Source organism: Mustela nigripes, chromosome 1 (assembly GCF_022355385.1).
Source record: "Mustela nigripes isolate SB6536 chromosome 1, MUSNIG.SB6536, whole genome shotgun sequence".
Classification (NCBI taxonomy): domain Eukaryota; kingdom Metazoa; phylum Chordata; class Mammalia; order Carnivora; family Mustelidae; genus Mustela; species Mustela nigripes.
Window position 1 is genome coordinate 234,282,097 of NC_081557.1, and position 72,089 is coordinate 234,354,185.

General features: G+C 43.4%; 2 long non-coding RNA genes and 1 other non-coding gene across 4 annotated transcripts; all 3 read right to left on the minus strand.

The window, feature by feature from the left end:
* Positions 1-24,849: 24,849 nt before the first annotated feature.
* LOC132015481 (uncharacterized) lies at positions 24,850-38,076 on the minus strand. 2 transcript variants are annotated; one of them, XR_009403704.1, is made up of 4 exons: positions 37,932-38,076; positions 37,354-37,591; positions 25,396-25,696; positions 24,850-25,020 (listed from the first exon to the last, which is right to left on the minus strand). It is a non-coding gene; the product is annotated as an uncharacterized LOC132015481 (long non-coding RNA). The 2 variants fall into 2 exon arrangements; XR_009403703.1 differs by lacking the exon at positions 37,932-38,076 and having other exon boundaries at positions 37,354-37,649.
* LOC132009512 (small nucleolar RNA SNORA70) lies at positions 29,860-29,993 on the minus strand. The gene has a single exon (XR_009401980.1). It is a non-coding gene; the product is annotated as a small nucleolar RNA SNORA70 (small nucleolar RNA).
* Positions 38,077-42,975: 4,899 nt separating the features above from the next.
* LOC132015489 (uncharacterized) lies at positions 42,976-50,025 on the minus strand. The gene is made up of 3 exons (XR_009403705.1): positions 49,939-50,025; positions 49,749-49,854; positions 42,976-43,508 (listed from the first exon to the last, which is right to left on the minus strand). It is a non-coding gene; the product is annotated as an uncharacterized LOC132015489 (long non-coding RNA).
* Between the last annotated feature and the right edge of the window lie 22,064 nt (positions 50,026-72,089).

Below are 72,089 nucleotides of genomic sequence, written 5' to 3' on the forward strand. Positions count from 1 at the left end.
CCAAATACAGTCACATTTTGAGATCCTGGGGGTTAGGACATTGACATAAGAGTCTTATGGGAAGACAGTTTGGCTCATGGCAATGTTGAACATATCTAAAGTTTAGGGGTAAAGAAAAAAAGTCCAAGAAAGAACTTTCCTGAATCCAAATGTCACTCATCTCCAGAGGTCCAATCTGTTCTCCTCTCCCTCACTATTCTGAACGCTTCCATGACAAGGGTTCCATCAACTACTATCTCCTCATTCTACAGCAATGCTGTCTCCTCAGCCAGACTGGACCTCTAAAGTGCCTTCAGCCAGCTTAGTATAAGGCTGAAAACCTCTAGAAGATACTTTCTGTATATATCTGTTTGACTGACTAGAGGAAGAGAAACACCCTTCCCAACTACTCGCTAAGCAGGAGAGCGGGCATTAGCAGCCGGTTGTGTTGCTGTCAGGACCAAAGGGCAGTGCATGAAACCCTCTCATCACGAAAATTCTGTGCTTCTCAGAATGTGGGTGGGTCCAAAGCACATTTTTTTTCCACTTGTTTGTGTGTGTGGGTGTGCACAGGAGCACACGGGCCGAAGAGTGTTATAATTTTTTTTAAAGCTTATCTCCAAGGCTGCAATCTGTGTTTGGAGACTTTCAAAAATGAAAACAACCCCAGTGTGCAGACATTGCCTGACAGGCAGGGGACTGAAAGAAAAATTAAATCATGAACGAGCCGAGGGCACGGGGGCAGGCATCTGAAGTGTAAGCCTTCGGGAGCAAGCACTTTGACAGAGAAAGACCGCAGGGGAAAGCAATTCATAGGGAAGAGGCTGAGACAAAACGGGGCCAGGGAAAGCTGCCAGGGGACCGGAGGAAAAGGGAGCAGAGGGGATGGGGGTGACCAGCGTGCTCGCGGGGCTGTCATCAGCCCAGAATCATCAGGCACCTGAAACAACAAGGTCAAGAATGTGACCTGCACGATACATGGAATATTTGTTTAGGAAACCACACACTGGAAGAAAGACTCAAAGAGTTAAATGGGGACGCTTACCTTTTCAGAGGGCAGACTCCCACAAGGAAAGTTCGAGCAAAGCCCGTGGGCTGAGGAAATTGCTTTTATGGCCGTGCTGAAGAAAATGGACAGAGACGGAGGGTGGGGAGTGGACGAGGTGGGGATCTAGCCGGTGTCTTGGTGTGGGGACCCTGGGGGGGGACAGGGGGAGGGATCCAGGGGACAGGCCTCCGTTCAGCCTTCCCTGAAAGGCCAGCAGTCCAGCCCGCCAAGACATCCGGATTCCAGGCCTCCAGGCCTCCAGGACAAAGGGCCCTTCCCCCCTCCTTGTCAGCCTTCCTGTTCTTGGGGATTGTGTGGCCCGGCTCTTTGATCAAACGAAAAGCATTATGTCTGTGGACAACTGCTTTAAACATCAAGGTTTCAGGGCTGGCTCTTTTGGCCCTTTGGTGTTCTCAGTCAAAGGGATTATGCCTGCTCCTCTAAGGATTTCTGCTTTTCCCAGAAAGGACCAGGTCTTGTTAACAGGACTTTTCTGACGCTGTCCCTACCCTTAGGAAGTGTTGTGGAGGACGGAGCACGGCGGGGGCCTCCGCAGTATCAGCCTCCATCTGTAGTGTGCTCGTGGCTTCAATTTTCTTTCACAGATTCCCACAAGGAAATGAGAATCCACCCATGGCCAAAATGAATCTCTGACAAAGATGCACTTGAGGTAGTGGCCTGGAAAGGAGGCCTCTGGAGTTCAAGCCTGTGTCTGCTGCTTACTCGCTGACTCATTTTTAGTCAGTCATTCAGCCCTCCCAGGTCTGAGTTTTCTCTCTTTGAACAGTGAGAAGTTGGCAAGGTCTTGGCAAGGCCTGGAGCTCGACTGTAAAATCCTATGATTACTTCACTGCTCTGTATTTCTGAAAAAGGCTGTTCTGTTTGACCCTGCAATGACATAAGTGCGATGTGTTTCGCTGGGCTCAAGGAATAAGTAGAAGGAAAGTGGAGAATAAAACCCCTTCGAGAACTGTTTCAGATGGTAACACCTCTCTCCACAAGTCACCGATTTAATAGGGAGTTGGTGTCTAACGAGGCCAGATGTAATATCTCTGAGTAACACTTTTCTGATGTTATGTAAGGAAAATATAAGACAACTCTACTCTAGAAAGACCCATTTTTGTTGTTCTGGCTGCTCAAAGGGGATTCCCTTCCTCACAGGAGTAGCAAGAAAAGTTGTCAGGTGAGAGGAAGGAACAGATCAACTTGAGATCTGAGTATTTGGCATAAGATTTGGCAGAAAATTGTATTTATTTAGCAGAGCAACAAATTAGGATCTGTATCTGAAAGTAGTTTTGCTAAGTCATGATTGAATACACACATTCGAAAAGATGCTAGGAATGTCTTAGGGTATTTGGGTTTTTTAAAGATTTTGTTTATTTATTTGAGAGAGAGAGAGCGAGAGCGAGCACAAACAGTGGGGAAGGGCAGCGGGAGAGGGAGAAGCAGACTTCCCACTGAGCAGGGACCCTGACCTGGAACTCAATCTCAGGACCTTGAGATCATGACTTGAGCCAAAGGCACATGCTTAACCAATTGAGCCACCCAGGTGCCCCATCCCAGGGTTGTTTTGCCATTATCATTGCTGACACAATTCCACTTCTTCTACTCCCACGGACTGAATTCAGGGGGATTACTCTGCATTAGGTCTATGTATCAGAATTTACATAGTTCAGGAGTTCACATTCTGTGTCTTTTTCTCAGGACTGTATGGGAGAAGTTTCTTTCTTTTTTTAAAGATTTTATTTATTTATTTATTAGAGAGAGAGAGAGAGAGCATGAGAGGGGAGAAGGTCAGAGGGAGAAGCAGACTCCCCACGGAGCTGGGAGCCTGATGTGGGACTTGATCCCCGGACTCCAGGATCATGGCCTGAGCCAAAGGCCGTCTTTTAACTAACTGAGCCACCCAGGAGCCCTGGGAGAAGTTGCTTGACATCAGAATTGTAGGGTTTATCTAATTCTTTTCCTGATCTTTGTTTTTATATTAAAAAAAGACCAAAAGTGCTGTGAGATCTTACCAGTCTTTCAGAGCTTCCATTGCCATTACATTCAGGATGAAACAGAGAGGTGCTTCTGGATTTCTGAGGAGAGGCTTGGTACCTGACTTTGTCCCGACACTAGGTACTTATTTTGATCTTCAGGTATCATCTAGAATCAATATGTCGTCCATTCTCATGAGTCTGCATCATAAGTTTGAATTTCTACTTCTAGAGTCAATCTCTTTCTTGAGCCCATCTTACTGTACTAAACATTTGCACTGGGATGTTCTTCAGGGACTCTAAATTTGTGATGTTTCCTGCAAAAAGCAGCCTCCCTGACATCCTTTATTCTGTCTCTGGCAACACTGCTCTGTGGGCCACCAGACTTCTACCTCAGTGACAACTCTGACCAGTCCCAGTTTTGCCGACATTCAGTCACCAGCTCATGCCCTCTCCTTCTCAGTGTATTTTGATTTGTTCTTTCTGGTCGGTTCTAACTGCTGTTACCCAGGACGGAGTCCTCACCACCTGGTCATTCGGCAGCCACTCTGTGCCCAACCATCACACAAATCACTTCAAAGGAACTGATTCCTTCAGCAAATATCTGTTGAGAGCTTCCTGTGCTCTCTTCAAACACCCTCAATGGCCCATTGGTAGAGATCCACAAAAAAAGCTATAAACTCCTGAACCTGACATTCAGCCCCCACTTCTCCACCTAAACTTAATGTCCACTCAGCTTCCTCTGAAAACACTTAGGGCATCCCTCCTTCTTTGGATTCCCTACCTGGAAGTTCTTTCTTCTGCTCTTCCCCTCACTCAACCCCTATAACTTCCAATTTGCTCTGTTCCCCTCACAACTGGTATTTGCAAATTTATATTGCTGTCTGTATTTCCCATGTCTAATCACCCTAACTGGACTGTGAGGGTCTCAAAAGAGAGATACAGTGACTGAATGCATCTTTGTGCTGCCTAGTGGAATGAATGGCAAGATGGAAGGGAAAGGAACGATTTTGAGCACCTATGGTATACTAGAAACATTCATATGTTGAGTTTGCTTTTCCCCTTTTCCCCCTTTTCTCCTTTAAATCAGGGGTTGGCAAGCTATGGCATATGCTCCAAATCCAGCCCATCTGTTTTTATAAATAAAGTGTTATTAGAAGGACAGAGGCAGGGCGCCTGGGTGGCTCAGTGGTTAAGCCGCTGCCTTCCGCTCAGGTCATGATCTCAGGGTCCTGGGATCGAGTCCTGAGTCAGGCTCTCTGCTCAGCAGGGAGCCTGCTTCCTCCTCTCTCTCTCTCTGCCTGCCTCTCTGCCTACTTGGGATTTCTCTCTGTCAAATAAATAAATAAAATCTTTAAAAAAAAAAAAAAAAAAGAAGGACAGAGGCACACTTGTTCAATTACATATGATCTCTGGCTGCTTTTGTACCAAAATGACAGAGCTGAGCACTTGTGACAGAGATGGCCTGACCAGCAAAAACCAAAATAGTTACTCTCTGTGTCTTTTTAAGGAAGTTTGCTGATCCCTCGTCTAAACAACCAGAGGAGGTAAGATTTGTTCTCACCTTTTTTTACAGGAGAGGAAATAGAAGTTCAGAGAGTTTGCATAAATTGCTAAGGATACGAAATTAATAAGAAAACAAGCAAAATTTTGAAGCCAGGGCAATGTAATTCTAGAACTCATTGCCTTTGCTTTTGACCACAGGAGATAATCAGCGATGGCTAACATTTGACAAGAGTATCATCTATGTAAGACTCTTTGGCTTTTCTTCATACTTTTGCAGGAAGTAATTCTGGCTGAAATTAACTGGGATTTTTCAGAGATGCATTATATCCTTCTGATTGGCCACAGTGACATTATTTTAAAAGACATTTTCTGTGATTTCCCACCATAACAATTATCTCACGCTGCTGTAATTACCTCCAGAAGGCTATAGCTACTCAAGGACAGAGGCTGTGTCTCACGCCCCGAGCCTCCGATATGCTCCTGAAATATAATAACTCCCCAACGAATGTATGTTGCAGGATAGCAGTCATAGGAATGACTATTATTTTGAGAGAGACAAGCTATTTTCACAATTACAAGATTTTGGTAAAAATTAGTATGGGAAAGCTCATACTAGGGGTCATAGAGCCCCTAGATTTCAATCCCTATGCCAACACTTACTAGCTATACCATCATGGGTGAGATGCCCAACCTATATAAGCTTTCATACATGTTTTTTTTTTAAGATTTTATTTATTTATTTGACAGAAAGAAAGAGCACAAGCAGAGGGAGCGGCAGACGGAGGGAGAAGGAGGCTCCCCGCTGAGAAAGGAGCCTGACTGATGCGGAACTCGATCCCAGAGCTCTGGGATCATGACCCACGCTGAAGGCAGACGCTTAACTGACTGAGGCACACAGGGGCCCCAAGCTTTCATATTTTTGCCTGTATAATGGGAGACACGCAGTCTTTGTGACGAGATGAAACAAGACAAGGGAAGTGCTTGCAGTGACTGCAGGCACCCAGTAAGCAATCAGCAAACGGGAGTTGTTACTCTTGGCTAAGGTCTTCGCATCAGTGCTTGGAAACTTGAATTCATTTGGAAGAACGATAAGTGGGAGAAGAGACCAAACAGGCAATAAATAAGCAAGGAAAGAAGGAGACAAGAGAAGGACAATGAAGAAAACAGAGAAGTCCCGCCTTTGCTTTATCCCTGCAAAAATTTTCCAGAAAATGCTCTTTATTTTTTAATCAGTAAATAAAGATACCGCGCTCTCAAGAATATATCCTGCCCTACAGAGAAAAATGAGGGGAAGAAAACCTTGTCCATACAACAGGTTCTGAAAACAAGCTCCAAATATTAGCAGAGAGGGGGAATAAAAGAGTTTCTAAAGCAACACACTTAATCATATTAAGTATTATACATAATAACCAGCAGTGCCAAAATTGGCCCCTGACTGAGATTCACATCATTACCCTAAAGTAATTAAACTGCTGCCAAGATCCCACATCGTGCGAATCAGTTCTACCTGGAATAGCTATTAAAGCTATAATCATGCCCCATTTGAAGTCTTGACTCCATGAGTATGATTGAGAGCTTGTTGAATGAGGCAAAGTTTGTCTAAGCCTTCCAGGGAGGAGAGCAATGAATGTGCTGCTGATGGCAGGAATCAATCACTGGGTTACCATCTCGGGTCCTTCGTCCAACTTCCAGAATCCCAATCGGAATGAATCTCTTATGGATTCTTGGACTGTTTTAGATGAGCTTTCATTAAGATATGATTCCCATTGATTTCCTGTTCCCTATACTCTTCATTTAAGTTCAACCATAGAAGATCACGCTCTACCTAAAATGTTGTTTAAAAGACAAAAAAGGAAAAAAAGAGGGTGAGGACGACTTCCCAGACTGACTTTCTTTTCCCCATAGCTATTTCTCTTTCTTCTAGAACATAAAACTATAGTCTTTGCACATGCCTTACTCTTTTGTAATTTGGTTTTATGTCTTAATTAAATGATTTCAAATAACATAAAAAGAGGTCTGTGTTTCATCCAGTTCGGTAAAATTTAATTTTGAGACTTGGGAAATCCATTTGTTCACTAAAATGGATTGAATTTTGGAGCAGACTATCAGCAAAAGGAAGTGAACTTTGCCAACATGGTGGCTACTCTGCGGACAGGATGTGAATCCTCACCGTGGGCCCCTGAGAGCCCCAGAGAGACCCACAGAGACCAGCACCTACCTTTTCACACTCTCTTCCTAGGAACTGGTCATTTAGGTTCTTTCTAAGCAAGTCACTCTGTTTATACCATAAGACCCTACTTCCCTATGTTTCCAAGATTTGACCCAGTATTGGTGCCTCAGCCAAAAGCAACCAAAAGTAGGCTTGACATCAGAAAGACTGATCTATGAAGATACTCTGGCCTTATTACCAGTAAGAGTAGACCATACTGGATGGTGACCAGCCCAAGCAGAGACTCTCTCTCTTGGAGTTTTACAATGTTAGGAGGAAAGAAAAACCCTAAGTCATAATAAACAGGGACAGAATTATAAGACCCATGGTGTGAACACATGTAGCCCTGTAGCCCTGTCCCTGTCAGCAGGAGCCAATTTAAAGAATGCCACAGTCACTGGAGTCAAGAGTTCATGTATGTATCATATATCCATATGTACATACATAGACATAGACATATAATTGCTATTTGAATTATACCTCAAAATGCCTTTCTGCTCCTGCTGGGTGTGAAAAGGTGAGCGCAGTGTGTGTGTGTGTGTGTGTGTGTGTGTGAGGTGGTGGTGGTGGAAGGGTTGGGAGGTGTAGTTTACAGATTCAAAGTATGAAGCAGGGATGTCTGGGTGGCTCAGTGGTTAAGCATCTGCCTTTGGCTCAGGTCATGATCCCAGGGTCCTGGGATAGAGTCCCACATTGGGCTCCTTGCTCAGCAGGGAGCCTGCTTCTCCCTCTGTCTGCCACTCCCCCTGCTTGTTCTCTCTCTCCCTCTCTCACAAATAAATAAACAAAATCCTCATAAATAAATAAATAAATAAAAGTATGAAGCAATTTCTGTGTGTGTGATGCTTGTTCTAGTTGCCTTTACGTAATCATTGGACAAAGATAAGTTTATAGAACTTGAGTGAGCTATTGGCGTTTAATTTCTGATCCGCTTAGTTGGTCTCTTAGCATAATCGCGAAGAGAGAGCGCCGAACTAGGAGAAAGTTTGAGGGAACACCCAGGCAGAAAAAAAATCTAGTGCATAATCTTAGCAGTGGCAGGTAAGAAAGATGGTCCTGGGGCCACAGGTCCTTGGCCTCTGGTGGGGAAAACGGTATTACAGGCTGAATTGTGCCCTCCCAACATCCATATTTGAAGCTCTAACCTCCAGTTCTCAGGAGATGACTACTTCTGGAGACAGGGCCTTTGAAAGAGATGACTAAATTAAAACGAGGTCATCAGGGTGGGCCCTAATCCAATCTGACCAGTGTCTTTATAAGGAGACAAAATTTGAAGACACAATGAAGAAACACCATATGAAGACATGGGGAGGAAGTGGCCATCAGAGAGTCAAAGAGAGGTTTTCCCAGAAACCAACCTTGCTATCTTCTTGGTCTCAGCCTTCCAGCCTCCAGAGCCGTGAGAAATACATTTGTGGTCCCGCAGCCTCCCAGCCTGTGGAATTCTGCTGTGGCAACCCTCAAAGTCTAGCGCAAACAGCACAAGGGAGGATTTGCTCTCTAAGGAGCCGGGAGTGCCCAAGACCAGGGTCTAGTGAACCGGTGTCACTTCAGTCCCTGGGAGAGCATGAGTGCCTGCGGGTGCGGGCAGAGGGATGGATGCTTTGACACGCGCATCTCGTCCTCGTGACAAGCTGATGAAGTGATTTACTCTCCTGTAGCTGAGGAAGCCTGAGGATTAGCCAGTGAGGAATCTTGCCTGCGTTTACCAGAGAGGGTCAGATGCGTCAAGACCCAGGAAAGATGCCAGGCAGTCTCCCAGGAGCCCCCTGACAGGAAAAATGCTGTGGGTCAAGGTCAGGTTCTGGAAGCTGAGGCCTGCTCAGTATCCCTGAGGCCAAAGTCTGCTAAGAGCTGGCTGGTGTGGGAAAGCAAACAGGCTCAGGCTGCAAACTTAAGGTTACACCCGTTGCTCTGTCACCTCCAGCTGGGAGACCTTGGGCAAGTCACTTGATCTCACTAGGCCTCATTCCCTTACCTGTGAAAGAGTAACTGCTCTTAAAGTATTGTGTTCAAATTTCATAGGACGGCTTTGAAAATCAGATGAATTAATAGATTTAAAATACTTCCAGCACGGTGTATTAGTCAGGGTCCTCCAGAGAAACAGAAGTGATAGGATGTGTGTTATACAGAGAGAGATTTGTTTTAAGGAATTGGCTCACTTGATTGTGGAGGTTTGGTAAGTTCAAAATCTAACAGGGGAGGCTGACAAGCTAGAACTCAGGAGAATTGCAAATTAAGGGCAAAAGCTGTGTAATATAGAGCTGACAATGTACATGATGTCTGCAGGCTGTCAGCCGGGGGAACCCCCCCGCCCACCTTGCTGGTGGGGATCTGCCTTTTGGTCTACTTAACCCTCCGCTGATTGGACAAGGCCCAACCGTGTCAAAGAGAGCAATCTGCTTTCTTCAAAGTACACCAATTTAAATGTAAACCTCATTCAAAAACGTACTCATGGAAACATCCAGAACAACATTTGACAAAATGTCTGGCTATTTGGGCAAGCTGACACATCAAAATGAACCCTTGTGCACTCAGTAACTGCTCACAACAATTACTTTCATCCTTCTGACTAATACAAAAACAGAGCATCCTTTCTCTCCTTGGCCGAAGGGTGGTCAAATACAGCTGGCATCTTCAGGGTTAAAGGGAGAAAAAAAAATGCATGGTCTGAAAAGAAACAGAACTGACCAAACTGTTATTAAATAACCATTATTTGAAACCCTTTCTTCCTCAGAAAGCAAAGAGCTGGTACATCTGGATAAATAGTAGCTGTATTATAGTCCCTCTGGGAAAAAGACAATCAATGTTATAATTACTGGATTTGTTTGCAAAGAAAAGAACTGCCTCTTCTATTGCAAATAGGGCCCACTTTTTTCTCAGATGAGTAAGACGTGTGGGTCTGACCTTCCCCTCAAACTCCTGCTCTAAATGGGATGGTTTGGGGGAGAAAAAAACAAATGAAAAACAGCAACAACAACAAAAAACCCCAACCTCATCTACTCCCATTGCAACTAAATGTTTCTAGAACTTCAGAGTTGGAACGCAGAGAAGTGACTTACCCAAGGAGACGGGGAAGGGCCACCACCGTAGCTAAGAGATGACACCAAGTTGGCAGGATTCTGTGCCCCTAGCTTTTTTCAAAGAAACGCCTCTTTTGTCTTCTCTAAATATTTGACTTCCACCTAAGATCCCATGCATTTGCAGAAAGAGTTTTATGACTTAAGAAAAAGGGAAGAAAGCTTGAAAGCCACTGATGTGTCCATCTGATGGTCCATCACCTTCCATCTGATGCTACTGTTTCCCTGTTCAGTGTTCATCCTGTCTGTGCTGGAGGACCCCGGAGATGGAGAGCTCCCTGTTTTAGCAAACGACCTATTTGATGGCACCTCTCAAGAGCAGAAATTATCAGAAAGTCCTTTCTTAGTTTGAGGCCAGGGTCTCTTCTATGTGGTGGCCCCAAATTTTCATCACCTATTCTCACGTGGGAAGAATAAGAGAGGGGCAAGTCCGGGAGAGGAAGAGAAGAGGAGTGGGGATGAGAAAAATGGGATAAATTCGAGCTTTATTGCCAAGATTTAGTCATTCAGCCTTTAATTTTTTGTTATAGTAGCTATATTCATATTTTTTAAATTAACATATGATGTATTATTAGTTTCAGGGGTACAGGTCTTTGATCCATCAGTCTTACTATATTCGTATTTTCTTAACAGTTTCATTGAGGTTTAATTGACATACAGTAAAGTGCATATGTTTACAGGGTACGATTTGACAAGTTTTGATGTGACACAACCATCGCCACAACAGAGGTACACAGTTGAATATGTTAATCCCTTCCAGAAAGCTTCTTTGTATGATGTTGTAATCTCTCCTCCCTCTCCTCCCTGACCTCTACCCACAGGCAACCCCTGCTGGGCTTTCAATCACTGTGGCTTAGTTAGCACTTTATAGACTTTATCCAGATGGAATCATTCCATATGTATACACTTCTTGTCTGTCTTCATTTAACTCAAATAAATGTTTCAAAATCCATCCACGTTGTTGGGTGTATCAGTAATGCGCTTCTTTTTGTGACTGAGACATTTGCCATTGTGTGGATATATCAACTTGGTTTGTCTATTCCCCTGTTGATGGACATACGAGTTCTTTTCAGTATTTGGCTGTTACATATAAAGTTACTATGAATGTCTTTGTACAAGTGTTTGTATGGACATATGCTCTCATTTCTTTTTTGTTTATGTAGCAGGGAAATGGTTGAATCACAGGATAGGTATTTATTTAACTTTTTAAGAAACTACCAGATGGTTTTTGGACTTGGTTATGCCATAATTCCTTCTCACCAGTAGAGAGAAAGAGAGAGAAGGCGCATGTATGTGTGGGTGGGATTGGGGAGGGGTAGCAGGTTCCACACCCAGCATGGAGCCCAGCTCCGGGCTGGATCTCACAACCCTGCCATCATGACCTGAGCCAAAACCAAGAGTCCGATGTTTAACTGACTGAGCCACCCGGTTGCCCCTCCATCTTTTTAATTTTAGTCATTTAAATAGTCAAGCAGTAGTATCTCATTATGGCTCCAATTTGCATTTGTTTAATGACTAACAATATTCACATCTTTTCATGAGGTTATCTATCATCTATATATCTTTTTTTGATGAAATGTCTGTTCAAACCTTTTGTCCAATTTTAATTGGCTTGTGGGTTTTCTTATTGAGTTTTTGAGAATACTTTATGCATTCTGAATGCAAATCCCTTACTGGATTGGAGATCTTCAGATATTTTCTCCTACTTCATGACTTGTCTTTTCATTCTCTTAATAGTATTTTTCTAACAGTAGAAGGTCTTCATTTTGATAAAGCTCAATTTATTGTTTTTCTTCTATGGATTATGCTTTTTGTGTTTCATCTTTTTTAAAAAAGATTTTATTTATTTATTTGACAGAGAGAGACACAGGGAGAGAGGGAGCACAAACAGGGGGAGTGGGAGAGGGAGAAGCAGGCTTCCCACCCAGCAGGGAGCCCAATGTGGGACTCTATCCCAGGACTCTGGGATCATGACCTGAGCCGAAGGCAGATGTTCAATGACAGAGCCACTCAGGCACCCCTTTTGTGTTTCATCTAAAGAAGTTTGCTTAGGGGCGGCTGAGTGGCTCAGTGGGTTAAGCCTCTGCCTTCAACTCAGGTCATGATCCCAAGGTCCTGGGATCGAGCCCCACATTGGGCTCCCTGCTCAGCGGGGAGCCTGCTTCCCTTCCTCTCTCTCTGCCTGCCTCTCTGCCTACTTGTGATCTCTGTCTGTCAAATGAAAAAATAAAGTCTTTAAAAAAAAAAAAGAAGAAGAAGAAGTTTGCTTAACCCAACATCATAAGGACTTTCTCTTATTTTTTCCCCCCAGACAATTTGTGGTTCTGTATTTTACATTTAAGTCGATGATCCTTTTTTTTTTTAAAAAAAGATTTTATTTATTTATTTGACATAGAGGGCTCGAGCAGGGAAGAGAGCAGATGCCCTGCTGAGCACGGAGCCCGACGTGGGCCTCGATCCCCGGACCCTGGGATTATGACCTGAGCTGAAGGCAGACACCTAACTGACTCGGATACCCTGGCGCCCCTAGATCTGTGATACATTTTGGGTTAATTTTTGTATCTAATATGCAGTCAGGCTTAGAGAGTCGTTTATTTTTGCTCACAGAGAGCTGGCTCCTCTACACTCTCAGGGTCATCTCTATGAGTCAAGACAACTACTCCCCAGCCTTGATTGGGTCCCCCATTCCTGTGCCATGACCTGGAAACTTTCTCCAGGTAATAAGAGGACAGGCAGTTATAGGGCTCATCTACTTTGTCCAACCACTATCAAAGCCTGATGTCCACTCTCTTGAGTAGTATCACGTCGTGTGCTTGTTTTTGTTTCCAGTTGTTTCAGGTGGGAAAATAAATCTGACCCCTGTTATTCTGTTTTGACTGGAAGCGGCAGTCCCTATATTCTTATTTAAACCTGATATTTCTCTTTAAATAGCCTACATTTTTCTTTATTCACCCTTCGTACTTATATTGATGTAATCACAGATCTGAAACATCGTTGTGTTACTTTTATCCTAATTCATGTTAAAGTCAGTGTCACATTATTAACATTTTTAAAATGTACGTTTATGTACCACTTCAAATAGCTGTGCTTATTTCAGTACTACCCATACAACAGGTTGGGCAAACCCAGCTTCAGGTACTTGCCTTGAATGCCCTGTCTCATCCACCTCCCTCCCCCATGTGTACCATAATCATAGAAAATTCTCTGGGAGGTCAGTGATCCACATTGTACTAACTGTTTTTCAGACTTTTGAAAAAGGAAACCATTGCATATGAAACTTATGCACACATCTAACCTTTGGCATATTCCAGAACTTTGAGAACAAACACTACACCTGTAGGAGTGTTGTTCCCTGACTGAGTCGGAACCCCGGAACAGCTGCGCATATGTTCATCCTCTCACAGACGACCACCTCTGAGTGGAAAGGTGAAGGTCTTCTATTCTGGGTTCTTCTCCAGCTCCTGGCTTCTCTCATCTTGTGGGTGTGTTACCTGAACCTGCCCAACATCCAAGAGGTTAATGGTGACAACTGTAGCTCAATGCTACAGTTTGGGGATTTGGGGGGGGGGCATTAGAAGAAAATTGCTTAACTGTCTAGATGCAGTCAAACCAATCAATACTCACTTTTTGGGCTTTCAGTTAAAAGTGGAACAACAAAATTCTATTCTCTCTCTCAAAGCTTTGCTTTATATCTCACACTTTGTGTTGCTGAAAGCAAGTTGGGGACCAAAAAGAGTAATTTTGATATCCTAGGTCTCTGCTCCCACAAGGAGGCTCTGTACCAATAATAATGGAGAGACTTTTCCTGACCCTTCCTGCCAAGGCACACGAAGGGTTCACTGTCTTCCAAAGGAGTTCTATCTCCTTTAGAAGCAGTTCTCAGAGTGGTAGTTCTTTGTTAATCATTCACTCTACTTCAGTGTTAACACGGAGAGAGAAGTACAAATGGCCTGTAAGGCCAGATATTTAAAGATGTGATTCACAAAGATACATGGCATCTGACATGTCAGTTTTGAGATAAAAGGAGTCTTAGATGTATGGAGAGCTGGAGAAGGTATGACTGGTCTCAAGACGATCCCCTCAATACCAGCTGATTGCAGTGTGAGTGTGGCTAAATATTCCAAATTTTTTCAAATTGAAGAGTCCATTTATTTATTTGACAGAGAGAGACAGAGTCAACACAAGCAGGGGGAGTGGTGGGCAGAGGGAGAAGGTGAAGCAGGCTCCCCACTGAGCAAGGAGCTTGATGCAGGGCTGGATCCCAGGACCCTGGGGCCAAGATCTGAGCCGAAGGCAGACACTTAACTGACTGAGCCACCCAGGTGCCCCTAAATCTTCCAATTTTTAAATAACTGGGAAATGTAGCTTTTCTTCTGTAAGTAAAAGAGAAAAAAAGAAAAGAAAGGGAGAAAAAAAAGATACCGAAAACTCTAACAGCACCAACCAGTGGAGGACTGTACCATTCGTCAACCGTTTGGCAAATTATGGCAGATCTCTATGTATTTGAAAATCTCTGAAGTTGTTTAAAGAGAAGCTGATCCCTCTTTATCAGTTGGGAAGAGTTGTATGGGTGTCAAAGGTGTGAGAGGGGACAGAATCAGTTGTCTTCTATTATTTTAGGTTGAACTGCACTGAAGTTCTGCTTTGTTAACCCAGAAGGGTTGAATACTGCAGGCTTACAAAGTAAGCAGCCCAGTAGAGTTGTCAGTAAACAGTAAACAGGGTGACCCTGTAGTACAGAGTCCTCTGTAGAGTTGTCAGTAAACACGGACCCTGTACAGACTCCTCTGATGGGGTGAGACAATCTTTGCTATTTAGTGGCTAAGGATAAGAAGTGTTAGATGAAGCAGGCTCAATGCTGTTAGCATAAATACTAAAATATCAAGAGGCTCAAACACAGTAAAAGGTTATGCCTCCCTTGCTTACATTGTGCTGAGCAGTTTTGGATTACCAGGCTAGAGTTTGGGGATCAAGGTTGAAAAGTTCTACCATCTTCAATGCTCAACTGTCAAGGCCACTCCATGGGTCAATATTCAGGAGCAACCCAAGAAAGTATATGGGAGGTTTCTACTGGCCAGATCTAGGAATGGTCCACATCATTTTTGCTCACATTTCACTGCAACAGAAGCTGGAAGTTGTATTCTTGTTGCATGCCAAGCAAAAAAGGAAAATGGTTTGGTGATTTGCTGGCAATTTCTGACATAGAAAGGAAGGCTCAAAGTAAGTTTGCCACTGAATTAAAGTTTAGAAGATAAGGCACACCAACATTTTGGAGATGTCTCTGGCTCTGATACTTCGGACTTCCACCAAAGATTCAGGAAAGACAGTGGAATTTCTGATCTGAAAAGAAATATTTAAGCCATTTTGTAAATCAGCTTTAAGGGTGGCTGGTAGAAAAAACAGGCACTCTGCTATTAACTAGCTCTGAGGACTTTGGCAAGGTTTAACTTGGTTGAGACTTGGATTCTCCTTCTGTCAAATGAAGATTAAAAAATATGTACTTTTTATTGTCGTTCTAAGAATTGGAGACAATTTATGTAATATACACATGGCATATAGTCATTATGAGATCCAGCCAAATGGTTATCTAGGCTCTGCTAAGAGGTGTCCACGGGCAAGAAACTCAGCATTCTCGGAGTAGCCCTTTCCATTTCTATGCAGAGCTGACAGCCAGAAATATTCCTTGTCTTTTTTTTTTTTTTAAATATTTTATTTATTTATTTGACAGAGAAAGTCACAAGGAGGCAGAGAGGCAGGCAGAGAGAGAGGAGGAAGCAGGCTCCCTGCTGAGCAGAGAGCCCGATGCAGGGCTCCATCCCAGGACCCTGAGATCATGACCTGAGCTGAAGGCAGAGACTTAATCCACTGAGCTGCCCAGGTGCCCCCAGAAAAATTCCTTGTCTTAAGCAAAATCTGTTTTCACCTTCAGTCCTACTTCCATCCACGAAAACCACACAGAATGAGGTGAATCATTCTTCCACATACCAGATCTTCAGACATTTGGAAACAGCACTCGTACTCTGAGAACACTTTTTCAGTTTCTTCCATTTGGAACCCCTCACCCCTCTTGTTGTTCTCATCTGAAAACCTCTGCTTTGTCTTTATGTCTCTTAACACATGATTTACAGAAAGCAAAACTCCACCATATGTAGGACCTAACTAGAGGGGAGTGCGCTCGTAGCGTCCTCTCTTTTGCTGAAGAAATGTGTTACTCAGGGCCAAGTATCCGTGATGCTGCTGTAACAAAAAAAGACTTCACGATAAGACGGTTCAAATAAGAAAGGAATCTACTTTTCTCTCAGGTAACAGTCTAGAGATGGGCCAGTGGTCCAGGGCAAGAGTGTGGCTTGTCCAGACACTGAGGGATGTTTTTCATTTTAATGCTCCTCCTGTCTCATAAGATGTTTCCCTCCCTTGAATAGCCACCACAGGTTCACCAATGCCCCATACAACTGACAGCCTAGAGAGAAGGAGAGGAAGCAGAGGGTGAGCCAAGTTCTTCTACGAGAACGAACAGGAGTTGTGCTCAGCACTTCTGTTCCATTCTGTCAGTGAGAACTCCGTCACGCGGTCACAACAATCTGCAAGGGAAACTGGGACGTACAAATTCTGCTTTGGGGGTGAGGGGAGCAGGGTAGAACACCGTACTTTGCTAACACATTCTAAGTGGACGAGGGGAGAATGAACACCAAAGGGAAACCAAGAATCTCCTCTATGAGAAACTAGGCAAGACTAAAAGTCCCCGCAGACTAAAAGAGATTGGAAATAAGTAGCAAGAATCAGTACTAGTTGCTAAAATGATATGAGGGAGAATAGAAACAGGGTAATTCTAGCTCAGCTCTTTGGCAAGCTCGGGGGTAGCAGGACAAATGGCTAAACCAGTTGTCTTGGTGCAGTCGTTTCCTGGAAAATGAATGAATAAGTTCGGTAGATACTTTCACCAGAAAGCTGTTAGAACTTCTAGATTTTTTTTAAGTCTTATGTATTGTAGTTATGAAACAATCTAGTAGAAATCATCTTTCCTAGAAAAAAAAAATATGAGGAACCTCTATGAAATGAGAGAATGTCTGATCTTTCCTGTTCTCTGAGGATCTTTCCTGTTCTCTGACTAAATACACAGGACTTTCCAAACTCCGATTTCAGTTATTCTACCCTCTGGAGAACAGGCAATTGAATCTGGAAATTCCCAAAATGTCAATAAATGAAAAAGGCAAACAAATTGGGGAAAACAAACATTTTCATTTTGGAGTGGGGTGGGAATAATTACCGTGAAATATGCTAAATGCCAACTTTGATTTCTGGTGGTTTCTTGGGGATTTAAGATTTCATTTTCATGATTCATGGGCCACAAGTCATTGAAAATGCCAAGAGGTAAAATATACTTTAGGCTAAATGCATAAATCCCCTTTGACTATTAGTAGGACTCAAATATTGACATTTAAAAGGAGGAATTTCTTTCTCCATATGGTAATGAAATCGAGCCCCACTATCACTGTTAAAAAATACAACTCCAAGTATATACTCTTTTGAATATTAGTCAATTAGGCAGTGGCATTGTCTCATTTAAAAAAAAGGGCATTATGCTTATTAATTTAATTGCTTTATAGGAGAGAAGCAAATGTTAAAGTGACCACATTTTATATTCTCCATTAGGAAATCATAGTAGATGGTTAGTACAATAGCAAGGAGCAAGGTCTGAGAACGTATAGTGTACCAGGCTGGGGGACAGACCAAGGTCCTACAGGTCCCACTCAGTCACTTAGTGTAATGTCCAAACTTTCCCTGGGTAAACTTCCTATTAGAATCACTTGCAGAAAAGGACAGAGCTTCTCAGACCCACAATCATCCCCTGGAATGGGAAAAGTCCTCAAGGTTGAGCAGCCTCACACGACAAAGATTTTGGAATCTTAACATTAATGTGAAGATAATTGATCGAGGAGGATTTCATTGGCTTCTCGCTTTCTTTGCTCTCTTTTTTTCCCCAGAGCTAATTCACCACAGCCTCCTTCTAGAACCAGCTTTGAAGTCCTCTGCGCACCTGGGTAGATTATAGAGAAAGGAGGCAGAGCTTCCACACCCAAACTCGAAATTCACAATCCAGCATGACAGTTAAGACATGCCCTCTAGCATCTAGTTTAAAAGTTAAACCCAAGCTTGATATAATCTCCTGAAATGGTTAACCCTTGCCCGGATTTAGCACCTTCCCTCATGCCGGAGGAAGAGTGCGGACTTGACTTCTGTTAAGGTGTAACGCTCTCCGCAGAAACATACGTGATCTGGGTAGATAGGCTCTGTGATAGGTGTTCTAGAACATTATTAGAGAGAATTTCTGACTATTGCTTATTCTTGGCTCAGGGTCCAAGAGGGACAAAATGCATACTCCTTCCAGGCCCTTCTCCTCTTTGGCTTTTTGGATTTCTCTTTCCAACATCACCTCAGTCACAGCTCTTCCCCATTTTTTTTTCCTGGGGTATCCCCAGCCCTTACTCTGGGGGCTGGCCTTCTTTGCCTGGTGTAGGTGAGACGGCAGGATGGAAGGATCGTAGGCAGAGTGCAAGGGGCTGGGGCTAGAAGAGCGAAACGTTAGGGCTCCGGTTGGGTTGAGGAACTCTACGACCAAGGATTGGGAGCAATGAGGGGTCAAAGAACGAGCCGTGCCGGACAGGCCAGGGGAAGGGAAAAGTAGAGAGGAGGATGTGATTTGGAGCCAAATGCGTGCCCTAGGCAGGAAGCTGCTCACATCCTTCCAGCCGGGGTGGGACCAGTCTCGGGGCCCAGCCAGCTGCTAGACCTTGCAGGTGCAGACAGGGAAGTGGCTGCACCTGGCTCCTGTGGGTGTGTAGGTGGGAACTACAGATAGGCACCTGGTTTCTGGCAACAGAGCTGGTTCTGATCCAACCACCACTCCCTGACCCCATGAATGGCAAACTCTCTGGAGTGCCCTCACGAGCCCCCTCCCCGGTCCCCCATGTCTCAGCCTGGCCTTCATCTTGTGATTGCCATGAAGGGAGGGGTCCAAACCTTAAGGGTCACCAGCTCCACGGTAAATCCATCTCTGTAAATCAGGCTGGGAGAGGAAATCCCAAACTGACCAGCCAGGAGGATTTCCTGCTCAGGGCTTCACCGCCTGCTTGGAGGCTGGAGAATCTTTCGCTGACATGCAGCTCAGAGCTCCAGTCGCTTTGTGTCTGAAGTGACTGCCGAGCACAGCAGCAACCGCTTATTATGATTAATTAGATTTTTAATTAATGCCTCACTACTTAATTAAGAAGGAGCCCTTGGAGTAAAACCCCAACTAAATACTCTTTCTGCCATTAATCCTCTCTGCCTTCTATCAGAGGAAAAGACAGACAAGGAGTATAACATTATGTGGGGTTTTGGTCTCCCAAGAAGTCACGAAGATATTATCAGAATAGCAGAAGAGCTTCTAATTTCTTCCCATCATGCTTTCTCATTCTTTGGATTGCTTAGGGTATTTTTGTTCCGGGACTCTTTTTCATTTTCATTATTCAACTCATTTTTTTTTTTAAGATTTTATTTATTTATTTGACAGACAGAATCACAAGTAGGCAGAGAGGCAGGCAGAGAGAGAGGAGGAAGCAGGCTCCCTGCCAGGCAGAGGGCCCGATGTGGGGCTCGATCCCAGAGTCCTGGGATCGTGACCTGAGCCGAAGGCAGAGGCTTTAACCCACTGAGCCACCCAGTTGCCCTTATTCAACTCATTTTAATTGAACAACATTTGTTGAGCCGTAAATGTGTGCAGGGCTTGGTTGTAGGTGCTCTGGAGAGTCAGAAAGGTAACACCTGCTCCTGCCTTCCTGGGAGCTCCGTCTCGGGAGAGGCAGCAGGGTTCACCAGTGTGAAAAGATCATGACTACAGGCGAAGGGGGGGTAGGATAAGAAAGCAGGACCCTCCGTGGAACTTGAAACTGATTCTGTGACCGTTTCCCACGAAGAATCCCAAAGCTGGTTAGAGTTGTCATGGTGTCACCATGGACCAAGCATGGTGCCAGAGGCTGGACACCCATGACCTCCAACTGTTGCAGTTTAGAACGGAGGACAAGGAAGAAGTGCCTGCCTTGTCAGTGACCCCTCATCCAGGTTGATTTCTCTTGCTATCTCCTCCCACCGGCACGGGTAATAATTGGTTGGTGCTCTGTCCACTGTGGGTGCCAACAGAGAAGGGACTGTGCCTCTGCCTTGTTTCTCACTGTATCCCCAGCACTTAGCACAGACCAGCATCAAGCAGGAAGGAAGGAGAGAATTGTAACCATGGCAAAGCCACAATGCTATTCCAGAACAGACTCCTTTAAATGTCCAAACTCTTTCTCCTCTAGCACGCTGGGCTTCAGGACCAGCAGAATGGGTGCACAGTCCTCAAAATGACCCTGGGAAGAAAAAACACCCATCCTTGTGTAGTCTGCTTTGGAAGATTGAAAATGACTCTTGTTCCAGGATCGTCATCTCTGGTATATAAAGAGGGGCCAGTGGGAGCAAGCAGTCCAGCAGAAGTAGCAGCATCTGTAGCTGAGAGTGTCCACGGCCTCTGGGGCTCCCCCCGCCCACGCGTCCATCCATGCTGACCACCCCCCACCCAAGGGTGGAGTCAGTACCAGCCTTCCCCTGCACTTGGCCTCCAGAGAGACACTGACGCCCTGTCAGCCCCATGTGGAAAACCTCCCTGTCCTCTTTGTCCAGCCAAATCAGGATTGGCAAACTTCTTGAGAAATTTTTACTCATGAAACTAAGAAAGGAAACATAAAAATAGTTTCCCAGAAGACGAAAATCGAGCATATTTGCTAAACTATAGGTACCTGAACTGAGTACAAGGTAAACTCTCAAACTTTGTTGCTTTTTTCCCACCTACTGGGGCTGGAGGCAAAAAAAAAAAACCAAAACAAAACAAAAAAAAAACACCTCAGTTTTACTCCAAAGTGGGTTTGGGTTGACAGCTCTTCCCACTCTGGTGAAAGCCCTAATCTTTTTCAGAACCTGCTTCATGGTCCCCTTGCTCACCCCAGACTCTCCCCTGGCTCTGAACTATAGATAAATTCTCTCTCTTGCAACCAAGGATGGTTTCATGGGTGTTTGACCAGAGGTGGTACACAGGACCTCCTGCTTGGAAGGGTTTCTCCTTTGGGGTTTAACACTCTGCAACCACTGCCTTGAAATTCTTAATAGTTGGGTCTTTGGATTTGTATTTGAAGTCAAGCCCAATAGAACAATGAAGAATGTGGGGGCTGAGGGAGGAGAGGGGGTTTGCTCAGAAGCAATGGTCCAGCTTTCCTTGCCTGACCACTCCCAGGCATGGGTTCTCAACCACCTACTTCCCTTCCCCCAGCACCCTGAGCCCCTACCCCTATCCCGGCCTCACCGTTGCAACCCCCACCCAGTGACCACTGTTAACCCTGCCAGGGATCTGGGTATCGAAACAGGGATGGTGGGTTAGGGCTCATAGATCCTGTAGAGTCTTGGGGCTAAGCATAGGAGCAGCCCCAAGTCCCTGCCCTGGGTTATACCCCAGCATAGACGCAGGGACATTGAGTAGATGAGCCTCTTACTCAGCCTGATCCACACACTTTATAGGGTTTCATGCAGAAGTTGCAATACCCTTAGGGACCCCCTGTCTACTGAAATTTGGGGTGGTAGGCCTGTAGGAAGGGGAGATGCCCCCCTCGACCTATTGCCCCTGGCTAGAGGCCTTGTGAGGCTCTAGGGGCTGCTGGGAGGGAGAACCTAGGAGATGATGAGCTGTGCGTGCGTGAGCACCAAGCAAGGGGACCAGCCATAAGGGGTCTCTACTCGCCCTCCGCATGTCCCCAGGCTCCAGGGTTGAAACAGTGAATTAAAAACAAAACACACCATGACAGGCTAAGAGAAAGATAGACCCCAGAAAGAAAACACCTCTTATTTTAATACATCTAACCTACTTTTCTCCTGCTCTTTGAACAAGGAGTTCTGCCCTTGCATTTTGCCCGGGGGCATGAAAATTATGTAACTGGTCCCATTTGCAAACCCCTTTCCTAGCTTGATCCTTGGGATGCAAAAGATACTGCCCTATCTTGCTCCCTAAGAGTCTTCCCTCCTGGCCTATAGGTGAGCCTTCAGTGATCGAGCGGTAGCCTCCATGACGCCATCAGATCTCTGGCTCTTAACTAGCTGTAGACATTGACTTTATGCCCTGACTTGGTTTATTTTATTTTATTTTATTTTATTTTATTATTTTTTTATTTTTTAAAAGATTTTTATTTATTTATTTGACAGAGATCACAAGGAGGCAGAGAGAGAGGAGGAAGCAGGCTCCCTGTGAAGCAGACAGCCTGATGTGGGGCTCGATCCCAGGACCCTGGGATCATGACCTGAGCCGAAGGCAGAGGCTTTAACCCACTGACCCACCCAGGCGCCCCTGACTCGTTTTCTATGGCCTACCGGATTTGCCAGAAGTAACGTTCCTAGCCAGAAATCATAACTCAGAGGAGGTGTCTTCTTCCCATATTATTCTAAGTTGGTCTCTTGGTTTGGCCATTCAAGGGGCCACCTAGGTCTTGCTTTGGTTGCCATCTATATTGGAGAACCTGATTTCAATAAATCATCTCCTTTGTCTGCTAAAGGACTTTTGAATCTCTTCATTTTCAAAGTCTCCTCTCTAAGATCTGCTCCTTCCTTCCCTGTCTTTACTGAGAGAAGCCTCTAATGAGCAGAGATGATTGATGTCCTCCTACGAATGATGTTCCTTCAACCCACAGCCAAGGCCTTCCTACAGCTCCATCCACTTCTCTAGTTTCCTGCTATCACTTATCCTGCAGGCTTCCCAATGAGTGTCCTCAGATCCTCCCACCATAAGACCTAATAATAAAGACACATCAATTTTTGTTTTAAATTACAGTTATAACTTGAACCAAAAGAAAGGCAATCATTTATCACAACTAAATAAGTAAACTATGATTTCTAAAATTATATGCATAATATATACTGTATATGTATGTATATATGTATATAACATTTCTTACACTATATATTTATTTATTTAATCCTCACAACAGCTCTATGAAGTAAATAATGTATTACAGTTCTCATTTTACAATGAGAAAAAAAATGAAGGCACAGAAGTGTAAAATGATTTGTCCACACTCACGAAGCCAGTAAATCAATCTGTGGGATTCAAACCCAGATCTAGTAAGTGCCCTAAACAATACACTCAGAAGAGGACAGAGGGGAGATAACATAGTTAGCATGGGCAGAGAAGTCCTGGGGAGACAGGGACCCAAACAGGACATAGGACGAAGGAGAGGCTTTAGGAAGAAAAGGAGAGAGGGATCGCTCCTGAATCCGAAACTCTAGGAGTGGGGCCAGCAATCCACATTCTAAGAGCCATGATTCTGATATATGCTCAAGTTTGAGTACTACTGGATTAGTTAATGCGTAAGTGCTTAGCGGCACTTAGTACACACTAACTGCTTCATTGGTGTTAAATGTTACTACCAGCGATTGGACCACACATCTTCATGTATGGCCTTGACCCTACTACACAGGAGCTGCCCTGGTCTTCTGGATCACCTAGAGGTCTCCACCCTGAGAGTATATGGTGTCCACCTTCACACATGTCTCATCAGACCTTCTGCAACCCTCCCTGCCCAGTTTGCCAGCAACTGCCTTTGACTCAGGTCATTGTCCTGGGGTCCTGGGATGGAGTTTCACCTTGGGCTCCCCCTGCTCCCCAGGGAACCTGCTTCTCCCTCTCCCTCTGGCTGCCACTCCCTCTGCTTATCCTCTCTTTGTGTGTGTCAAATAAAGAAATAAAATCTTGGGGCACCTGGGTGGCTCAGTGGGTTAAGCTTCTGCCTTCGGCTCAGGTCATGATCCCAGGGTCCTGGGATCAAGCCCTGTATCAGGCTCTCTGCTCAGCGGGGAGCCTGCTTCTCCCCCTCCTGCTCCCCTCACCTGTGTTCTCTCTCTTGCTCTGTGTCTCCCTGTCAAATAAATAAATAAAATCCTTTAAAAATAAATAAAACCTTAAAAAAAAAGAAACCTAACCCTACAATGGATCACCCATGGTGACTACTAGACAGATTCCCCAACCTGCCAGGGTCTCTGCTCGTTTACAAAATTTCACAACCAATTACCTGCTCTTTGCCACAACACCAGAGAGATGTAAAACTCAAGCAGTTAGATGAATACAGAGTGCCCAGCAGAGTGCCCTGAGTGTGGCAAGTGCTTGGTGAACATCGACTTTAAATACTCAACGTTATACATTAGCCTACTGATACCGCAAAGCAGCAAAGCTGTGTCAGATTATAAAGCAAGAAGAGCTGGTGACTTTGACTTCTCTGTTCCAGGGAAGGATCTGTGTGAGGAGTGACCGTCCTCTTACTACCTCATATTGTTACTGCTGGTTTAAATATTTGCTGTTGCTGTTTTTACTGTAAATTTGCAGAACTAGGAGGCTGAACTTTGGATCTTACATTAAAGTAGGCAGAGTTTCATAGACAAAGGGTATGGGGAAGAGGTGGGACTGGGAGAAAGCTCTGTGAAGGGGCAGGTGAGCTGAGTTCTGTCTAGACATCTTTGTGTTAGCATATGGGACCCAGCCCCTGTAAATATGTCCATCTTTATAGTTTACATTTTCCTTCTGTTCTAGAGAGCCGGGGAGTGTCTATCCATATTTGCTTCATAAAGTCTCTTTGGAGAGATTTTTACAGGGATGGGGATTTGCCTTCTCTATGGCAGGAGGTCAGAGTGAGCCCAGAGGTTAGAGAACATGGTGGCAGTTATGGTGACTCTCCAACCCCACAACCCCCCAACCCTGCCCCCCAACTGCTGTGTCCTCCCCTGTGGCTGGGGGGAGAGAGAAGGATAAGCTAGCTGGGAAGACTGATTTAGTCCCTTCTCAAGGTCTTCTGTCAAAGGATAAATCTACCTCAGTCCTTTACAACCAAACACACACAAACAAAAAACCAGGCGAAATAAAATTTAAAGTCCTTCGATTCTCCCTCATAGTAGGACTTACTGTCCCCAGGTAAGGCGGAGGCCATCTTGAAGGATGTTTGCCAGGAAGTTACCTGAGGAGTCAGGCTGATGAAGCTCCCAGGGTGCCAGGCGGCCACACATGACGCTTGTTAGTCACATTATTCATGAGGAGGCTCTGAGGATATTGGTGTGGATGACATGCTTCGTGCTGATAAAATCTTGAGTGATTCGGTGAGAACGTTTTAAAAGGCCCTGTAAAAGTTTGTAGACATAAATGCAGCCGGTTTGTTATAGAACCTCAACTGCTAACTACTCCCTTGAGGACACTGAACCAGGAAAGGTTTCAAAGGTTCCCCGCTTGAAAACACCCAAGTGAACATTTAAGTGGTGAAAAGGAAAACAACCAGGAAACACCCTGATGCTGACAGCTGGAAATTTTGGTGATGTGGCTTCCCTGTCCCCAGGCACCCAGAGCACTATCTGTAGAAGATAAGTGAGTCAGAGCCTGCCTGGCCAAATCCTGATTCACAATGCCACCCCCCAACCCCACCCCACAGACCCCAGAAGGAAAGACTCAGAATTTCCCTGAGCGGCCAACCTTAGCCACTCCGCATCCCAGCTGGTCACCTGAGCTTTCTGTGAGGCTCCTTCCCTGCACGTTGTCCTACGGGGCCGGACCATATAGATGGTGGAGCTTCCGAGCCCAGTGTGTGATGCTGTGGCCATTTTTGACTTGTGTTTTGCTTAAAGATGCTTTCTCGGCTGGCATGGAGAACATGGGGAGTGGCTGAAGTTCCACGAGACCAACCCAAATTTTCCTATTTCTCTTCCACCTAGAGAACTTCTAGTTTTGCTCATTTTTGCCAGTGACCTGTTTAATGGAGCTGCATGTGTTGTATAATCAAGAGGCAGGGCAGACAGACTCCACCTAGGGAAAAAAAAAAAAAAAAAGGCACCAAAAAACCCTTTTAAGACCAACCTCCCTGCACGGAAGGGTGCTCCTCTCCCGCTCTCCTCTCCCCCAGGGCTTGGCACACATCGTTAAAGTGTTTGCTGACATCTCCATCTGATTCCCCTGATAGCCTGCTTTGCCCCGGGTCCTTGGCTCCCTTAAACCAAGGTTTACACTTACCCAGAGACAGGTTATAAAATGATGAACTCTTCTTTTTCGTTTTGGGCATTTGCTTGGCATGAGATCACCCAAACCTTGTTTTTCCACAAACACCTAGTGGAATAACTAATTAATTATCCCTCTGAGGTGAGAACAATATAAGGAAGATGTACTTAGATTCAGCAGATAATCAAATAGCTGAATTTAATTTAATTCTGCCCAGAATTCTTTTCATACAGCAATTAAGAGTCTAATTCTGGTTTTAGAGCAAAGCCATAAAACAAGTTGTTTCAGCTTTTTATTTTAAGATTTTATTTATTTGACAGAGAGAGAGAGAGAGAGAGAGCGCAAGCAGAGGGAGAGGGAGAAGAAGGTTCCCCACTGAGCAAGGATCCCAATGCGGGACTCAATTCCAGGATCCTGGGATCATGACCTGAACCAAAAGCAGAGGCTTAACCATCTGAGCTACCCAGGTGCCCCTAAACTTTTTTTTTTTTTTTTTAAATACTAAGATATTGCACAACATTTGCGTGGCATGATGTGAGAAGCAAAATGTTGGTCAAACTTTGGGCAGACTAAGGCTCACCATTTGCAAGAAAATCAAATGTTTTAGCATTGGTTTGCCATGGTAGAGTGCAGCCATCACTCTGATAGGGAGCCAGTAGAACACGTTCTGGAAAATGCTAATTGATGACCTCAAGCCCCACTCTCATAAAATGGCATCTAGTTGTCAGGTGCCCTGTTTATGGTTCCCAGTCGGCTTAAAGTTGAGTCACCCAGCCGGAGTAATTGAGTGCGGGTTGGATGGCCAAGCCAAGGAGATTGCCACCACCCAGGCCCAGCCCCAGCCCTGCCTCAGGCCAGGACTGGCCCCTTCCCCACCTAAGCCAGCCACTGACTGTTTCCAGGGAGGGACCTATAGAGCACTCTGCCAAGGAGTCCCTATTAGAACTACACCCTCCCTAGGACTAGGCTAGCCACTGCTGCTGGGCCTTGCCTTGAGGCTCCAAGGGCACAATTAATTGCAACAGCTGCAGCTTAATGTGTCCCTAAGCCCTTTGTTGATCTTGATGGCAATGACATCAAGGAAAAAAATAATAATATCGATATATCTAAAAGGTCAAGGATGTTTCTTCTGAGGTTCTGCTGGGTGTGGTTTCTACCCAGTCAATCTGGGTTCCTATGAAAACCGTGCTGGTTAATTCTCAAACGTTAACAATGATAGCTGATGGGGACATGATTGTTTCTTGGGAATTATTGTGTTTCTGGGCATTTATTTACTTGACCTTTCTAGAATTAAGCTTGTAATTTCTATTACTCATCATGTTAAATACAAGTTACCAGCATTGAATTTAATATAGTAGTACATGGGAGAGTTTCTAAGAGGTGTGTTCCTTTCTGAGATTTGCTTTAATTAATCAAATAATTCTGTGTATTTTTGAAGGCGTGTTCATTTACTGCAGAGTTTAGGTTTTGAGATGCCTAAAATAGCTGATCCATATGTCAAAAGTCTGAGAAACAGAAAAATTTCTCCTGAAGCCTCAGAGGAGACATCAAATGCATTCTGACTGCAAAGCAAGTCTGCAAATGGAAGGCAGAGGACTTTGAAGAGAGAATGGAATAACTGGAAATAACAAAAGCAAATGTGGGAGGATTCTGAAGGACCTGAAACATGAAATACTACTACTTACTGCCCAAGCTGTCGTCAATGAGGAGAAAGGTAGTGTAAGAAAGATCTCTTCCAAATGGAAACAAAATATCAGAGAGAAACAGTAAACATACCAAATAAAGACATTAAATTTTAACATGGTGGAAATGTTTCACGCCATCCATTGTATGTTGGAGACTAGCCAGCTGCCCACTAAACCCACCCTCTTATTCCTGAACACATAGCTAGACGACATTTCCCCAACTACCTTACAATTAGCCGTGACCATGTGACTGAGCTCTGGTCAGCGGAATGAGAGCCCAAAGTGATGTTCACCCCCCAAGTCTTGGCCCATCCTATGCAATCCCCCATGCTCTTTGCCTCTTCCCTCACCTGCTAGACAATTGCTGAGGACCCTATGGGGTCTTTCAGGCTCAAGGGTATGACGGAGCTGCTGGATGAAAGGGAACAATCCCTGTCAACCCAAGTTAGATGACCACGTACACAAGAAATAAACCTCCATGGATTAAGCCACTGAGCTCTGGGGCTTATTAGGTCAGCCCCGCTAACATTCACAAGAGTCATTTCTTCCGATTGCTGAGTTCAAGATCCACGCAAAGCAAAGTCAATAGGCGACATATATATCCTAGGGCACATTTCTGTTACCATCACAGGGACAAGATTACTTCATCTATTAGGTTTAGTTGGGGACAATTTTAAGTTATTGTTGCAAAGCTTTGGTTATTGGACTCTTCAACACTGTAGACTATGAAGAACAAGATTCTTCATGGTGTTTAGGATAAATGAATTAACAAACTAATAAACAAAACAAACAAACTGCGTAAATGTGTAGCTATTTTATTAATAACAGTTAAACATACCAGTTACAGTTATAATTTTTTAAAAATCACAAGGGAACTTTTTATCTAATCACATGGAAGATGGAAACATTAAATCTTATTGTAGTCCATCTTCCCTCAAACTTCTGTCCTTTCTTCTGTGGGAATTCTTTCTAATCCCATGATGCAAAACACCTATAATCTCTGTGTTGATGATGCTCAGATTTGTTTCTCCAGCCCAGACTATTCTCCTCAAGATTTGAACCATATATGGTTCCTGGATTGTTAGCACTTGGATGCCAAACATAACAGGCGTTCAAATGAATGAATCATTGAGCTGCAAAAACCAATAAAAGTTACCTCTACTGGACACTGTTGGTTATCTTCTCAGCATCAATTCCCTTCCACCCATTTGCCTTCGAAAGAGAACCCAAATTTGGTTCACGTGTCTATACTTTCCCACGCAGTAATGTCCCCGGGGAAAGCTGACTCTACTCTCAACTCCAGGGGTGGTCTGGGCAAAGGGTAATGTAATCAGTTCGGGAATGGGCATGTGCCAATGAGATGTGAAGAGTTGTCTGCTGGGAAGCTTCTGGAAGAAGTTTCCTTACTCTTCAGAGAGAAGGACAAGAGAAGAAAAGGAAGGAAAAAAAGTCACAAGAAAAAGCAGATACAGCGTAGAGCCCTGAGATCAAGTTCATATATTCTTAGACCACACTAACTGGGTTTGAATCTACCACTTACTAATTATGTAATAGTCAACAAATTACAGAGCTTTTCAGTGCCTCTGTTTTCTCATCTGCAAAAGCAGTTTTGAGAAGAAAAAAATGAGATAATGTATGTAAAATGCTGGCACATAGTAAGCACCATATTTACTCTTCTTTTATTACTATTATTTTGTTCTGGAGATTTTTTGCTGGAACCATCTCGCTATGTGCCTGAGGAATCAACTAACTCCAGGAATGCAAAGAGAATTTCAAGTAAATTTCTTCAAAATTCACCGAAGCAAAGAAATGGAAAAATCCTGGGTCTTCAGCCACATGGTTGAATTTTTTTTTTTTTTTTTTTTGACAGGAAGTTGGATTTATTGGTGGGCATGAATATGACGGGAAGGGGTAGTGCTAAGGTTCTCATGAGTGCAGAGCCCTCCATTTGTCCAAGGGACCACGGTTAGGGATGTATTTGACCCCACAACCATCTGGGATAAGCCGCTTTTCAGCCACCACGTCTTCAAATCCATCCGCATTGAACTTAGTAAAGCCCCACTTCTTGGAGATGTGGATCTTCTGGCGGCCAGGGAACTTGAACTTGGCCCTGCGTAGGGCCTCAATCACATGCTCCTTGTTCTGCAGCTTGGTACGGATGGACATGATGACTTGGCCAATGTGGACCCTGGGAACTGTGCCCTGGGGCTTTCCAAAGGCACCCTGCATACCTGTCTGCGGCCTAAATTGGAGATAGCCATGAGGTCAGACCCCAGCATCCACCAAAAGGGCTGTCTCCAAGGTCCCTTAGGACAACCCATACAATCAACAGGCTGCATACACTACCGAGGAGGCTACTGTTTGCAGCCATGGCACACTGGGCCCCCACAGACAAAGAGCACAGTCGGCTTAATTGGCTGCAGACACATGGTTGAATTTTGTAACTAATCAACCCTCTACTCTGCTGGCATACTGTTATACGGAATAATAAACTCCCTTACTGTTCAAGCCTTATTGTTCAGATAGGTTTCCTTATTTATATCCAAAGCCATCCAACTTGACCCATCAACTAGTACGGGCCTTTCAGAACTTTTCAAAATCATGGAATCCTTTTTTTTTTTTTTTTTAATTTAATAACATGAGTAATAAAATTGACTTTCCTTATTAAAACATGCAAGCATTTCAGATAAAGTTTAAAGTCCTTTCTAATTCTGCACCTTTGGACTCTAACCCACCTTCTCCCCAGCTCCCCAGAGGTGACCACAATCATCCTTTTGGCACATGTTGTTTCATAATTTTTAAAATTTATTTATATAAAGACTTCTGTATCCAAAGAAAATACGTAGTAGTGTATACATGTGTTAACATCAATGATTATATATTGTACACACCTGTCTGCAAGTTGATATTTTTAGTCAATGTATATTTTAAAGAGTGAACTATGTTATTCTATAGTTTGACCTCCTTTCTTTGTAACTGTTACAGAATATTTCAAAGTGTTAATATTCGCCAATCACCAGTTGATGGGCTTCTAGATTTCTTTAGAATTTTCAAATTCTTTAGAATTTGAATTTAGAATTCTAGATTTGTTTTAGTTTATGTTTGTAACCATAGACAATGCTACAATATGTGTCTGTTTGTCTTAGCTACATTCTCAGGTGCACAAAAACTCACGAAGCCACTAGTTTTTAGTGATTTGTTACTTTTGTCAAAACAGACTATGCTCTTTAATCCTTGAATTCTTTTTTGCCTGATATTGTCCTTTTCCCCTTGAATTCTGTTTTGTCTGATATTAAGAATACTATAGATTCTTTTTGTTAGCATTTGCTTAGTAAATGTTTTTCCATCCCTGTATTTCAACTTTTCTGTGCCATCTTGCTTTATATTTCTTATCAAAAACATGATTGTGGAGTTTTAAATATCTGACTATGCCTGATTTTCAATGAAGTTGTGTATTTTTTTTTTCCCAATATATATTCTACCAACAAACATATGGCCTTGGTGTTAGAGGAATAAAAATAGCAGATGCTCAGTTTACCTGGAAACTAGAAGTTGTATCAACTGTGAAATTGGTATGTATTTACATTTTTAATGTGGACCTTATCAAGTATCAAAAGTTATAACAATATATGCATGTATTTAAAATGGTGCTAGAATATATTTTATCCTTTTGTGTAGGAAGAGTTCCAAAGCACATGGATTATTCATGAAGCTATCTGGAGAGTAATAGTGAGATGACAACCTTGGTGGTTGTGCTAAGTTTTTCTCTTGTTTTGCAAAGATTTTATGCAAGAGTCCCACATGGGGCTCCCTGCTCAGCGGGGAGCCTGCTTCTCCCTCTCCCTCTGCCTGCCTCCCCCCACTGCTTGTGCGCGCTCTCTTTCTCTCTGTCAAATAAATAAATAAAATCTTAAAAAATAAAAATAAAAAATAAATAAATAAAAATAAAGTAAACCCCGAGTGTCATCAACTGTTAGTGAAATGAAACCATTCATGAAGTCAAACTGTTAACTTACCAAAAGGTAAAAAAATGTCAGCCATCACTTTCCTTATACTTTGGTACACTTTGTCACACACGTGCTACTAAAAGGTGAACATAAAAGTGCCATTTGACAACACAGGAAAGAATGGAACCCGAGTTCAGGAGTAACAACATCTCACAAATTTGAACCAGGAAGAGATTTCAGCAATTTCACAAAGCCCTCAGGGCCTCGCCTCGACTTGAAAAAAATTCCCAGGAACCCACAGCTTTTATGGAACAGTTAGGGAACTCTTTATCGGTTTTAATTTTTCAAACTATCTTTAGTCAGGTTCCTGTGTCTCATTCAGTGACTCTGGGGGCCACCTGGGGAGATAAGGGATGGGAGAAGAACAAGTGTGGCTTTGGCAGGCTCTCACTTCAACACAAACAACCCCACCCTTCATCTGTTTTATATAAAGTTTCATTCAAAAAAATGATTCTGTTACCGAAAAAGGAGACGATCTGGTCTAACATTTCTATTTTCAGTAAAACGAATCCTAAGTCCTCTGCAGAGTTATAAAATGGGTTCTCTTTCAAACAGCTTCAGAAAACTGTGCCAGAGATGCCCATTACTTGGTGGGAAATTCCTTAGTGTTTCCGGCCTGGTCCCTTTAGCTCACCTTTCAAGGGTCAGGCATCTTTTTCATAATATCCATCCTGTATTTTCAGAATATTATTATTTCATCCTGTATTATTCAGCTACTCCTCTGTTTTCCCTGCTTCAGGCCAAATTGATCCTACTTCTTTTCATTCCTTTCTACAGGTCTCACTTCCCAACTTTTCAGTCATCTCTGTAGGGTCCTCTCCTCTCTGAAAGATCTCCAAATTCCACATATTCTTCTCTGATTACTGAAGCAACAAAGATACACAGTAAAAAGGAAAAACCATCCTTTTGCTACTTAGTTTCTTTGGGCTTTAACTGGGTTCTTCCTTCACCTTTCAAGATCACCTTAGTGATGGGGATGGATTAAAGATGGCGGCAAATTCTCTGCCACTCTTCCCATTGAGGTGTGATTAATCTCCCCTCCTCTTAAATCTGGGTGGGCCTGTGACCAGCCAGTGGTCAAAACAGAATGGCAGAAATAATGCTATGCCAGTTTGGGGCTAACCTTCAACAGGACTGGCAACTTCCATCCTGACTTTTTAGATCACTTGCTCTGGCAGAAACTGGCCACCATAGAGAAAAAAAATAAATCAGGCTGCCCTGAGATCACCATGCTGTAAGGAAGCCCAAGCTGTCAGGGGGCAAGGTCGCACAAATAGTGATGCTGTATTTCCCCCAGCTCAACAACCAGGCCATTCCACAGCATTGCAAGAGATAATAACGAATTGTGTTACGCCATTACATTTTGGGGTGACTTACTATACAATAACATGACCAGAACAAACGGGTTTTTTGGTTTTTGTTTTTTTTTAATCTTTGGGATTTGCTCCCCTCCCCCCCCCCATCTTCCTGGTTGCTGGCACTAAGGACCCCACAACCCAAGGTGATCATCTGAAGGGCTCCATGACATAATTAGCCCTACCTTACCTATCGCCAAGAAGTGATGATTTCCTCTGCTTGCCCTCTAGTTTTCTTGCTTTATGCCTCTTAAATAATCTTTTTTCAAGAACATCACAGTAGGTAATCCCCATCATCGAGAATTCCCCTGTGAATATATATTCTGCACCCACGTTTCCTTAAAACAGTGTTCCTGTTGTTCAATTCATAGCTCATTTACCAGAGCTGTTCAATTTCTATGATATTATAGATGATGTTACAAGATCTAGCACATTCCAAAGTAAAAGAATGGGTTTGTATTACTCGGTACTAATAGGATGTTTAGTTCTATGAGGTAAATCTCTAAGTTAGGGGCTTTCCTGCGTCACAAAAGAGACCACAGCTAGAAAATGATGTTGCCAGTTTAAGACCCGGGTGTTTTCATTATTCCCCTAGGTTAAGGATACCACCAAGAAGAGCAGAGAACTTGAGAGCCTTCTCCAAACTGAGCTCATTTAAACTACATACTTGCAGAGAATCATTTGTTTTTGCAAAGAGGTATAATTGTCTTTCCAATCCTATATGACTTGGACCCAGGGACGCAGTGGCAATGAAGTCATCATTCCCCATTGGCCAGCGGCATTTTGTTGTTGTAATCCAAGAAGAGCAAATCATACCAAACAAATTAACATTTTCAAAGTTCTCGTCCATAAACATTATCTGAGAGTCCGGGTGGGGATAACATATAGAAATGACAATAAAATTTCAAAAAACAAATACTTTGCTCTCTCTCCACCCTTAGTCTTAAGACCAGACTAATTTGTGGGATCAGTTGCTCTGATGGAATAGAACACAAGACCCACAGGTTAACGGATAGGCTCTCACTTCACAGAGAGAGCTGTCCAGATCTGCCAACCTGGATCAGATATACAGCTGAAAAAGAAAGAAAAATGGTGCATAGCGTTAACACTCAGCTACAGTTGGCAGCATCAAAAAGATTTACTGTAAGTACATGTTACAATTTATCATTTGCCTTGTAATTTACTTTTTAACTTATTTTTGCTTTCGCTATTCAGTCCAATATTTCAATCTTTTTCTCTAGGGTTTCCATCTTTGATACAACTTAAAAAGTCAGTCGTTAAGCACAGAGTAATCCCTCTGTCTTTGGCTGCTATAATGAAGTATCATAAACTGAGCGGCTTATAAGCAGCAGAAATTTATTTCTCATGGTCTTGGACACTAGCAAGTCTAAGCTCAAGATGCTGGTAGATTCGGTGTCTGGTGAGGACCCGCTTCCTGGTTCACTGATAATGCCTTTTCACTGTGATTGCACACAGTGGAAGGCGTGAGGGAGCTCTCCTGGGTTTGTTTGTTTCTTCCTTCCTTCCCTTCCTTCCTTCCTTCCTTTTTTTTAAGTAGGCTCCACAAGTTGCACGGAGTCTAACGCGGGCTTGAACTCACAACACAGATCAAGATCTGACCGATTGAGCCACCAAGACACCCTGGTTTCATGGTACTAATCCCATTCGTGAGGGTCCACCCTTATAACTTAATCACCTCCCGAAGGTCCCCACCTCCAAATACTATCACCTTTAGTGCCTTTCTTGCAAACACAATAGTCTTGCACAACCTCTCCCAAGTATCTGTATTAATTTCACGTATTAAAAAGTAGAAAATGGGGGCGCCTGGGTGACTCAGTGGGTTAAGCCTCTGCCTTTGGCTCAGATCATGATCTCTGGGTCCTGGGATCCAGCCCTCATCAGGCTCTCTGCTCAGCGGGGAGCCTGCTTCCCTCTTTCTATGCCTACCTGTGATGTCTCTGTCAAATAAATGAAAAAAACTTAAAAAAAAAAAAAAAGGTAGAAAATGTGCCGAGCAGAGGCACAAGGGTTTCTACACAAAACTCTCTATGTCATTAGAGACTCTGTGTAGTTAAGAGTAGTTTACAATCTTGGGCTTAGAGAATACCAAACTAAAATCTTTGCTAGTCTGCCATGAACAAGGTTTTCACATCCCACTACTTCTTGGCATATCTTTTGTTCTCTGCAGAACATCTCCTTTTGACTTTTATAAAAAGTACAATTCATGTAATTGGTATAAAACTTCTTAAATGTAGAAACCTGTTTTTTCCATGGTCAATTCTGGAGACACCAAAATAAAAAATTTCAATACTCAAAAAAAATTTTTTTGCTTAAAAGCAAGTATCAGTCAATTCCTTCAACTAAGAATACATTAATACATTATAAAAGACACGTTTTTTAAAAAAAAAGTATTTGGAAAGCCTGGAGCCTTGCTCTCCAGGTGCTTCACACCCTACCCTGGGAAATATGGGGGGACAATGAGGAGAGAATGCCCGCCAAACACATGGGATCAAGTCACAGGTTTCAAGGAACGAAACAGGAAAGGAAGGCTTTTTAAGTTTCTATTTCAGCATTTTCCTTTTTTGACGGTTTGCAGCTTTGGAGTTCACATACCCAGAGTTTTATACTTTTTCCTGATAAAGTAGTTTTTTGGACTGTCCATCCCTCAAAACAAAACAAAACAACAATACCACTGTGTTATATCTCAGCACAGTATAAGTCACTTAATGTCCTAAGGTACTGTATGAGGAAGTGCCCAGAGGGTCTATAGGTCGCCCAGGCATCCTTCGGCTTCTGCCCAGGAGCATTGTAGCTCGGATATGCCTGCCTGTCTGTACAAATCACATTCCACGTTTCATTTAATTCTTTTAATAATTGTTGAGGTATCGAAGTCGTCATTTCTCGGTTATAGCGTATAGAAGTGTGATATATGTTATATATATATATATATATATATATATACACACATTATAACATATATACATATATACACGTTATAGCATATAGAAGTGTGATATATGTTAGTGTAAATGCGTACATTATTAGGACAAAACCTGAAAATCTGGATGATATTGCAAGATTACAGTAAGTATTTCAATCAACTCAACTCAGTAAAACCAAGAGACGCTACTCTCTGGTAACACCCACCCAACCCTAAACAAGGTCATGGCCAACAGCAGCATAAACATCTGGCCAATCTCATACCAGAAGCGATGTGGTGAGAACAAAATATTCAGAGTTCCTAAAGACTTTTTTAGTGTTTTCAAACCCAAACACTTGTAGAGGGAAATACAGATTTTAGTTCTAGGTGACAGATCATCCTCATTAACCAGAAATCTTTATAAAATAAAGAATTTGCTACTAAGTCTCCCACCACTTGTCTTCTTAGTAAGAGTGAGAAATAATCAGTCATCTCCTCCCAGAGAGCCACTGGAAACCCCACAGATCGGCCAGCCCCATGACTTCATGAAATCAAGAAATCAAGAATCCATTTAATTTACCAGTGTTATTTTCATAACTAGTTTGAAAACTAGAAGACACAAGGAAAAAACACAGTGCAGACGAGGTTCCAGAAAGCTACTACATATGGTAGGAATCGGTTATACCCTAAGGAGAACACGTAGTCAAAATCTGTCTCTGTGTCTTTGCTCTCAGAAAAGCAGAACCAGAGAGATTCACATACAGTCTGAATTTGACAGAGAAAATCTTTTCTATCCAGAAGAGGGCTGCTGGGACCTCTCACAACGTCTACAGTAAAATCCAGCCTGGCTGGATGCCCTGCCCATCCACATGAGTCAAAAAGTTGGCATTATGGGAAGAACTCTGCCAAGTCAAGTTCATGGTTTTTTGGTTTTTTTTTTTTTTTTAAGTGCGTTCCCCTTTTTCAGGATGAAAATGATCCAAGCTCACAGAAGAAAATTCGGAGAACAACAGCAGAGAGAAGAAAGAAAGAAATCACCTAGGTCCCTTCTCCAACACTACCTAGGAGAAAAGCATTCCCGTGGGTTTCTTCACAGGGTTTCTTCGACGCATTTGGTTGGTTTGGTGCTCGTTTGTTTGTTTTATACATGGCTGTGGTTGGTCAGACTCTTCAGTGTGCCTGTGTCTTTTCTTTTCTTTTCTTTTCTTTTTTTTTTTTGCCCCCCCTTTCCTCCCTCCCCCAGTCAATCCGAGGGGGGTGTCTCCCCGTCCGGGAGCCGGGGCTGCGAGCTTCCCACACGTTGATGTTTCTAATGGCCGAATGAATTCTCCATCCCGGCCGGGCTCCTCCTCCATCCCCCGGGGTCCTCCCCATCCCCGCCGGCTCCTCCCAGAGTCAGCTGGTCCGCGCTTCGAAAAGGCAAAAGCTCATTTTATCATAAAGCAGCCTTGGCTGGTAAAGCAAATCTGCTGTCCCCAAAACTCATAATGCATTTCATTACCTTTGGATTATCGGTGTGGAATTATTCACATCACTGCCCTTAATTATCCACCTCGCTGCGTTCTTCATTAGCATGGAGGGCGGAACCCAGGCCGGCCTGCATTCTCCTCCGAGCCTCAGTCAGTTCTCATTAACGACTCGCCTCGAACAGGGCCTGGGCTCCCGCGGGCCACTGCCGGTTCCTGCTCCTGCCCCAAAGCGCGTCCCTTCTCGGCCCTCTCCGGGTCAGCAGGAAGGTTCTGGGGGAGTGGGGTGGGAGTGGGGAGCAGGGAGGGACGGTCAGGCCTAAATGGCTGCACCAGCCCTTCCCGGGCTTCCCCCCCCCCCCCCGCCGCGCTCCCTCTGGATCCGGCTTCCCCTCCACGGAAGAAAGCAGTCCGGTGGCTGGAGCTTGTGTGCCAGACAATAGCAACCGAGGGCCCTAGAACACTTGTCACCCCTCCACCTCCCTAGCCCGCGGGCCCCTCAGGATCGCCCCTCACAAAAGGCCCCAGTTTGACCCCGATTCAAAGCAGGATTTGAATCCGTTGAAGCCCAGCAAACCAGCCACCACAAACCTGCCACACTCCATTCACTAACCTCTAAGTCAGGCAAGAATACTCTCTTCATCTTTTTCTTTCTTTTCTTATTTTTTTTTTAAATAGGAGCCAAGCAAACTAGTATAATCCCACATGTACCTACAGTATTTTTGAAGGCTTCAAGCAGGACAGAAACACAACCGCCCAAGTCAAATAGGGCCATAACAAGACTCCACCATTATTCAGCACGAGCTCCTGTGAAAAGCTCTTTACTTAGGAAGGACACACCTTCGCAAACCACTTAAAAGGAATTCTTGGAAGACAGGCATTTTTGTTTTCTTAAACGTGAGCCTGTAAACACTATTGCTAAGTGCTGCTTTTTTAAAAGGCTGGCAATATCCTAACTGATTGCTTTGCTTCCCCATCCAGTGCTCAGAAATATGGGTGTCAAAGTCTGCTCTCCTGGGGTTGGGGCCAGTCGCTCAGCCGCGGGGACAGTCAGAGGCTGTTTCCTCCCCGGTCCCAAGGCGAACAGAGGCTCCTTGTCTGCAAGGAGCCAGCCAGGAAGTGCTTGCTACTCTAGTGTAAACGTGGACGGTCACTGAAGAAGGCAGGCCTGCTAGAGCGTGAGCTCTGGTCAGACAGGATGCAGCAATTAGGGCCGGGCCGGCTGCGACAATGACAAATAGGAAATGGTAGGTAAGAGCTGTGGGCTGTTTCTGGGGATCTTCTTTGCCTAAAGCTTCAGCAAGATTGTTTTGGGGGGACTGAAAAAAGTGACCGATTCCTATGACAGAATATCTAATCTTCAGGAAAAATTCTCTGCAGATTTCTGAGTCACGCCCTACTAATAGGGACTGTTGAAAAACTGTCATTTCATTGATGATGCTTCCAGCAATCGCATGGGTAAGTTACGGTTTTGCCATAGTCTCACTTATGGATTCATGTACTTGCTTACTTTTTTTTTTTTTAATTAAGACCTCTGTTGAAAGTCGTTTAGGGTTCACAGCAAAATTGAGGGGAAGCAATGTCCCATACAGCCCCTGCCTCCACACAAGGTTCATCTCCCTATTATCAACAGCCCCCACCAACGGAGCCCCCACGCTGTTACAGTTGACGGGCCTACACCTGACACATCGCCTGTCAACAGTCCAAGTTCATCATTGGCGTTAGGATTCGTTCCCAGCGTTGTCATTCTCTGGGCTTGGACAACTGTAGAACGACATGTAACCGTCATCGTGGTATCACACAGAGTATTTTCACTGCTCTAAAGATCCCCTGTGCTCCAGCCATTCATCCCTCCCCACCCACCCCTGGCAACCATGGACCTTTCTACTCTTACAGTTTTCCCTTTCCTGGAGTGTCATATATGTAACATCATACAGCATGTCGCCTTTTCAGATTGGCTTCTCTCACAGAGGAATATGCATTTAGAGTTCCTCTTTGTCTTTTCATGGCTTGATAGCTCATTTCTTTTCAGTGCTGAATAATATTCCCTTTCTGAATATATCACAGTTCATTTATCCACTCACCTACCCAAGGACATCTTGGTTGCTTCCAAGTTTGGCCAATCGCGAATAACGCGTCTATAAATATTCATGTGCAGGTGTTTGTAGGGACATAAGTTTTCAACTCCTTTGGGAAAATACCAAGGAATGTGACTGCTGGATCACCCGGTAAGAGTACAGTTAATTTTATAAGAACCTTATTCTTGTTTGAACAAATATTTATTAAGTACACACTACATGCTAGGCATCATGGGAAGCTGGAAATACCTTGGAAAATACAGTGAAATTTACATTATACGGAAATAAAGTGACCCTGAAAAAAACTGTACAGTCAATTTCTGCCAAACAAGTAAAATTTTCCAATTTGTGGGGCGCCTGGGTGGCTCAGTGGGTTAAGCCGCTGCCTTCGCTCGGGTCATGATCTCAGGGTCCTGGGATCGAGTCCCGCATCGGGCTCCCTGCTCAGCAGGGAGCCTGCTTCCTCCTCTCTCTCTGCCTGCCTCTCTGCTTACTTGTGATCTCTCTCTGTCAAATAAATAAATAAAAAATCTTTAAAAAAAAAAAATTTCCAATTTGTGACTCCAGGGACATGCACTTACAAAGTGTTCTGATGTCGACAAAAACGACATAGCTCCTGGTGGAAATGTCCCTTATCCCTAAGAAGTGCTGTCCTCTGTCAGCCAGCAAGAGACAATGTTCAGCGTGCAAGAGGACAAAATTTGAAGCATTCTTAACATCCTGGTGCCTGGCCACTCGCCCTCCCCACCCATGCCCACAACCTGGAGGGGCCCGATCCCCTAAATCCACTGCTTTCCCTCCAGTGATTACCTACAGCTCTTGCTGGTTTAACACAGAATAAAAGAGCATCTCTTTCAAACTGGGAGGACATTTATGATGCTTTTAGCTCTTCAGCCCCTGGGAGTCACACTCCAACCCAGGTCTCCTGCCAGGGGGTATCCTGATGGCCATGTGGCACAGGGTGATCCTCTGGAGACCAGCCACAGAGAAGCTCTAACACAAATCATTTGTAGGACCTCCGGAATTCCAAAGTCAGGACTCCTCCCACAGTGCATGAAGCAGACTCATCCTCCTCTTCAAATCCTTAAAAGGTGTGCCTTCGGGTGGTGGGGAGACGTTCTTTACCAAGTAAAATAGGAAACCTAGAGACAGGCTTCTGTTCTTTTAATCCGGACTAGTAAGAAACAATTTGTTACACAAATTGTTAAGGGATATTGATTAGTTCTATAATGTCCCCTGATTGAGCCCCCCTTCGGATAAGCAAAATTTGGATTCTTCAATATGTTGTAAAATAACATTTAAAAAAAAAGAAAGTTCCCTGTACTTTTCCACTGACCTCCCATCAGCCCTGGAAGCATACTGTGACTGTCTGATCAGACATGTGGAGAGTTGCTAGAATGTACCAGGGGCTGTAGAGATCCAGAGCTCAATAAGTATTTAATAGTATTTAATTGTGATAAGTATTTAATTGTGATAGACATATTGATTGATGATTTGACTTACAAGCCTTGCCTTCCCTGAGATATCCTTTGGGCCGACTTCACAGCCTTTACAGTCTCTTACGATGCAGCCCCTCCTCAAGATACCCACTGTCCCTCTACCTCAGTTATCCGTGATCTTGCCAAGATTGGTCTGTTTTCTCCCGATTTAGGTAATGAAACAGTTAAAGGAGGAAAAGAAAAAAAAAAAAAGTCTTTTATTTTTTAAAATACAACAAAAGCAACAATAACAAAAGACTCCAGGAATAAGCAAGCCTTCAGCAAAACAGTCTGTTAACACTTGAAAAACAAACAAGCGGGGGGGTCTAGCTCTATTCCAGTCCCACCCCCAAATCACCACAGCCTACAACAGTCACTTAGAAGGACCACAGAATTACTGACGTTGAACCGCGCTCAGGCCTCTGGCTTCATCTCTCCCCTCTCCTGTAAACAACATCCTCTTTGAACCAGTGAGGTACCCTTGTGGGGTTACTTCTGACTCATGCGAGTGGGGAAAGTGCCCCCGGTTCAGCCCTCGTGGTGACCACAGGGGAATTATTGCTTCCTCCACAATGAGGTCCTGAGGAAGCTTCAAGAAATGTCACAGAAACCGTTGCTAGATACCTTGAGCAGAGTGGCTTCTGATGGCTCTGACGTGGCCAGGTTTGTTGGGTAAGACCCGTTTCCCTTTCATCAGCACGGTGAAGCCACACCAGCTGTGTGACTTAGATTCTAACCTCCTGTTGACCTTGACCGCACAGACCTCCCGCGCAGACCTCGGATTTCACGTGGACAAGCAGAGCTGGCCTTGGCTCCCACCCTCGGGAGTAAACTCTTATCATATGAGTGACCTGAGTATATGCATTTATTTTTAAATTTTTTGATATTCTTAAAATTCTTAAAGTTAAGAAAACTGGGAAAAAATTAAAGTATCTATTTTACATTTGGGGGGAAATATAAAATAATGAAATAGACCAACGGTTGGCAAAGGATAGACTGAAGGTGTTTCTATATGACCCACAAGCTACGAAAGGTTTTTACATTTTTAAATGATAGAGAAAAAATCAGAAGAAGAATGATGGTTTATAATACATGAAATTCGAATTTCAGTGTCAATATTCGAAGTTGTATTGGAACCTGACTGTCCTCATGGGTGTATGTGTTGTGTACATCTACTTTTGTACAATAATGGCAAGGTGGATATGGCCCACAATGCATAAAATACTTACTATCTGGCCCTTTACAGAAAAGTTTGCTAACTCTTAGAATAAAGAAGAAAAAAATATATATTCAAAGTTTCACTTTCCCAAAGCAACACGTTTTTCTAAATTTTTCCCTAATTTTATTTCTGTTGGGAGAGAAGGCCGTCCATTATTTTAATCTGTTTTCTTAAAATCATAATTTCCCTTAAGAAATATAATCTAATCGCTGTGGTAATGGAAAACGGCACAAAAGGATAAAGAAGGTAAACTTTACCAACAAAGTGTCTCAACATCCAGAGAAAACAAATGCTAACATTTAGTGTGTGTTTCTTCAATTTTTTAATATAAATGTTTACAGTTTTTATAAAAAAGCCTCGTGATATTTTGCATTTTACTTTCTTTCACTTCAGTTTAAATTATGAGCATTTCCTGCAAACTTTTCGGTATTAAAATCACTGAAAACGCAATGTTTCTCCCCATTCTTTGAATAAAGCCTTCTGAGCTATTTTAACACATCATAGAAAAAGCTCTTCTTTTTTCTAGAATAAGAAAGAAAATAGTTGCAGCCAATTTCTGTGAGTTTAGAAGAGCCATTTCGCAGTCCTTTCACATGACCCAGAATCTTTTACGTTCTGCTTAATGTTCCTTTGAAGAAATAAGATATTTTTCTTTAATAAGCAAACTTTCAAAAATACAGACTGCTCTTTTCTAGGCTTTTGCTTCTGAGTCTAACAGCAGAATCAGAGCTTTCCAATTGAGCTTCTATTGGTTTCTGTGTTGGGAAGTATAATATTGATCCATGTCTATAACACCTTCCATTATTAAATAAATAAATAAATATCTATGAACAAATTCTTATCTGAAACACAACTAGACTTGTAGGGTTATGCCAATTCCTTCCATGAGTGATTATTGAAAAGCATTACTAATTACTAGAGGGGTCATGTTATTTTATTATCAAAGAACATACATGGGAAATAAAAACTGTTTGGAAACCACACCTAGCAACAGGTTATGGTAATGCATGGCAATTATATTTAAGCCAAGTTATTTCCTTAGGTTTCGGTGGCAAAGAATCAACATAAAAAGATTAAAAGATTCAGAGGAGGAAATCTTTGCTGCCTTGTGCTGATTTTACTCGTATCACAGTGGAGATTCCCAAAACTGTTGCCAGAAAATAAATGACATTGAAAAGGAATGGTTTCAGTTCTACACGTGGCCCTTACTCCTCGCAGAAACCGAAGCTGACTTGGCTTGACATTGCAACGTCTATTATCCAGATGGAATCGAGAGACATTGAATCCATTTGGAAAACCCAAGTTTTTGCTGCCAGTGATGCACGTCGAGGGATAGGTCCTCTTTGTGGATAACCAGAGTGTGGAGTTGAATTCATTTTGGTTCCCTTTTGTGCAGAGGGCAACAAGTAAGTTTACTGTAGTGAGAACAAAATAGTGATTAGCTAGGATGGGTGAGCCTTAGTTCACGAAAACCCCCAAACCTTGGGCTGTTTATTGCAATCACAGTGATTGATGTACGCCCAAAGAAAGAAGGAAAGCAAAGCAAAAGTGGGAAAGGAAGGAAGGGTAGAAGGGAGGGGGGAAGAGAGGGAGGGAGGGCTCTAGAAGGAGGGAGGAAAGATGGAAGAGAGGAAAGAGAGAGGGAAGTAAGAAAAGCTACTGACTTATAGCATCTTTCATTAGCATCTTTGTGTCTTAAGAATGGAACCCTTCCAGCTGGGACATTCTCTGATGATTTACAGCCAAGAAGAAGAACTTGGAACCCCTGCGGATCTAAAAAAAAATATATGCATGTTTTTAACTGCCCCGGGCTCTCAGTCTTTGCTGCCAGATGTAGTGATGAAGTTAAGGAGATAATTCTTTCCATGAGGAGGAATGGGGCAAGGAAACAATGTCCTGAAAGCTGGTAAGAATTGCCAACAGAACTCTGAGGTCGAACGGTGCTAAGGGCGGGCTCAGGGAGCTCGACTACGAAAACAGACCGAGGATGCTGCAGCAGGAAGGTGGGAGCCCCGGGGGCTGTGGGAGGGCTGGGCTGCAACAAGTGATTGACCACAGGTGACAGTGGTCACCTGAAAACAAGAGTGCCTTTCAGGCCACAGGTATGGAGGGCCGGTATTTTATAAGCCACACCACTAATTACCCCTCAGAGATGTTCAGGTAGCTTCTCTTAACTCCAGATATTTTATAGGGTCCTTTTAAAACGGGTCAGCCACATCCTAGAGCAAACGCATTCCCCAACAAGGTTCTAAGCCATACTTCGGGAAGGAAGAAGTTTCTCCCTCTTGTCTGATGCAGCACCTGCATTCTCACCCAGCCTCGAAAAACAAAGCCAGAAAGAGGCAAACTGAGCAATGGTGAAAATTAGTTTCTAATCATAATTCATTTCTAACTTCCAGCTAAATGTGGGCTGGACGGGGGCCAGGCTGTGGAGAATGGAAGCAGGAGCTCTGCGTGGGGAATTGGCATACTTCGGCTTGAAACTGGCTTGCTGAGTTTTGGAGATGAAAGATAAGCTTTGGGCATGACTGGGCAGCGGAAGATGGGGCCACACTCGGCTCCTCTCCCCCCATCTCCCACCCCCGATCCTTGTTCCACAGGCTAGTGAATGGGGAAAGAAATCAGAGCCACCGCCAACTCCTTTCCTCCTAGGAATAATGTGGAACGTACTTTTTGTTTTCATTGTTGGCGTGTAACTTTTTTGGTCACTAAACCCTAACCAGAAAGGTTTTTAAAGGATACATACATGAGCTTACATTGAAAAAGGAGTGGGAAAATCTGGATCCTGGCAAGGGTGGGACCCAAAGTGCTCCCAGCCTCAGCAAACCAATCATAATTATAGCTATCTTCATTGAGTGCTGAAGCACATTCCTCTTTAATCATCACTTCCACTCTACAAAGCAGACTTTTATGATTCCCATTTTACAGATGCAGAAACTGAGACACAGAAGTTCATTAACTAGCTTGAAGTCACACAGCTGGCCCCATAGTGACCAGGACCTCTGATTTTCGGGGCATAGTTCCTTTTAGAGTAAAGACTTCATTTCTCAGCCTGGGTACAGACCTGAGATTAAGATCTGGCCAAGGGGGCATGAAGGGAAATGGAACAGTATGGGGAACTTCCTGAAATTGCCTTTAAAGGGGAGGAGCTTCCTCACCCATCCCCTCTTCTCCCATGCTGCTACTTGAGACAGGTGAGGAAGCCATGAGACATCTTGTACCTTTCATTGAAGACATCATTGTGTGGATGGTGGAACAGCCAAATTGGAGTGGTTCCCTACAGTGTCCTAGCGTACCCTCCCTCTATGCCATTCCTAGGCTACCCACCTCAGGCTATTAAATGAGGAAGAAAAGACCTCTTTCTTGTAGAAACCCTTATTATTGTATCTGTCTTGTACATAGCCAACCTATTCCCTCATTTACTTCCTAGCTGAGCTGGAATTTGAATCCAGTTCTGTCTGATTATAAATCCGGGCTCTAATCTACCACACCCTTCTAATTCTAGGCGGTACCATCTGAAGAACAGTCTGAATTCTTCATGGAAGAAGTACTTGCTAATTCCTTCTTGGAAACACAAGACCACTCTTCAACTGTTGATTCTAAAGGGTAATGGCGTCCCATTTAAGAGCCTCTCAGTACGAAGCTTCTATAAAATAAAATTTGCACAATATTCTGAGGTATCAGGAGGGCTGGTGGTCCTTACGTTCATGGTTTCCATTAAACAAAGGACCAAAATAAAGACCTTCTCTCTTCTTGGTCTGGTAGGGTTGAAAGTAGGCAGAAAAGTCTTCTCAGATGTACTTGAGGTTAGTTTTCAGAGCTTGCTCTCTTTCTGCATGTTTTCACCCTTCGGAGCGGTGATTTCTCCCCTAGTCCTGGTGCCTCGGGCCCCTTTCCGCTGGCTCACCCTCTGCCAAAGTAGGGAAGGATTCAGTATCCGGACTCCATCATTGTCTGTGATACCCTAGCCTCCTTTGCCTTGTGTCCACTTCTTCTAGCCCAGCAGTGCTGGGGAGGGATGTCCTCATCCTGGGAGGTGCCCAGGGCAGAAGCTCCAATTATTGTCCTGTCCTGAGGTGCACAGTTCAAGTTCAGGCCCCGCCACTTAATTAGCAATGGTTCCTAGCTGTATGAGCACAGCCAAGTCCCTATCCTCTAATAGGAATAAATAACAGCGTTTGCAGGGCTGTTGGGTGAACTGAGCAAGATGATACCTGTGGGTGAACTGGGCTCGTCATAGATGCTCAATAAATGATCATTCTCTGAACTTCGTTGGATCTCCCTTGTTTTCTTGCCTTTGTCTTCTGGACACAATAAATGACCGTCTCCACACTCCAAGTCGCAATTGCTCGTATTCCACCATTCTCGACCACCTAGACAGTTTTTAGATGATGCTTTCTGTCCTATAATTGTATCTTATATTTTAAGGATTGCATCGCATTGGTATTCATAGGCTGGAGGGGTTAGGGGAGAGGGTGCTAACTGGAATCCAGATAGGACTGTGATGCCACTCCAGGAGAGGCTGTCTCACAAAAAGCTGTGGCCTTTCCTAGAGGAACTGAGCCGCTGCCTCCCCATGGCCCGGTGGCAGGGCAGCCAGGGGCATAAATACCCCCACCTCTCTCTCCTGCTGTCTCTGACCTCAAAGGCTGCTTCCTGTTGGCCGATCCAAGCAGAAGCTAGAGAGCAAGAGGTGCCCACGGAAGGATCCACACGGCTGGTCTCCCAGGACCAGCAGAAGGTGACGGAGGGCAGACCGTGGGCCTGGGCAAACAAAAGGCATCCGGCAGAGTCATCTAGTGCACAGATCATACCTTTTCACACCTGGCGGGACCGGGCAGACTCCACACAATCTAACACATTAATATGTCTATAGTAAAACATAGGAACATTGGCACTGCATGGAATAAATGAAGAGGAAACCACTCCTTATTAGGTCAGGTACTATTCCCAGATCCACAGAGGTAGAGTACTGGGGAAGGGAAGGTTTTTTGGTAAGTGTTTCCCGAGTTTCTCCCTCCTCCTTGCACTCCATGGGCAAGAGCCCCTCAGCTTTGTGGGTTCCCTCAGCTTCTCCCGGTTCTGCCAGCGACCACCATTCACTTTTGGGTGGCCCTGTCTAGAACTCCTGAGAATGCTCTGGACAAAAGTCCCAGCAGAGAGGATAGAGAAATCGAGGCCAATCCTTGAGCCACTGGCACTCGCCAAGGAGACCATGGGAAACCAGAGCCTCCAGACTTGTAGCTCAGGATGTTTGTCCCTTCAGAAGAGTGTTCTAGGGTCTTCTGTCTCATGCGGCTATCTGGTGCAGATAGGACAGTAGACACTCAATAAATATTGATTGAATAAGCAGATATATAATAAGTTGTATTCTTTTCCTACATCGATCATCTCCTGTGATCACAGCTTAGAAATAAATAGTATAATTCAGATTTTAGACTACAAAAGCATAGGTAACTCAGATATCCTCAACTTCACCAGTCTTTAATGCTCCTATGGTAGTCTGAATCACCATCTTCCTTAACCGTGGAGCTCAGATTCTCTTCGCCATGCTTCAGTCTTGCCTGCTTATTTCTGGGAATCCCTGGGAGTCCATATTCCACAAGCTAGTCCTGGATGGTGGATGTCCCTTTGATTGGCAACACCCTTGTCTGCCCCAACATGGTTATCTTAAGAGGAGGCATGATATTAAGAGTGTAGAATTTGGCATCAGTCTGGCTTGAACTTCGGCTCTACCGTGTACTGCCAGTCAATCTCTTTAATATCCTTGTGCCTCAGTCGCCTCATCTGGGCAACGCGGATATCACATCACAGGGCCATTTAAGGATTTAAAGTATTAACGTATATAAGGCACTTAGAAGGGTGCCTGGTGCATGGTGAGTTCTACATAAGTGCTAGACATCATTATCGTTGGTATCTGGGCCTGCCGAACAGGACCACAAAGTAGCATCCTCCAGACTGATCTGTACCAAAGACAGATTGCAGGCTCCTTCCAACAGAGGTAAAGTGCTTTTAATCCTCAAATGACAGTTTTCCAAGTTGTAAGATCAAGGTCTAGTCCTCTTCAGGCACCCCATTATATCATAGGAACAAGAAAACCATTCAAAAGATTTACTTATTTTAGTGACTAATTGACATGTACAGAATTTTAAAAGAACAAAACAAAGAGCATGCCACCCTTGATCTCAGGGTCATGAGTTCAAGCCCCATGCTGGGTGTAGAGATTACTAAAAATAAATAGATAAATAAATACGCCTGAGGGCGCCTGGGTGGCTCAGAGGATTAGAGCCTCTGCCTTCAGCTCAGGTCATGATCCCAGGGTCCTGGGATCGAGCCCCACATCGGGCTCTCTCCTTGGCGGGGAGCCTGCTTCCTCCTCTCTCTCTCTACCTTCCTCTCTGCCTACTTGTGATCTCTCTGTGTCAAATAAATAAATAAAATCTTAAAAAAAAAAAAAAAAAAAAGAAAGAAAAGAAAAGAAAAAGAACAAAAAGAAACTGACCACCCAGTGATACCCCTGTTCTCAATGTATCTACCAACGGCATGTTCCTCAATCCAAGCGAAAGCCTGGTAATGTTGAGCAAATCACAATTTGAGCCCATGTAGAAATTTAGGTCTTTACTCCATGGCTTTTATTTAGCTAATGACTGCTCTCCTTCTGGGCAATGGGAAGAACATTAAAATAGCATTTGTTGATTGTAACATAGCTTACCAATATTTGTTCTTTTCTTCCCAAGTCAAATCTGTATCTAGGACACTTACTTATTAATAGCTTTCAGAAAACAGCGCCCTACCTGATCAGCAAACTATTATTGCACACAGACATGGCAATAGGCATAATCCCTTATCATGGTGACCATGGACTTGCATTGGGCAATACTGAAACGCACACTCTTGTAATCTCCACCCACCTGGAAGCAGATGGTCAGCACACCACTGCATTTGGGCCTAGTGTGCCCAAATAAAAAAATGTGTTGAAAAAAAAGAACTCTGAGGACTAAGACTAACAAACTGTAGAAAATCAGTTTTTCTTTTTTTCAATCCCCTTGGGTATTTGGATCGAGAATCATGTGTTAAACTGTGTCTGGCTCTCATCCCATTTCATTCAAAGGAGGTGAGATGAAATTCAATGACCACATATTCTCCCCTAGCTACTGTTTTAGCCTCTCAAGCAGCAAGTCACTGCCAGCATTATTTACGCCTCCAGAATCTTCAAACGTCCCTGTCATTCTCTCTACCAATGGAACAGGTTCCTAAGCTTGTGGCAATCAATTGTGTAACATGCCTTTGTGGGAAGCCAGGCCAAAAAATGAGATCTCAGTGGAAGGTGTCACATGGAGACCCTCCCATCAAGGCCGACTCACTCCATCAGCACATGGGAATGTCTCCCCACCAGGCCTCCCAGAACCTTGAGCCGCTCGAAGCTCAACATGGAGACTCCCAAGTTCATACAGTCACTAAAGATTTCACATTTAGTCAATTCCCCTTTGCTCTCAAAACCATATCTCCTTTCTGTACTTTTTTTCTTCTTTTACTCAAATCAGGAAGTATTCACTTTTCACCAGAACTTCCCCCAACAGTTCACTCATGAGGAGGATGGGGTAGTAAGGTAAAAATTGAAAGTGGGGAGGGGGAAAAGTTGTTTGTAAGCTTACCTCTAGGAAGGCTCTATCTATAAATGTTGTCTCTTTAACTCCCAAATTCCCAAATCTCTGAATAATGTCTCTCTCCTCTCTTCTTTGCTCTTCATGAGTTTGATACCTGTAAAACAAAGTAATTAGGAAAACCACCAAAACAAGGCAGTAGCTGTCAAAGAGCCAAATTGGCTTGATCTTCCAAGCAGACCTGAGATAAAAGGGTAGTTCCGGTTCTCTTACTAAGATTAGGAGCTGAGGTGTCAAGGGTGGCGGCAGTGATGTTCCCTCTGAAAGTATTTCAGCTCTTCTGTGGACCACCTTGCCTTCAAATGCAAATTTAAACGGTCTTCATTAGGAAGCATTAGTTCCCTTTTTAACCTCAAGCATCAGTGCTATTTGTTATAGGCAATTGCTATAATTGGACTCCGGGCTGCCAATACCCCACCAAAGTTGTCTCATGGGTGTGGTCATAGGAGTATCAGCCTTCTGAAATTCCCACTGGTAAGGTACTTTCCTCGAATGAAGACAGGTTTTTCTTTTAATATGCAAAGATATATGTCAGAGGGCTTCATTAACCCTGCTGCTCAACCTCTGACCACCTCCCTTCAGTTCCTTTTACTAGAACTGAAATGAAGACACTGGAAGATTCTTTCTGCAATTCCCGTGTCCCAGTCAGGTGTCCTCCCCACTGACACCCACAGTGGACACCTCACCGATCTCCCAGCACTCAGGTCTCACTTTCTAGAGTCATTGTTCAGAATCAAAGATGTGATCACATCACAGCAAGAAAGGTCCATGCTCCACATCTTTGCAGTCAAGGCCTCTGTAATCCGCCTCCTATCTCTGAAGACTCTTCCCTTGCTATGGGTACCCTACACTGGGGTTACAGAAGACTATTCAGCATCAGTCATTTTGCTCCCATTTCTTCATGTGGTTTCTTTTGCCCAGAATTCCCTTTCCTACAATTCTAACACTCTAGTCCATCTTCTACCTTCAAAATTCAAGTTGTTTTTTAAGACTGAGTCAAAATGCCGATTCCTGTGTCACCTTCCAAAACCCCCATTTCTTCCCTCCCCCAACATCCACTGATGCATATATTTTTCTAGATATCTAATAAAAAGTGGATTAAACCAGTGGTTCTCAGCTGGACAAACCTCCACTCCCTACAAACCACTCCCCCAGCAAGGGATGTTTGTCAGGCAATGTCTGGAGACACTTTTGGTTGTCACAGTAGGGGACTGGGAGCTGTTGACATCTAATGGGAAGAAACCAGGGATGCTGCCCAACCTCTTAGAATGCACTGGACAGCTCCTTCCCTCCTTCCAACAAAGAGTCATCAGACCCCCAAATGTCAACAGTATCAAGGTTGAAAAACCTTCGGTTAAGCAAAGGCATTTATAACCACTCTACCTCTAAGTCCCATTAAATTGACAGTATTTTAAAAGATCAAAACGGAAAAAGACAAAAGTAGAGGAGACAAGACAAAAGTGGGCCAAATGTTTGCCTGTAGAAAGCTGATAGTGAAGTGGTGATTTCCTTAAAGGAACTATTTAAGCTAAATCACTTTGCTCCTCATTTGCTCATGTGCTTTCTTTGACCTAGAATTTTCTTCCCTATATTCTTATATTCTGGCCAATCTTACAACAGTCAAAATCCAACTGACTCTTGCTCAAACAAAACAAAACAATCCAACCCAACTGACCTTTCAAGACCTGATCAAAGTGCCCATTCCTTTGTGAGCCCTCCAAAGCTCCCTTTTGTTCCCCATCTCCATCATCCATTGATGAATTGATTTTTTTCTAAACATTCAAATTAAAAAAAAAAAAAAAAGATGAAGAAGGTGAAGAACATAAAAAAGTGAGGAAAGCTGAGTCTAACTCTGTTGAGTCAGAGGATGGTAATTGAAAAAGCAACCCATTTGTAACATAACACCCTGGAAAGACTCAGGAACTAGAAGTCCCAGTTCACCATCATCCAGTGACAGGTAGGCTGGATATATCAGAATTCATCCAAAACCTTAACATAGAGTAATCAGATACCCAGTTTCCTACTTTCCCCTAGAAGAACTAGGCAGCTTCCCTTTGCCCCTGGGTTTATTCTCCAGGGAAACCAAATGGGAAATTTGTATTGAAGTCAAAGGAGGGCAAGTAGATAGCTCCTTGCTGAAGTCAAGGGGGTTAAGTGCATACTGAACAGTAAGACCGATAACCGCCTTTCTTCTCTTGACTCCCAGAGAAATAGAACTTCCAGTAGAAAAGACTTAGAAATACACAAATTAATGAATACCTCCATTCGGGTCCTACCCAGTCACTTTTTGTAAAGCCTACCAATCAACAAATCCTGTGTAGATACACAAAACTTTCACCAGCTTTTTAGTGCCTTACTCTTTTTTTTTAAAAAAAGATTTAATTTCTATTTTGTTTATCTATTTATTTATTTATTTATTTATGTAATCTCCATACCCAACATGGGGATTGAACTCACGATCTTTAGACCAAGAGTCCCACACTCCACTGACTTGAGCCAGCCAGTCGGGTGCCCCTTAGTGTGTCACTCTTAACTATAAATGGACAACCAAGGATCATTAGACATTTGAGGAAAACTAATATGAAGGATGGAGACCAAAATCCAACCAAACAATCAAACAAATGGGAAAGGAGCTCAGAGGAAACAGAGACCGTGTGGGTAGAGGGAGCAAAAGACGACTTGAGAATATCACTAACAAGAATACAGAAGATTTGAGCAGCACTACCCATCAATTTGGCTTCAACAACTGCAGAATTCACATGTGAAAAGGGTTCAGAGAAAGTATTGGGGAGTTAAGGGTGGGGACAGCAATCAGATGATGGCTGAAGAGGGAACTCATTGGCTAGAGGTGGGGAAAACCAAAATGATCAATAGAGTTTTGTTGTTTGCTCCAAGTAAACACTTTTGGGGGTGGAGGGGCTATACCATGAGGTTAACTCTGTTCTCTTTCTCCTCATGATATTCCCAGTATATAATCTACATTACTCTATATGCTTTATATATATTCTATATTTCATTTTAGAAATAAAAAAATGTGTTGTCAAAATATGTGGTTGGCTTGGGGTGAAACCAGGGCTTCCTGTGAGAAGTCAGCCATACTTGGGCTATCATTCCCCAAGTCCCACCCAGGATTTTCAAGGCAGAGGAAACAGCTTCAGCTCAGATTGAGCCATTCTTTCAGAAGAGAGCCGGGGGGCACCCTCAACCTGACTGCCAGAGAGAGAGAGGAGGCTGAATGGGCACCATCACAAATTTCTTCAGATCTACCATGCCGGCAGAGGGGAGCTATGGAGTGACCCGGGCTTGGGTGTGGCTGCCTTTGAATGTCATCCCCAAGTGCGAGTGTGTGTGACGTTAGGAGCAACTTTCTCTAAGAAATTCCCTCCTAAAATCCAGGTGGGAGGCTGATGTGTGAGCGAGCAGGCCTCAATGGATACATCTAAGTCTTTGGGAAGTCAGATTCTGTCCTGGGAGGGGAAAGGAGACACCACCACAGAGAGGAATCCCACTCCCTAGCTCTAGGCTCACATGCTGCTGTGGGTTTACCAGAGGCAGAAGTCCCTCTGTTGTGTGGACTGTCCAGCAAGCGCTTCCCAAAGCTAAGACCCGAGACAAGAATATAAGGCAAGGACTGCAAAGGAGATCTGTGGGCTGACTATGTAGCCACAGCAGTGAGGCAGAGCTGGCCAACCCCAGCGGGTGGAGAAGCAACAAATCAGTGGAAAGTGAGCAAGGGTCCAGGATTTGAGACTATAGGCGGCCTCAAAGCCACAGATGTCTCCCTGGGATAGAATGCCTGCTAGCCCTCAGACAAGCATGCCATGGCGTGGTGAGACGCTGGGCTCCACATGGCAAGTTTCGGAGCATGTGTCCCCAGAAAATCCAAAGACCCCTCTGGGACAGACTCGAAGACCCTGCAGTTACGAACAAATAAAAAACTTCGATTTCACCAGGAAATAGAGAGATGTTCCCCGATAGCAAAGTTAAATCAAGAGAAGGAAGTGGAGGTAGTGGAGGGGGGTGCTCTCAGGGGACAGGACTGAGCAATGTGGTTCCGAGGCATAGGGAGGGTTTAAGGACTGGAGGTAATGAGGTGAGCCTCAGTCCTCTGAGATTCTGACACTTGGAGTGAAGTCCCCATAGGCAGCCCTGCTTCTCTTACCACCCCCACCGTTGCACACCACAATGGTTTCCTCCCTGGCCCTCTCGCCCAGCATGCCGGCTTGCTCCCACCTGAGCATTTTTACACTTGCTCTTCCCTCCTCAGATTCACCGCCAACATCCCCTCTCCTCCACATGGACTCTTCTTGGGATCCTGCTTCCTTCCTTCTGTTATTAGAGTCCAGGATGGTGGCTGCCCTTCCTATATAACCACCTCTTCAGCCCAGCCTAGCGAGGCAGGAACCCCTTTACATGCGCCGCACACTAAAACTATGTCTTGGGTCTTGTTTTCTCTTCCCATACTTCTTACAGGAGAAAAGTCTGATAGGTGAGTTAAAGGTGGCATAGATTTGCCCAGTAGAAGATTAAAACATACAGAAAAGGAAGCTAGTTTCCTTACCAGCAAAATATGCTCTGAGGAGAGGTGAACTTTGGTTGATCAAGGCTTTGGCAAACCAATGGAGAGGCTGAGTCCCCAGGGGCCAACCATTGGAGGTTACCTTACACTGTGTAAATGACAGGGAGATCTGAGGGTCTGCTTGAGATGGAGGTTGAGAGGAAGACCCAGGATGAGGAGGACTAAGGAGATAGTATCTTAACAGGTTATGGATGAAGTTGCTTACTGTTTGATGTGTGATGAGACCCTCCTCCCCCGCCTCCTCCTCTTCCAATCCTCAGTGAATCTAGATGGTTTGCTTCCATTGACGAGAGACTGGAATGCTGAGCCCTCCTTCCAGGATCCCCCAGGAAGAGCCCCACACACGGCTTACACAGGTCACTGGGTCTGCCCTGGGGCAGGAAGTTCATTTTCTTCTCCCTTCACCTTCACGGGGACTTTCCTCTGTGTATCTGTCCTAATCTCCTTGTTTTATAAGAATAACAGCTATCTTGGATTAGGGCCCATCCCAATGACTTCATATAACCTTAGTTGCCTCTTCAAAGACCCTCTTTCCAAATATAATCAAATTTTCAACACACAAATTTGATGGAGACACAGTTTAGCCCATAATACCCTCCGGGCAGAGCAACTTCTTTCTGCCTGCATTACCGAGAGGCCACTTATTGTTCTCTCGATCTTAACATGGCATTTGTTCCTTCCCTCTATTCTTTCCAGAGATTTCCCCCTGTATTCCTCCCTTTCTGTAAAAGCTCATCCTTCTAAATTCCCTGTGAATTTCTTTTCACAAACAGACCTTCTGAGAAATATGTGCCACAGGCAGTTCTGTTTTGTTTTTTAATTTGATTTAACCCTCTAGAAAAAAGCCAGGAAACCTGAAACTCATCCATCTTGAGAAACAAGTGCTATCTTTCTGGTCCCCCTACAGACAATCTAATCCCTGTGACTCTCTTTCAGCCTTTGCCCCACCGCCAACCTCAGCCTGTCTGCAAGAGCTTCAAGCTTATCTGAGAATGCGGTTCGAGCATCGCACCATGGTTCCAGCATGTTGCATAAGAGGGATGGAGATGAGACAGCAATTGGTAGGGTCGGGGGGCAGCCTCAGGAAGGAACTAGCGCAGGTGAAGCAATTCTAGATCTAAGATAGTGAGAGTCCCTTAATGAAGGAAAGGTCCTTGACACGCTTTCTGGAATCATCACCTCAATTGTGAGGACTTCCACCTATCTCCTTACAAGAAACCTACACTCTAACCACAGGTAGATACGGCTCCCCAAACTCACTGTGCTTTCCTGATTCTTTGCCTCAGCTAAAATCCTTCCTTCTGTCTGGACTACGCTCCCTGCCCCAAACTCATGGAACATCCATCCATTCACGAGCAGAAAATTCCAATGTTGCAAGAGAACTTTATTGATCATCACAGATTGAAAAAGTCTCCTCACCCCTGAATTCTTAAAGCATTTCATTGATTCTCCTTCCCCTAAGAATGTCCCTAGAAAGGGAAGAAGCCCCATGCTATAGGGGAAATACATGGGTTTGGGGATGATGATGATGGTAAACATTTGTGGGACATTTACTACATGTCAAGCACATGCTAAGTGCATTTCTCATTTAATCTTTATGACTCTCACAAGTGGATATTAAGATCAACCCCATTTTTGCAGAGGAGGAAGCAGCAGCTCACTGGCATTTGTCACATGGCAAGCCAGTGGAAATCAGGATTCAAATGCAGATTTGCTGACCCCAGAGCCCATGCTCTCAGCCACTACAAACCTGGTCCTGAGATTAATTATCATACCTACTAGCGTTGTGACTTTGTACAGCTCAAACTCTCCAAATGTCAGTTTCCTTATCTGTAAAATAGAGTAATAGTACATTGTTGGGGTTGTCAGGAAGACAAAAGGAGAGCACATGTCTGAAGCACTTTGCACAGTGCCAGCTCTCTGTAAAGGGTAGTTTCATGGTGATTCATGGGACATAGAAATGGCAGTCTCCCTTTCTAGAATGTCAGCTCCTATAGAATAAGGAATGAGTCTGATTTGACTAGTGTTCCTTCAGCTTCTGGCAGAGTGATTGGTGCATGATATTTATCCATTAAATATGTCATTTATTTTTTTCCTTTATAAACTTAAAAAAATACAAAATCTGCCTGGGATGGATTATAGACCATTCTGTGCAGTATTGAAGCATGGGCCATCCTACTTTTCCTATCCTGAAGTTTAATCTGGAAACTATGCATGAGGGATTTTTCTCTCTTCTGATCACTTTCTAAAACCCAAGAGAATTTCTGGCAGTAATTTCAGTATTCTTTCCGGCCCAGAGCCTAGAACATCAAACAGAGAGACCAACCTTCTTGGATCGCCTGGGTCCATCCTAGTATTAGCACTGAAAATCTTGCATTCTGGGAAACACCACAGTCCTGGGCAAACTGGGACAGCTGGTCACCCTAGAATCCAGCAACAAGATTTGTAATAGGCATGCTGATAATTTATTGAACACTGGCTACATCTCAGGCACAATGGGAGTGCTTCAGGTCTGTACTCTTACCCCATTCTGCTGACAACCCTGGAAACTAATGGTTCTGTAGAAGCAGATGCAAAAGTTCACAGCACAGACCTAAAAAGAAATTCTTTGGAAAGGATTAAGCTTCAGAAAGAATCTAAATAGTTTTCCATTTAGGGCTTTCCCAAATAAGGTTCCTTTCCCATGTGGTTTTTGGAGGGGCCCAGGTGTTCATATTTGCTTTCCCTAGAAGTAGCAGAGGGAGGAGCCAAGTTTCCTGTTCATTGCATTTAATCTCACTTATTTAGCTACAAGTTCTCTTGCAGACATCTTGGACATGCAGGCTTTGCATGGTAGCATGGACCCATAAAAACGACCGTGTGACTGAAACTGTGCTAAGCAATCTTAATAATCAATGAGAGAATTACATTGGTTTGTGATATTTAAAAGTTTTTTGTCAAAATGTTAAAAACTCTTACTGTCGACTATAATCGCACAGGCAATAAAGGAGTGTAAAACTAATATTCGTTAAGTAGATGGTAATTTAAAACATTAGAAACATTGAGAATGGATGTGTTGTAGTTCTTTGTCAAAAACTTATCAAGAACAGTGTGATCAATGCTTGTCTTCTCATCATGTAACTCATGAAATGGAGCAAGCACTTTCTTCTATGCCTTAGAAAATTGTCACACTCTAAGTCTGGATCAGTTTCCCACTTTTTCTCCTTTGCCCTTTCAATGTTGTAAAAGATACCTGCGAATTCCTTTAAAGTATTTCGCCCAGAGTGCTTCCTCTGGGACATCTGCATCATCACAGTCCTGTCCTCATTTGTGTCACTAAGTTCACCTTCGCTAAGTTTCTCTCTGCATATCCAGAACCTCTCACATTCAGCTACTTCTTCTATGCATGTGCAGTTGGAGGTCACTTCCAGCATTATCCCCTTCTGTTTCCGTGCTTCGCTTCCCTTTTGGTTGGCTACTTCCTTCTTTCGATTATCCATTTTTGGAAAATGTCACAGGAGTTCATCACTGAGAGGCAAGGAAGAAACACAACTAGAGGCTTCGCTGTCTGTGAGAAAACTTAACAACAGATGCTTAGTGATCAATCATCAAGAGACTTTGAAAGAAGTGATGTGATTATTCATGATCATGCTGTATATATTATTTATGTAGGGCCTTGTGGAGGGAAGGGCTAGCAAACGAGCTCGCAATTTATTTTATTTATACAATTTCTCACAGTTAACATATCATAGCAGCTGAAATTAAAATGTTCTGTTGAGATCTGGCGCTATTTAACTACACTGTGGTAAACTGAAATTTGTGTATGTTAGAACCAGGCAACGTGAAGACTAGTGGTATTTAAATACTCCACCTCTGCTTAGTCCCTTCTGTTTTATAAGTTCCTCTTTAGGAAGAATCTATTTCCTGTCCCTATGGATCTCTTCACCTTGCTTAAAATTGTGGAATACAAGTGTGAGAGGCAGGAATCAATATTCAAATCATATTTAGGCCATGAACAACTTGATAGTGCATTATTTTTCGTCTTTGTGAAGGAAATATCAAATAACATTTGTTGAATGCCTCTATATGCCAATAACTGTTAGATTTTTTAATAAAACTTTCAACAGTCATCACAACAAATATTTGGAGTATGAAATATTATGCTCATTTTACAGATAAGGAAACAATCTCAAAAAGATGAAGTCCTTGGACCAAGGTTACTGATGAACTGGCAGGACCATATTTGAACATGAGCTTGTCTAAATTCATGTCCTTTTGCTCTTCACTATAATGTTTCCCATAATTTTTAAGTCATTATCCCTTTATTTCCTATATGAACTGAGCACCTGTAATTCCATACTTTAGTGTTATTTGTGATCCCTGGTATTGTCACCATCATGGCATCTAAATGACTAATTTTATGGACTAATCCCAGGGTTTTGGAAGACTCTCCAGAGGCATCCCCAATTATTCCCTAAAGTTTTATTGATAGCTCAGAAGGAAACTGTTACATTATTTCCAAAAAGATCAGAAAAGAAATGACAATAAAAAGCTATTTCTCAGCTTTTCTTTTTGGGTGACCATAATTAAAGAGCAGATTCCCCTGATCTGATTGGGGAGACCCAGTTCAGAACTTCTCTATACATAAATTCAAAAAGAAGTCTACAAGAATCAGACTTGAGGAGACAACATCCAGACACCTCCTCAACTCTGGTTCTTAAACTCAGCTGTGCATTGGAATTACCTGGACATCTTTAAACTATTAAGGCTGGCATCTCACAAATCCCAAAACTCTGATTTCATTGGCCCTGGGTGAAGCCTGGGCATTCCAATTTTTAAAAGCTTCCCAAGTAAGTCTAACACATAACAAATTTGAGAACCATTGACCTAAGCAAGCTAGTGAAAAAATGTTGTCACAGATATTAATGGTATTAATTATCAATAGTTGGAGTGTGTTTTCACTGGAAGAAGTTACAGCTGTGAATGATAAAGGCTAGCATGTGAATCACTTAAGTCAATATGGAAGGTATTTTTTAGTCAGAGATAGGTCGAAAAATAAAATGGTATGCAATTTACATGAAAGCAAACACAAGATGCGGCACCTGGATGGCTCAGTTGGTTAGGTCTGACTCTGTTCCTGCTCAGGTCATGATCTCAGGGTCATGAAATTGAGCTCCATGTGGGCTCTGTACTGTGTGTGGAGCCTGCTTAGGATTTGCTCTCTCCCGTTTTCTCTACCCCCTTTCCACCATGTATACACACACACACATGCATGCATTCTCTCTCTCTCTGCCTCTCTCACTCTAAGAAAGAAAGAAAGAAAGAGAAAGAAGGAAAAAAAGAAACCTGACAAAACAAACATAGGACAATGGCATGTGCATTGTATGTATGTGTGTATAAATTAAAACTGACAAGTGTCCTGAGATTGGGTTGATAGTAAATGAAGACTTAAGCCCTACCTATAAGAGAATAAATTATTATATGATTTCGTAGTTAAGAACAAAGTAGGTGTTAAAATTTATTGGTTTGGAGGTTTTGTCTTTGTTTTTCTTTGTTTCTAAAAGAAGTGTTTTTATTTCTTTGAGCTACAACCTCCAGGTGGATGCTACAGTTTCAATGGCCAGAGTCCTAAGACAGTTGAAGATAATGTAGGAAAGCAGAAATAAACAAAGACTAATTTAATTTCATCCCAGACTTTGGCATAGACACAAAAAAAGAAGTCATTCTTTTTCCCAAAAGAAAGGGCACTATTTGTACCTCTAGAGACTGTCTTGTTCTGAATCATTTCCCATCTGTTTTGTGGGAGAGATACAAGCTGACTTTTTCCCCAACCATCATAGAATTTGTTTTTAATTGAGGCACTATTTGAGTGACTAAATAAAGTGCAGGGAAACCTCTTGAGATTGCAAAAATGAGAAAAAATATGACAAAGGGGCTTTATCACATACATTCATAAAATAATTGTAGGGAAATTATCTAAAATGTTTGCACAGAATGGTCAATCCTTGGTTGTTAGTTACTGCCAAGAAAGAGTACCTTGAAGGCATTATACATTACAGAACTGAAGGTGGCCCAAAAGGGCATAAGAAAAATAATAATGACAAATGTCACTTATTGAGTGGGTATAATATTCTGGTTGTCTTAGCACCTTGCCTCAATAATCTCATTTTTGTCCTTATAAAGAAATATATTATGATCAGCTTGGTTTTGCAGATGAAGATGAAATTAGGTAACTCACCCAAGGTCACATGTCTAGCAGGAGGTGGTGTGGTATATCAGAGCTCTGGCCACTGCACAGTGCTACCTCCCAGCAGTGAAGGGAATGTTTTCCCAGTGGGCGTTGCAGAGTACCAGGCATAATGTCAGCAACAATAGCAGAAACAACTCCATGGGCAGACTGACAGAACAAAACTGGTTTCCTTACTAACAACGTGTCTATAATATGTTACTATGAGTCAAGAATCTGAAAGAGATGGAGGTCACATGATTTGACTTTAGAATTCTATTTTTGCAGATTGTATCGCGGAATATGTTATGGGAAATGAAGGAGACTGAAGAGTTTCCTTGTGGAGAAAATGAAAAAAGCCTTTTAGTGAGAGGTAATGACTGAGGTGACATGGCAGTGATTGAGGTATACTTGCCCCTGGGGGAAGGGGCAAAGCTGGGGGAGGTCCAAAGCTGGGTATGGGGAGTGTGAGTTGTTGAAAGTGAAGACAGTGTAGCAATGGGAACCAGGGAGAAGACAAAGCAAATAGTTCAAAGCAGCAGCTCTGGTCAATATCAAGGAAGGATATCAGTGGTCAGTAGGTGGTTATAGCTCCACACAAGGTGGGAAATAAGGACTATGGCAGATTTCAGTTTCTAGAATAAGGACAAAAGTTGGGGCATGGGTATCAAAACAAGTTAGAAGTTAACACATAAAAACTGGGCTTGGAGTCCAGGCTGATAAGTCAGAAAGATGGCATCTTATTGTGCCAACAAAGTAGGGAAATAGTAAAAACAAAACAAAGCAAAACAAAAAAACCCCCAGAAAAACCCAACCCTACATTGATGGGGATATATCAAAAGGTCATAGAAGCCAAATGAAAGAGCTCCCAATGGCCAAAGCCAGAACACTTTGGCAACAAAATAAAGTTGGATATTATTAGATTGGATTATTGGATTGGATTATAACCAAGTATTAGATTATAACCAAATATTAAATAAGTATCCATGCATCCATACTGATATAAATAAATGACCAGATAAGTAAATAGGGAGAAGAGAGAAATAGCCTCTGCAGGAAAAATTCCAAATAATTTATGTAGAATTTTGTAGGTACTCTACTTTCAAGGAGGTAATACATAAATCCTTACTCCTAAGTGTAGGTTGTGCATAGAGATATCTTCCTAAAAGGCAGACCAGGGAAAGATGGGGGGATAATAACTTCACAGTACTGAAACCAACAAACAGTACTTCTGCCAGTCATCCAGGTCAATATCAACAGTGACAAATCATGCTGATAGTACGTACTCTTGATACAATGTAACAACAATGGCACTTTACCTCTATGATGTTCTTTTAAAAGCCCATAACCCCATTCTAATTATGAAAAAAATCAGACATTGGAAGCATTCCAAAAGAGGGCCATCCTACAAAATAATTAATCTGTTCACTACAAAACTGTCATCAAAAGCCATCAAAAACAAGGGAAGTCTGAGATACTGTTATAGCTAAGAGGAGCCTAAGCAGACAAGACAAGTAAAAGTAATGTGACATCCTCAGTGAGATCCTGCAGCGGGAGAAGGACATAAGGTAGAAACCAGAGCAATTCGAATGAACTATGCAGTTTGCTTAGTGGTAATGTATCAATATTAGTTCATCAATTATAACAAATGTACCACCAGACTGTATGATGTTAATTAGCGGGAAACTAGGTGAAGGGGTCTGGAAATTCTGTCCTATCTTCTCAATTTTCCTGTCATATAAAACTGTTCTTAAAAAGTAAAGTTTAGTGGTTTTGTTTTTTTTTTTAAGATTTTATTTATTTATTTATTTGATAGAGAGAGATACAGCGAGAGAGGGAACATAAGCAGGAGCAGTGGGAGAGGGAGAAGCACGCTTCCCGCTAAGCAGGGAGCCTGATGTGGGGCTCGATCCCAGGACCCTGGGATCATGACCTGAGCTGAAGGCAAATGCTTAATGACTAAGCCACCCAGGTGCCCCAAAAGTAAAGTTTAGTTTTTAAAAAGTCTGAACTTTCAGTTTTACTCCCTGCCCCTGCCTTATGTTTAGGCCTGTTATGACTTGAATTGTTTCCCCTAAATATTTGTATATTGAACTCCTAACCCCCAGTAACTAAGATTGTGACCTTCTTTAGAGAGCAGGTCTTTACAGAAGTAATCAAGTTAAAGTGAGGTCATTAGAGTAGATCCTATTTTAATATAACTAGTGTCCTATAACTAGAGGAAATTCAGACACAGAGACATGCAGAGAGGGAAGAGACACAGCATGAAGGTGACCCTGGGCCAGCCAAGGAGAGAGGTGTGGAACAGATCCCTCCCTCACAGCCTGCAGAAGGAGGCTTTTATTTTATTTTATTTTTTTTAATTTTTAAATTTTTTTTTAGAAGGAGGCTTTTTTATAACCTCACCTTGATCTCAAGACTTCCGGCCTCCAGAACTGTGAGACATTACATTTCTGTTGTCTAAGCCACCCAGCTTAGGACATTGTGTCGTTACAGCCCCAGCAGTCCAATACAAGCCTGAAGAGAAGGGCTTAAACTGCATTTGCCCAGAGCAGAGGAAACAGAAGCTGATGCTGGAGGAGCTCCATTGGAAGGGTGTCATAGTCTTAGACTGGGTGGCTTATAATCAACCAACCTTTATTTCTCAGTTCTGGGGGCTGAAGTCCAAGATCAGGATACCAGCAAGGTAAAGAGAAGGCTCCCTTCTGTGGTGCAGACTGCCAGCTTCTCAGTGTGTCTTCACATGGTGGAAGGGGAAAGGGAGCTCTCTGGGGTCTTTTTTTTTTTTTTAAGGAGAATACTAATCCCATTCATGAGGTTTCCCCCGTCATTACCTCCCAAAGGTTCTACCTCTACATACCATCACATTGGGGATTATAATTTCAACATATATGAACTTGAGGGGCACACAGACATTCAAACCATAGCAAAGGGGCAAAGACCCAAAGCATGGAGGTTGATTTCCCACTATTATAAAAAGTGATGGGTGTTTGGAGTTTCCTTGAAATTTCTGCCCCGCCTCCCCTTGCATGTAGCCTTCTAGACGCTGAGACGCTATAATGGTTGGACCCTTCATGCCACAGCCTCAAACCCCAGAAAAATTCTTGTGACAAAGTTTGTGGATTGTGAAGAGGGCCACTATGAAGTGAGACCACCTGGCGTTCGGTGCCCCCAAAGACAGCTGAAGATCAGCAGCAAGAAGGACAAATGGCTTCCTTCCTCTTTTTTTCGATACTGTGTGAGCCCCCAGGATCATTTTATAAACTTAGAGAAGGTGACAGTCTCCCAAAATATGCTGCTGATAAAATGTTTCAATCCTTGAAAGAAAAGGCTCCGATCAATAATTGGATTTAAAATGTGACATTTTTGATTCAGTGGTTGGGAGGAAAGTCAAAACTATTAAAAACTGTTAAGAAAATCAAAATCATCTACAATCCTACCAACCTGTACCCTTCTCGTTACCCTAGATATCTCCAGAACATGATCTGGTTCTTTTTTTTTTTTTTTTAAGATTTTATTTATTTGACAAAGGGTGAGAGAATGAGAGAGTGAGAGGATGAGAGAGTGAGAGGAAAGAGGTCAGCTGGAGAGGCAGATTCCCTGCCGAGTGGGACTCGATCCTGTACTCCAGGATCATGACCTGAGCCGAAGGCAGTCGCTTAACCAACTGAGCCACCCAGGCTCCCACATGGTCTGGTTCTTGCAGACAATTTACACTGAACGGAAGACTGACACCTGCTTTGGGGGCTGTGACACGCTTCCTCTAGGTCCTTTGTGCTAGTACATTCATGAAGAGTCCAGAACCAAGACTTGGATCAGGGGTTCTTGCCTGAGCTTTCAGCTGGGGTTTGGATCCCACCAGCCACCTATAGGCCGTTTCTCCCACCTTCTCATTCAACTGTACCAGAGTTCACATCCACTCTTGTAAAGAAAATGCAGAGGAGCCACCAAGAGTACCCGGAGGCCACGTGGAATTCCAAATTATAACCCTACCTGGCTTTTCCTATCCCTTAAGACCACTGGATCATGGAGGACCCCAAGTTCATCCTTACCTCAGACGCCCGCAAAGTTCTCCATCTTCTGAAGGGGTAGATGCATGGCACCCCTGCCTCTTCATTTTTCCCATCTGTCAGCACATACTTGTTCTCACCATTGGAAGTCAAGGCTGAAAAATCTGATTCGGTTCCACCTGGCTTCCTAGCACTATTTACTGGTGTGCACAGCAGATCTGATTTACGATAAGTATGTTGAAAATGTCAATCTGGTGCTTTGAAGTGTGGTGGGGGTAAGGGGGCAGCTGCTGTGTTGTGTTTTGGAGAAGAGGGAAGAACTTTTGTCTGTTTTTCACATGAGAAAATTAAATTCACGGTGTGGTTGCCAAGGCATCATAAAATCGAGTCAGATAAAAGTCAAACAGGCAGGCATTTGGAAGAACCCAAGCCTTTTCCATTTCCAGGAGCACCTCGATTGGGGGTTTTGGAAATGAACCAAGTATTTCCAAGGAAGTGAAAGTGAGCCTTCCTTGCTGAGACGCTATAATGGTTGGACCCTTCCCCCCAACCCTCTTCCTCTCTTCTCCCTGCTTCCTTCCCCATTTCTCTTTTCACCAGCTATTCAGTTGCCATTTGTGCGACTAGAGGAAAGTGGGACAAGATGTAAATGAAATCAGTGCTCTTCTCCACCCCTTATAAACTAAGGGGAAAAAAATCGTTTCAAGAAAGGTTTCAAATGAATGCCTCCAATTCCAGACCCCTGTTTCCACAAGGGCTCTCATTTCTGATAAAGGCAGAGCTTTCTGAGGTCGTGGGCTAGCCCAAGTCAGGAGATTTAAAAACCCTGACAACCACTAGTCTTGTTTCATGTCATGATTGCACCACTGGTTACCCTGCTGTTGAATCAGCATTCTGCAGACCACATAAAGTTCAGGTCTATCTTCGCAAAGTGAAAGTGCTGAATTATATTGAAACTGTAGAAAAAAATAAACCAACCTTGCCTCCAGTCTCTAAGTATCAGCTCTGAAAGTTTTGTTTTTATCTGGAATTACAGTAAACTCATTTCAGAATGGTTGAGGAATGCGGTATTCTGAGTAATGTACTCTTCCACTTAATTGCAAGTTACCACATTTACCATCAGGCCCTTCTTCCCTTCCCTGGCCTTTGCCTAGCCTGGGCTAGATCGCCTATAGGCTCCATCTGTTTGCAGGCCCAGACGTGCCTCGGTTTCTGGTTGGGGCAAGAGGTGAGTGGCCTCGGATACACCGTGGAAGGTAAGACCTCATAATTCAGTCATCAAGTTAACCACTCGTCCATACCCTGGGACTCCTGGAGCCCCTTGGAGTGCTAGTGCCCATCCTTTGTTGGGGAGGAGGACCAGGCAGGTCTGTGTTCAGAGTCTACCTTGGCCTTGGCAGCACCAGCTATAATGCTGGGGGCCACAGTCTACTGTCAGCCACAGTCTGGCTGACTCCCAATTGTTGGATTATACTAACCAATGCCAACTGGTGCCAAAGCTGTCTAGAATTGGCCTGAATACTGTCCTTTGACCACTATGCCTTGAGCCACTTGGCTTCCTTCCCCAGCCTGGCTTCCGCATCCAGAATAGCACCCCAGATCGCTGCCTATATCCAGACCAGCCTCACATCTTGACTCACCTCCTTGCCAACCAACAACCCTTGCCCCAGGCTGAGCTTCCTCTTCGTGACCAGACCTGCTCCTGTCTATCAGATGCCCTCCTTGGATGTCTAACTTTCAAAGAATGAAAAATGCACATATGACTTAAAAATGTTGAGTCTAATCATCTTCTTGATGATTTATAAGCCCTGAGTACCAGGGCTTTTGGAGGATGGAAGATCTGGAAGTAGAGTTAGAAGAATGATCTGAATGGCCCTGATCCTAAGATACTCTTGAAAATTAGGTGACTTCTAGCAAATTGCTAAAACTTCTTTTCTCATCCAAAAAGAAGACAATTGTACTTACCTCATGAGTTTTCTGTAGGGGGCTAAAGATTATGTATGTAAGAGGGCTTGATTAATTAAAGAATTCCTGATATCAACTTGAAATATTCATTCCTGTAAAAGCAGGGATTGGGGCTTATTTAGCTGTTGACATCCTGGCAAAAAAAAGTTTACCTAATTGTTTTTCCACTGTAATGTTCTATTTGCTGTCTGGCTCCCCACATAGACTATTAACTTCTTGAGGCCAAATGTTGTGTCTGGTTCTCTACATACCTGTGCTGGTACTGCCACATGAATGTTGAGTACATGACTTCCATCAACTGCGTCATTCTCCTAGCCACGCCTGGGGATCATGTCTCTACTCTACACTCTTGGGTATCTCTGAGGCAGGAATTGTGCCAGTTTGGCAGAAGCTAGAGTAAAGGGGGAGAGCTGTTCTTCTCCCCTACTTCCTATTGCCAATAGTACTAAGACAGGGTGAGAATATGTGGCAGATTTGAGTAAGGCAACAAAACCCAAGGAGTCTTTCCTGTTGCTATTCCCTACAATTTTGCTGTGAGCCTTGGCCAAGCAGAAAGGCCAGTTGAGTAGCAAAGAGACTCCTTTTTCCCACCAGTCCAACCTCTACCATTTGACCCTCTTTAATCAAGGAATTGTGTTTCCTGGAGGCCCAGTAAGTAGTGTACTGCTTTCTAAAAGACAGCAGGATGATGAAGTCTTCATTCATCCCCTCAATGGTTCATTCAGTCATTTGTTCTATGAACACTGATTGAACATCTATTGTGTTGGTTGTTCTAGATGTCAAAGAGGCAACATCCAGGTCCTCAATGAACTCTGGGATTCTGGAAGGAAACAAACAAGGAAATAGGCAATAATGATACCGTGGGATGAGAGATGGAACACCAGGAAGCAGAGTGCTGTGAGTACACGAGTGCCTGTGGACAAGACTGTGTAAAATGCTGATGGAGGTTGAAGCTCGAGAGAGCTTTGGACAGGCTGGGATTTAACTTCTTGAAGGGTGCATAGGTATTAGGCAGGTAAATTAAGAAAGTATGGAGGGTGAAGGGAGAGTAGTCGGTAGGACACAGGACAGAGACAACAGCATGTGCAAGAAAAAATAGAGGGTCAGGAATAGCAAATGGGAATCTGGTGAGGATGAACCCAGCAGATGGATCAGATCAGGGTGTCTGTTCCAAACTCCCAGGGACAGGGAAATTAATGTCCTTGGGTAGAGACTCAGGATACCAGAAAGGTAGGTGGGAGGTGGTACGAAGCCTTTATCCACTTCTGGCTTTATACACAAGGAAGCCAAGATCTGGAGGCAGAAAATCATTAAGGTTACACAGCAAATAATTGGCATAATGGACCTGAAGCTGGTCCTCTGAGCCCGTAAGGAGTGAGAAGAAATCAGCTTCTCTAAATGGAAATCAGCATCTCTAAATGCTCCAAGCCCCACTCTGTTGGAACCCAGACTCCCATCCCTCCCTCCAAAGAGCTGCCTTCTCTTCAATTGGTCAAAGACATTGATGACAGCCACTGACTGCTAGAGGTGGTGATGATGGTTCAGAGGATCCTTAATAAAAGAACTAGAGGACTCCCCAGCTGTCCTCACAAAGCTTACCAGAGGTCCTTTGTAGGCCTTAAAACCTCAAAGCCCAGATACGGTCTCTCTTGACTGGCATCCTTGCGTTTAGGATGCAATGTCATACCCTGCATCTTTTTGCTTTGAGATTCATTCTTTTCTAGTATAGCTTTTACCACTCAAATATTTCTGCTGATGTTCATGCATCCTAAGGAAATAGAAATCTAGGGATCACCATTCTTTGCAGAATTTTTCTTGCTTCTTTGTCTTTCCTTTTTAAGAAGTTATACCCATCTTTCCAATTATAATGAATCAGGCACAAGACAAAGTAAATCATTCTGCACTTCGTTTTGTTTGCTTTTTTTTTTTTAATTTATAAACAATGTGGCTGAATAAAAGGCAATTTTAAATGAAAATACATGTCAGAGAACAGAGTGCATATCTTTCAGGCATTGTTTCTCCTTTCTCATAGAAACAAACAATATGTGAAGATTAACAAAATAGATCATAAAGATGTCTGCATTATGCATTGCAATTTCTCCACAAAATCCTTTTTCTTTTTTAAAATTAGGACTTCAGAAGCCTTAATTTCCTTGGTTCAACAAATTGTGAAGATTAATATACATTCATTAATTCATTTATTCATCCACATGGGATCTGCTTCACAATTTGTGAAATGTGCAAAACGAAATGTGGTGCCCCTTGTTCAGTTTCTAAGAATTTTCAAAACAGCATATACAAATCATTAAACCAAGCATGAAACTCAACTTAAAAAAAAAAAAGATTTTAGGGGCGCCTGGGTGGCTCAGTGGGTTGGGCCTCTGCCATCAGCTCAGGTCATGATCCCAGAGTCCTGGGATCGAGTCCCACGTCAGGCTCTCTGCTCGGCAGGGAGCCTGCTTCTCCGTCTCTCTCTGCCTGCCTCTCTGCCTACTTGTGATCTCTATCTGTCAAATAAATATATAAAATCTTTTTTTTAAGTTTTATTTTATTTTATTTTGAAGATTTTATTTATTTATTTGACAGACAGAGATCACAGTTAGCAAAGAGAGAGGAGGAAGCAGGCTCCTCGCTGAGCAGAGAGCCTGTGCGGGGCTCAATCCCAGGATCCTGAGATCATGACCTGAGCCGAAGGCAGGGACTTGAACCCACTGAGCCACCCAGGTGTCCCAATAAATAAAATCTTAAAAAAAAAAAAAAGTAAAAATAAAACATGATTTTATTTATTTATTTGAGAGACAGAAAGTGCAAGAGCGGGATGAGGGACAGAGGGGGAAGCCAACTCCCTGCTGAGCAGGAAGCCTGATATGGGACTCTATCCCAGGACTCCCGGATCATGACCTGAGCTGAAGGCAGATGCTTAACTGACCGAGCCACCCAGGCGCCCTGAACCCACCTTTCTGAACATGAGGCCCTGTGCAACTTTACAGGTTGCACACCTATGAAGCCCACCCTGTATCCACTGAGTTATGGACCAGGCCCTGGGCTACAGTGGTGAGCTGGAGAGATGTGGTCTGTGCCCTCCCTTTGGAGCTTACAAACGAAAGGAGTGAAGGGAAGGGAGGTTTAATGAAGACGAAGAAAAGGGAAGTGGTGGCTCATCTAGGAGTTCCCTCATCTCAAGCCAGTGAAGAACTCCCTAAGGAAATGGCATGTAAGCTGAAAATGGATGAATGACCTGGTTCAGCCAGTCTAAGAGTAGAAGGGAAAGTGCTTTTAAGAAGAGCATAAATCAAAGACTAGAGAACATACTGGAAACCGTGACATGCTGGGGGAACTACAAAGAGTGCACATGGCTGTAGCAAAGAGAACATGGTGGCGTGTGGCTAAGGGCAAGACTGGGACAGACAAGGGCCAGTCCTGAAGGGAGTTTGGATTTTATCTGAAAGGCAGTGAGAAGTTCTTAAGGATGTCTTAGGCTGCTCTTAGCTCCATGGTGGGCCAGGAAAGGAAAGAAATCAATAATGTTATCGTTGGAAGAAAGACAGAACCTCCTTCCTGGTTCCTGATGAAGAGTGAGGGGAAAACAGGAAGTTAGTCTGCAGAGTTCCATTAGCAGAAAGTCCTCATTTGACAAGTCGTTCAGCCTTTACTACCTTGGAGCTGGTGTTTCTCCACAGCCTGATCAGCAGATCGGAAAGAGTAGGGGAGGCAGATCCTTCCTCTTCTACCACCAGACTTCTGTCAGTGGGAAATGTGTCCCAAGCCCTCTGGTTTGTCCATTGGCAAAAGTGGCCACATAACTCGGTAGAGTGATAACCAGTGCTCTCTATGAGGGCTTCTGGACCTATTTGGCAGCCATTGTGCATACTGGGGGTTACATGTTTACTGGTTCGCCTTTCCTACCAGACTACGACCTGCTTGAGAGCAAGAAATATGTCTTATTCATCTCTGTATTCCAGTTCCTCATAGGCTAGGCAATAAGTGTATTAATAAATTGAATTAAATTACACTAAGTATAATGATCCCAGGGTATATTATGTATTCTGTTATTTTAGGGAGATTGAATTTGAAAACTATGAAACATACACAAATTTTATAAGGAAAAACTTTTGGGGTTCTGAGCCATTGGGTTTAAAACACACTTCTGGAACCCAATATTTTTTTCTAATTTGGGGGCTGTCCAGAAATGACCAAAGCATGTGTCCACTTGATTATAAGCTTCTTGGCAGACAGGACTATGTCTGATCTCTCCACAGGGAATAGCATTTAATAAGCAACTTGTTTTTCAATTAATGTGTAGATCACACACACACACACACATCCACACCAACTCATGCATGTAATTTTGCATCATTAAAGCGTTTCACAGGTACAGATTCAGGTAGTTTGCTTTGTTTCAATTTACAGTAAAAGTATAAACAGGAAAGCACACCAGTGTCTACTGGTGTAGACAGACATTCAAAGGAATGAGAATAGGTAGTTATTATACATCAAAAAGTCAAAAAGGTGGATAATAATATCAGCTGTTTAGTAGAATTTCTCCATGTGATGCGTAACAGAAAAATACCTAAGGAGGGAAATGGGATTAAATGTTACATAGCTTCAAACACTAAAAAGAAGTATGAAATGATTTAGATAAAATGCTACAACTGTAAAATCAATTCGACAGGAAATGTTCAAGAATAAGTGATTTTCAAGAAGGATGATTTTATGATGTGACATAGAAATAGCTGAACAAAGGGAAGAATTGCCCTACTCCGGCGTGTTCCTAAGGAGCCAATGGGAGGGTGTCTGGTGAACTGCCTGTAACTAGAGAGCCCGCCGGAAAGAGAGGGGGTGGAGTCTCCGAGGAACCAGACAGAAGTGGGATTTTCTCAGCTGTGTTTGCAGTTTCACTTAGGTTCTGTTCAAAGTCATCTCTAACATTTAATAAAAACAGATGCGATTTTTCTTATAGCTCTTTAGTGCCTGGAATACAAATCCCTCATCTTGTCACCGACTGGGTCCTCTGTCCTCAGTTATCCCCTCTGCTTCTCCTCCTTTGTCCCTGGGACCCACGGTTATCACCAGACTCTGCTAAACTCCCCCCCAGGGCTAAACTTGCCCTTGTCTCTCCATTCCTACGGCCTCTGGAGGCCTAGCACGATGGGTCCCCTGAACACCTGCCCTCCACTGGAAGACAAGCACAACCGTTCCTCTGAGCTGGAAGAGACCTTGGAGTTTCTCTGACAAAAGAGAGACTTGCAGTGACTTCCATGATATCACAGAGCTATCTCAGCCACACAGCCAACTGAAGAACCTTATCTTTCCATGTCCTGCCGCCACCTCTTTCTCTTCACGGTGTCTAGTCCAGGAGCAGCAGGTACAACTGGCTTCCCAAAGAGAGTTTTCATGACTCTCTTGCATTAGTAATTGAACTCTATAGAGGCCACTCTGAAAGGTAGATTTCAAACCTACCTGGTGCATTTATTTCCCTCATTGAAATCATTTTAATTCTTCCTTGTCTTGACTAGTCTTTACCCATGCATCTCTATGATTTTTCTGTTGGTAAAATCAGTGCATGTGTTTCT